At 44.1% G+C, this 68901-nt stretch overlaps 7 protein-coding genes, 1 long non-coding RNA gene, 1 other non-coding gene and 1 pseudogene across 18 annotated transcripts; 6 read left to right on the plus strand and 4 right to left on the minus strand.

The window, feature by feature from the left end:
* Nucleotides 1-1702: 1702 nt before the first annotated feature.
* On the plus strand, nt 1703-7807 carry LOC117833340 (monosaccharide-sensing protein 2). Its single transcript, XM_034712796.2, has 6 exons — nt 1703-1905; nt 4226-4345; nt 4453-5022; nt 5589-6280; nt 6519-6706; nt 7113-7807. Exons 2-6 carry the CDS (start codon nt 4267-4269, stop codon nt 7546-7548), a joined length of 1965 nt encoding a protein of 654 aa, XP_034568687.1. The 5' UTR covers nt 1703-1905; nt 4226-4266; the 3' UTR covers nt 7549-7807.
* A 144-nt stretch (nt 7808-7951) lies between these two features.
* On the plus strand, nt 7952-10889 carry LOC117866331 (uncharacterized). Its single transcript, XM_034750520.2, has 2 exons — nt 7952-9828; nt 9930-10889. The coding sequence occupies exons 1-2, from the start codon at nt 8439-8441 to the stop codon at nt 10556-10558; spliced, it is 2019 nt and encodes a 672-aa protein (XP_034606411.1). The 5' UTR covers nt 7952-8438; the 3' UTR covers nt 10559-10889.
* Nucleotides 10890-11659: 770 nt separating this feature from the next.
* Nucleotides 11660-11741, plus strand: TRNAS-GCU (transfer RNA serine (anticodon GCU)). Its single transcript has one exon. It is a non-coding gene; the product is annotated as a tRNA-Ser (tRNA).
* Nucleotides 11742-12187: 446 nt separating this feature from the next.
* LOC117834128 (disease resistance protein Pik-2) lies at nt 12188-16307 on the minus strand. The gene is made up of 2 exons (XM_034713748.2): nt 15159-16307; nt 12188-14429 (listed from the first exon to the last, which is right to left on the minus strand). Exons 1-2 carry the CDS (start codon nt 16112-16114, stop codon nt 12449-12451), a joined length of 2937 nt encoding a protein of 978 aa, XP_034569639.1. The 5' UTR covers nt 16115-16307; the 3' UTR covers nt 12188-12448.
* A 1264-nt stretch (nt 16308-17571) lies between these two features.
* LOC117834588 (sucrose transport protein SUT5-like) lies at nt 17572-24094 on the plus strand (annotated as a pseudogene).
* An 8015-nt stretch (nt 24095-32109) lies between these two features.
* Nucleotides 32110-36530, minus strand: LOC117834129 (disease resistance protein RGA5). Of its 2 annotated transcripts, none has more exons than XM_034713750.2 (4): nt 36291-36530; nt 35401-36210; nt 32747-34695; nt 32110-32656 (listed from the first exon to the last, which is right to left on the minus strand). In XM_034713750.2, exons 2-4 carry the CDS (start codon nt 36204-36206, stop codon nt 32649-32651), a joined length of 2763 nt encoding a protein of 920 aa, XP_034569641.1. In that variant the 5' UTR covers nt 36207-36210; nt 36291-36530; the 3' UTR covers nt 32110-32648. The 2 variants fall into 2 exon arrangements, with proteins under 2 accessions (XP_034569641.1, XP_034569640.1); XM_034713749.2 differs by having other exon boundaries at nt 35401-36215.
* A 307-nt stretch (nt 36531-36837) lies between these two features.
* On the plus strand, nt 36838-39705 carry LOC140223646 (uncharacterized). 2 transcript variants are annotated; one of them, XR_011899011.1, is made up of 3 exons: nt 36876-37673; nt 38424-38763; nt 39429-39705. It is a non-coding gene; the product is annotated as an uncharacterized lncRNA (long non-coding RNA). The 2 variants fall into 2 exon arrangements; XR_011899010.1 differs by lacking the exon at nt 39429-39705 and having other exon boundaries at nt 36838-37673; nt 38424-38998.
* A 708-nt stretch (nt 39706-40413) lies between these two features.
* On the minus strand, nt 40414-44602 carry LOC117833105 (disease resistance protein RGA5). 2 transcript variants are annotated; one of them, XM_034712493.2, is made up of 4 exons: nt 44311-44601; nt 43319-44131; nt 41201-43152; nt 40414-41015 (listed from the first exon to the last, which is right to left on the minus strand). In XM_034712493.2, exons 2-4 carry the CDS (start codon nt 44119-44121, stop codon nt 40987-40989), a joined length of 2784 nt encoding a protein of 927 aa, XP_034568384.1. In that variant the 5' UTR covers nt 44122-44131; nt 44311-44601; the 3' UTR covers nt 40414-40986. The 2 variants fall into 2 exon arrangements, with proteins under 2 accessions (XP_034568384.1, XP_072151803.1); XM_072295702.1 differs by having other exon boundaries at nt 43319-44602.
* Nucleotides 44603-49043: 4441 nt separating this feature from the next.
* LOC117866356 (probable serine/threonine-protein kinase PBL25) lies at nt 49044-59517 on the plus strand. Of its 7 annotated transcripts, none has more exons than XM_072290363.1 (14): nt 49045-49259; nt 49964-50118; nt 50209-50464; nt 51030-51099; nt 51191-51311; nt 52350-52550; nt 52624-52676; nt 54686-54842; nt 54947-55199; nt 55694-55901; nt 56036-56159; nt 57427-57448; nt 57540-57726; nt 58870-59517. In XM_072290363.1, exons 2-13 carry the CDS (start codon nt 49966-49968, stop codon nt 57608-57610), a joined length of 1689 nt encoding a protein of 562 aa, XP_072146464.1. In that variant the 5' UTR covers nt 49045-49259; nt 49964-49965; the 3' UTR covers nt 57611-57726; nt 58870-59517. The 7 variants fall into 7 exon arrangements, with proteins under 7 accessions (XP_034606446.2, XP_072146464.1, XP_034606448.1 ...); XM_072290362.1 differs by lacking the exon at nt 57427-57448 and adding an exon at nt 49387-49399 and having other exon boundaries at nt 49046-49259; XM_034750557.2 differs by lacking the exon at nt 58870-59517 and having other exon boundaries at nt 57398-57448; nt 57540-57667.
* LOC140220298 (disease resistance protein Pik-2-like) lies at nt 57733-58941 on the minus strand. Its single transcript, XM_072290319.1, has 2 exons — nt 58380-58941; nt 57733-57797 (listed from the first exon to the last, which is right to left on the minus strand). Exons 1-2 carry the CDS (start codon nt 58939-58941, stop codon nt 57733-57735), a joined length of 627 nt encoding a protein of 208 aa, XP_072146420.1.
* Nucleotides 59518-68901: the final 9384 nt, after the last annotated feature.

Consider the following 68901-nt stretch of genomic DNA (forward strand, 5'->3'; position numbering starts at 1 on the left):
TGGCTGTTAAAGTGATTCTAATTTTATGGACGGAGGTTATAAACTTATAATGTTATTTTCCACCAAACTACGCACGTGTGTGTGGATATTTTTACTCCTTATTAATTATAGTTTGTCTTTATCCCACCAAAAGAAGCTACTCGATTCCACTCCTGTTAGAATTTTTACTATATAGGGGGTGTTTGGGAACACTGTGCTAAACTTTAGCACCTGTCACATCGGATGTTTGGATACTAATTAGGAGTATTAAATATAGTCTAATTACAAAACTAATTGCACAGATGGAGTCTAATTCGCGAGATGAATCTATTAAGCCTTATTAGTCCATAATTTGACAATGTGGTGCTACAGTAACCATTTGCTAATGATGAATTAATTAGCCTTAATAGATTTGTCTCGCGAATTAGACTCCATCTGTGCAATTTATTTTGTAATTAGCTCATGTTTAGTCCTTTTAATTAGCATCCGAATATCCGATGTGATCCTGCTAAAGTTTAGCACCTCGTATCCAAACACCCCATAGTCAAATTTTGATATGTACAAACAAGCTATTCCACTATCAAATTAACCGCTAAAGATGTTTCAACTGAAAAGGTAAAATTAAATTTTAAGATCAATTTGATTTTTTGTGGTCTAGCTAGCAATGCAAGAAGAAAAAAGAGAGAGGGGCGCCACGCATGTTGATTCCAGAAACGACCCTGAGTCCTTGACTGATTTGGTGTTTGTGCGCACGAGTCAATCAACACAGAGCGATTCGTTTCCGTCGTCTCCGTCTATTGCCTATCCTATCCTGTCTCTTCCTTTGGCACGAGCTATGTCCACGTGTCATCCATGTTGTCATTCGGTGATGATGAACTGCTGGAGGCAGCGAGACCATGTTTGATTGATTGATTATTCTAGCAGCCTTGTTCATTGTGCTTTCGTGTGTACCATAGGAGATGATATATGATGCCCGATTTTGTTGCATTGTGATTAGTTTTTGTTCATTTATAAAAGAGGGATCTTCATGCAACGTTTTACTCATGTGAGTTAGGGATATCATTATCCTAGATCAATAAAAGAGACAGCGAAGAACTACCGATGTTCTAATAAGAAACCAACTGAAACATGTATAATTTAAACTTTTTTCCACAAAACACAGTGCATATGATGTTGTCGTTACGAACACATGCACGTACATCTTACCTTTATGAGCACCTATGACTTGGTATTTTGAATCTTAAGATTAACAAAGCAATAACAACAAATGCTTCATTATAGATAGACATATGTCACGTGCCACTAAAAGAAATTAGCTAACATAACCGAAGTCGTCACACTTAGTATAGGGCTTTGCTCAAATTAGATCTTGTTCTGTTTGAACTTTGAAGGGGATTTGAGAGGTTGGAAGGGATTATTACAAGTCAAAATCCTCTCAATCCCCTCTAATCCTACTCAATCATTTTTGAGAGGCGATTAACCGACATTACACTTCACACTTGTATAGACACACGCGGGTTTCTGCATAGCTCCCCCATTGGTAAACACGTTGATCACCAGTCCACCGTGGGCTGTGATGATAGACGAGAACCAGGCCTCCACCAGCTGGGACACTACGGGCCGTTGATCCAGAAACGGACGGCGGCGTCGCAGCCCAGCGGATCTGACTGACCGAGCCGTGCCTGCCGGGTTAAGCTGGCCTCACCTCACTAGTGCAATGCCACCCCCATTTTCCTCTCTCTCTTCTCCCCCTCGGCTAGTCTAATCATCATCGCCAGTCTCCCCGCTGCCGGCTGCCGCCGTCGCGTCTCTTTCCCGGCGCCCCCTACCGGCCGGCGCGCGGCGGGGACCCGGCCTCGCCGCTTCCGCCCCGTGCCTCCTGCCCCCCTCCAGCTGGCTCCGTCTCGTCAATCCGCGCGCTCACAGGTGAGGATTTCTCGTTCCTCCCCGTCTCGCGTCATCTTGCAGTGGGGATGGGGGGGAATTGGAGAATCGCGGGGTGATGGTGGGTTCGGCGGGGATGTCGGCGCGCGCGGGAGCGGAATCCCTTGCCGTCTCGCGCGGGCCAGTGCGGGTTCGAGGGGGTGACGGCTGGCTTTCGTCCATGCCTGGCGGTGCTTGTAGTGTGTGCCGGCGGGTATCTTCGCCGTAAAATTCTGACCTTTTTGTTTTGGCTGGATGTGATTGTAGATGATACGTGGAATTGGTATGTGACTGGGTTGGCTATAAATGAGGGTATTGGTATGGATTGCAGGAATGGGTTGGCTTTTGGGGCTGTCTACCCATATCGGTGAAATTAGCTGGCCTCTCTTGATTTTAGAAAAATGAACTTTTATGATGTGTGAGGGCGGGTGGTTGCTTCGGATCGGGAAACGTAACACGTTTCCATGTATATCGTTACCCACCATGTCTACTGCGTTTGTCAATTTCTGTATGTGGGGTCATGTGTTCCCGCTGACATCGATGGAATGAAACAATGAAACCACAGAATCTCTCCGAGGCATGGTCTGTCAGGTCATGTGATTTAAGTTAAGGACAGCAAAAAATGTGAGAGATGAACCGAGCGGCTAGCATTGGTTGTATGGCCTTGATTGGGTTTCCCGAGCGTTTACATACCGTCGATTTCAATAACCCCCCCCCCCCCCCCCCCCCCCTTTTTTTTTTTGGGTGGGACATTTGATTTTACGTATGTGCGTTCTGTAACAGTGAAACCACAGAATCTCTCTGAGGTATATGGTTTGTCAGGTCATGTGATTTAAGTTAAGGACAGCAAAAATGTGAGAGCCGAGCCGAGCGGCTAACATTGGTTTTATGGCCTTGATTGGGTTTCCTGAGCGAGCGTTTCCATACTGTCAATTACCAGTTTCAATTCCCCCCTTTTTTGGTGGGATATTTGGTTTTATGTCATGTGCGTGTTCTGTTTTAATGCGTTGTCATCTTATTGACTTGATTGGTGTAAGGACCTTGCACTTATAGTCATGGAGAGATGGGAGCTGGTTCAGAGCTTTTTTTCTTTTGTGGACAATACTGATGGCTGCTATTTACAGAATTATGGTACAATTGACTGCATAGAATTTTGGTTGTTCGACTTTTGCCCATGGTCGTTAGAAATGCTACTTCAGTATAGAGTGTGGTTCTCACCGTACCCCTATTATTGGAAGGCCATACCTTTTCCACTAATCTCCTGGGGATTGTTTCATTTTATTTTGACTTCTGAGAGGAATGAAGGTGTTCCGTACTTCCATAAATAGAGTTTGCACATTTTCCTTGCCTTGTTTTAGGCATACATCCACAAGTATCCTTTTACCCACATTTTGCATGGCATGCTCTGCAGGATCAGTCAGTTCAACGGCTTTTTACCGACTACTATCTACTGCAAACCTTCCATGTTTACATTTGCATTCTTTGATTGAAGGGTCCATTGAATGTAAAGAAGAGGGATAGTAAATTACCATAAATAGAAAGTTCACATGCAAGTTTTTGTCCACCTGTTGTCTTCTAAGCAGTATATTTACACAGCTGTTAGCCAAATTTTAGTCCTAGAAATGAAGAACTCCCATGTATTTATTCACATCTATTCCTCTTGTATCCCATTTAATCATAGATGCTGCCTTTCAGAGTGAACTTTCCAAGTACCAATCAAATATGCTTTCACTATAGATGGGATCAAATGTTTATACTATTCACTAAATGTAAACTAAACATCATTTTCGAAATGGCCACGTGAAATTTCTGATTTAATATTTACTTTGATCTAAACCTTACTACGTAATTGTGATCACCGGGTTTTCTTATTCAATCGCCATGAAACATAGACCGGACCACTTTATCATTTATAAATGTTATTATAGGTTCATTATTGTAGAAGGTGTTGCCAGCAAACTAATGTTTGGTAACTTGTTTCTTTCAATAACCACACCATCTGGCCATGTATGATGTGTGCAGCATCTTTGGACTATGAGGATGGACTGCTGGAGAAGTATCAAAGTAGTTTCCTATAAAAAAGCCACTGGAATTAATGACATAACTAATGGATTAACCTGATAATTTTACAACGAATAAGAGTTTCATATATTGCAACATAGCTGCTGCAGTGACCCATGTATGTTGGACTGTCATTGAGGTTGCAATCATTTAACAATTTGTCTAATGCTGGGAGCATAAGTTTGATTTGTTGCCTCAAAAAAGCAATTTGATAGGATTATATCTTTAAGCAAGTGTTTCTCATAAGTGTTAATATTTTCAGGTATACAAATTATTTGAAATAGGGACATAGTACTTGGTGAAATGAAGTCAACGGTGTTTTCTGCAGTTGTTGTTTCAATTGGTTATGCATTACTTGGATGGGATTTTGCAGCATTGTTAGGTAATGTTTTTCCTTTGCTGCTATTTTTGTCATTATAGATTAATTACCTCCAATAGGAAACTCAACTATCTGACAATCATACTAACCTTGATTTTATCATCTGACAGAGGCTAACGGTCATATGGAAAAGGAATTTGAATTGGAGAATTTACCTTCTATTGAGGGTATAACCATAGCAGTCTCAGCATTTGGGGCTATTGTGATAACAATATTCTCTGGATCCCTATTAGATTGGCTTGGAAGACGTGCCGTACTGGTTCAATCATCTCTGCTATTATTGTCGGGTGGTCTCCTGATGCTGTGGTCTCCTAACATCTATATTCTACTTCTAGCTAGGTTAATTGTTGGATCAGGAAGTGGTTTGGTTTTCACCTGTGTCCCTATTTATATATCTGAAATATCTCCTTCAACTATGAGGGGATTACTAGTAACTATGCCACAGTTCATGTTCTTCATAGGAACTATCTTTTCCTATTGCCTGATATTCTGGTTAACACTGATGCCTTCACCTAAGTGGAGAATTATGATTGGTGCAATCTTTGCTCCTTCCATTGTCTACTTGGCTTTGTTGGTGTACTACTTGCCAGAGTCACCTAGGTGGCTTGTAAGTGATGGAAAGATTAGTGAGGCCAGAGTTTCTCTACAGTGGCTTAGAGGGAAGAAGCATGATATTTCAGGTAAGAATGTTGCCAGTTGCCAACTGCTTCCTGATTTATTCACATGGTTTTCATCCAGAGGTGATTAGTTCAGAATTGATAGGGAGCAGACTAAACAGTATGATGACTAGAGAAGTTTACAGTTTCAACTGATGTCTGACGGCATGATCATACACAAAATTTACAGTTTTGGAAATAATACTGTTGAGTCAAATTGTGGCATAATGAACTAGATTGTAATCATCACCTGATTTCATTTCTAAGTATCTGAATGGAAGCTAATCCAGTCCTGTTGTTCATCTCTGCTGTAAAATTATACACATAAGGAGCATTTGACAGCTAGGCACTTAACATAAGAAATAGAACAAGTCAATAAGGGGGATCTGAATACCGCTTACAGGTTGTGAGACAATATTATAAAGTACTTTATAAAAATTTGGGGTTAAGGGCGCTTTAATTATGCAAGTTGTATTAACCGTGGTTCTTGTTTTGGTAAATCTAGCCAACCATTGATTATTTATTCATTTCTAATTTTGCCTAAAGAAGCATAAATGTGTCATGACTCATGACATCACATAGACCTGCAGGAGAAATTAGTACTATTGTGGAAGGTGTGGACTTTATCTCTGACACAGCCATTGGCACTGCTCAGGCTCAAAGTTTCTCTAGAATCAGTTCTAGCCAGATTTGGCCCAACAATACTTTTTATTGGCACCTTTCAGACCCACTAGTTGATCTTCTTGGAAGCATTCATGAGACTATGTCAGAAGCAACAGGAAGTAGACGGAATAGTTTCTTCCCCGTCTTCAACAGTTTTTCTTTTCCAGAACATGAACATATGAACGAGCATAGGGATGATAACAGTGATCAACAGACCAGGGGGGTTTATTATGCTGGAGAAGCTAATAATGGAGATGGTTTGCGAACTTCTCTGCTTTCTCAGACAGCAAATGTTGAAGTTAACGATACAAATACATCTTTTACTTCTGAAGGGAGCTCTTCATATTTAAGAAGGCATGGTACATCAGCATTTGCGCAAGAGTTTGTGGCATCTTTTATTGATAATGACATTGAAGAAGAAGATGAAGAAACCCATGGGATGGCATTGCCTTACCAGCCTGCATATCGGTATATGGAAAACACTAGGCGACATCCATGCAGATATCGAATCCTCCGGCTATCTGAAACAGCTGATATGAAGTCTAAATGGCGGGTGCTTCTTCAGCCAGGAATCAGGCATGCCTTGTGTTATGGCATGCTAATTCAAGCTCTTCAGCAGGTATACTTCTGTGTCACTTGTAGCTTTTGGTCAAAATTAGCATGGAGAAGTCAGAAGTATACACAATCCTTTTGTAATGGCAACTAATATATAAATGCTGCAATGCTTCTGTGTAATTGCTACAATGCTTCAGTTATATACAATCCTTTTGTAATGGCAACCAATATATATAATGCTAGTTAGTCTGCTGACAGGTTCTATTTGCTTGTTTCCTGTTTTCTCTCTCTCAAAAATACAGTCAGCAGGAATCAGTGTCCTTCTCCGCTACACTCCTGAAATACTTGAACAGGTTGGAGTGGTTAGTTTGTTTTCAGACATTGGACTTTCTCCTCATTCAACATCAATTCTCATAAGTGCCCTTAATGCTTTGCTGTTGCTCCCTTGTATAACTGCTGCAATGCTGCTGATGGATGTCTGCGGGAGAAGGTAAACTCCGAGACAACAAAATAATGTTAATTTACAATTAGTAGAAATGCATCCACAAGACCAAGAGAAAAACGTCTATGCATACATCACATGGTCTCAATAAGCATTTGGCTTCCTTACCAGATCACTGTTATATGATTTTTTGAATTCCAATACTTCTCTGACATTTGCATAGTTGTGAGTCCACCGTTTGCTTCTGAGATTCATTTGCATTGAGCACCCTACAAAGTTCTTGTCAAAATTTTCTGCCCGTATTTCTTTTTTGCCAATTTGTTGAGCAGCAAGTTTATCATGTGGTGATTGTGAATTTTGAGGAAAACATTCAGTTATTTAGTAAAGAAAACATTATTTACAATAGCACATCCCTAAGGAATGCACATATTAATACATATCTACATTTGTGCAGGGCTCTTATACTGGCCACTACTCCAATCCTGATGTTATCACTGAGCGTTATGTCTTTGTCCACCCTGGTGGATATGGGATCATTGGAGCGTGCCATCCTCTTCCACCTCGCGTTAACCATTTGCTTCTGCTCCTACGTTGTTGGTTTGGGGCCGATACCCAACATTCTCTGCTCTGAGATGTTCCCAACCAAGGCCCGTGCGACCTGCGTGAGCTTCTGTTCTCTTTCCTTCTGGTTCGGAGGTCTGCTTTCAGCATACTGCTTCCCTGTGATGCTGAGTACCATCGGGCTCGGCGGAGCATGTGGGATCTATGCACTTGTGTGTTGCATTCCTCTTTGTCTCGTCTACTATAGAATACCGGAGACGAGGACGCTTAACTTGGAGTTAATCGCCGAGGTCTTCAAGCTTTCAAGGCAGCTGCCGTATGTACAGTAGGTTGCTCAGGACTGAAGGTAGAGGTAGCTCAGGCTGGGTGCTGAACTGCTGATGGATGATGTGTGTACATATAACAATTGTAGCTTGGATGTTGAAAGTTTTGTGCTAGCTTTAGGAGGATTGGTGATAGTGTACTTAGTGGTTATTTCTTCTTTCTTACCAGGTTGGTGGCAGTTTTTGTAGTGTTTACAGCAAGAAATTATTCACTACATGATTCCTTTCTGAGATCGAAATAATATTTCTGGGGTTATACAGATTAGATTACCTGTCATTCTTCCATGAACAATTTTGTTTGCCGTAAAAGGCCCACTCGTCCTTGTTTACCAGAACAAGAAGCATGTGCATATACGAAGGTAAATTGACATATTTCAAACGTTATCTGTGCCTCATTTTTCCCAGGCGAAATGGCAGATATGCATTGGATTTATAGACGTTTCAGTTTTTACTAATTTGATCGTTGCTTATTTTGCATCCTGACTATTTTTAGCCGTCTACAGAGTCAGGAGCCATGTTGCCTGCCAGGGAGGGACAGAGGTTTAGCCGTTTAGGCCATCCTCTGCTGTTATCCAACCTTCATTCTATTGCATTGGCCATTGCATTGCATTCCATTCCATTGCACACCTGCTCTGAACAAGCTGGAACACCCTGCTGTTGTTCCATTGCATGATCACCATCATCTTCTCCGTCGGTCGCTCGCCGTCGCAGCCGTGGCACCCTATTTTTGGGCCCGGAAACCGCCTGCGCAACCACTGGAGCCGCAGAAGAGGCGTTGACGACAAAAGCCAGGGCGAAGCACCGCCACGAAAGGCAGGGATCATCCACCCGAGAAGAGAGCTGGAAGAAAGGTAGAGGACGGGCCCTGACCTTGACCACCACCGCCACACCCGGTCATGGTCACCCTCCTCGCCTTCCGGCTCCGGCTCCTCCCTCTCCTCGCCCTCCTCCCCCTCCTCCTCCTCCACCCCACCGCCCTCGCCGAGGATGGCGCCGACGCGGCGGCGCTCCTCCGGCTGAAGCAGTCGCTCTCGGACCCCACCGGCAGGCTGGATGCCTGGTCGGCGTCCTCGCCATCGCCGCCGTGCGACGCCGCGAGACCATGGCCCGGCGTCCAGTGCTACAAGGGCGTCCTCGTCGGGCTCCGGCTCACGCACATGAACCTCTCCGGGAAGTTCGACTTCGCCGCCGTCGCCAAGCTCCCGGGGCTCCACTCCGTCAACCTCAAGCACAACAACTTCTCCGGCGCGCTGGCGGCGACGAGCGTCGGCGCCGCCCGCAGCCTCCGCGCGCTGTACCTCTCCTTCAACCAATTCTCCGGACCGGTCCCCGCCGACGTGTTCACCAACCTGCGGTGGCTCAAGAAGCTCTACCTCAACGGCAACAACGTGACGGGCCCGCTGCCGGCGGACGCCATCGCCGCCGCGCCGCGCCTCATCGAGCTCCACCTCGACCGCAACGAGATCAACGGGTCCATCCCGTTCAAGCTCCCCGCGTCGCTGAAGCTGTTCAACGTCTCCCACAACCGCCTCACCGGCTCGATCCCGCCGGACATCGCAAGGCGCTTCGACCCGTCGGCGTTCGCCGGGAACACCGGCCTGTGCGGCTCGCCCGGGAGCGACACCGCGGTGTGCGTGGCGGCCGGGCCCGCACCGCCGCCGGCAATGCCGCCGCCCACGCCGGCGGACCACATGGCCGTCGAGGAGGAGACCAGCGTGTTCGTGGTCATCGGCATCATCCTCCTCGTCATCCTGCTGGTCACCGGCGCAATGGTGCTGATGCTCCGGCAGGACGAGCGGAACAGCGCCACGCCCGCGTACGACTACTACGCCGCCGCGGGCGCAAGCGCGCCGGGCGCCGTGGCCGGCTCGAGCAAGGCCAGCGGCGGCGCGGAGATGGTGGCCGTGGACGTGGCCGGCGGCGGGTCGTCGAGCAGCCACGGAGGCGCCGGCGGCGGGCGGCGGATGGGCGAGTTCGTCCTGCTGACCGACGACATCCCCGCCTTCGGGCTGCCGGACCTGATGAAGGCCTCCGCCGAGGTGCTCGGCAACGGCACCCTCGGGTCGGCGTACAAGGCCGCCATGCGCAACGGCGTGACCGTCGCCGTGAAGCGCATGCGCGACATGAACCGCGCCGGCCGCGAGGAGTTCGAGCAGCACGTCCACATGCTCGGCGAGCTCCGCCACCCCAACGTCCTGCCCCCCGTCGGCTACCACTACCGCAAGGAGGAGAAGCTCATCGTCTCCGAGTACATGCCCCACGGCAGCCTCCTCTACATCCTCCACGGTTAGTAATTTATTATTTAAAATTAACCAATCAAAATGATAATTAATCAGCTAATCAACTCTAATTAGTGGCTAATAATCGATTAATTAATGTGCATGCAGGCGATCAGAGCCCGAACAGGGTGGTGCTGGACTGGCCGGCGAGGGCGAGGATCGCCGTGGGGGTGGCGCGGGGGCTGGCGTTCCTGCACGAGAAGCTGGGGATCCCGGCGGGGCGGCTGGTGAGCATGGACGGCGCGGACTTCGACGCGCCGCCGCCGCCGCCGCCGCACGGGAACCTCAAGTCCGGCAACATCCTCCTCGACGCCGACATGGAGCCCCGGCTGGTGGACTACGGATTCTTCCCGCTGGTGAACGCGGCGCAGGCGCCGCAGGCCATGTTCGCGTTCCGGTCGCCGGAGGGCGCCACGCGGGGCGCCGTGTCGGCGCGCTCCGACGTGTACTGCCTCGGCGTCGTGCTCCTCGAGCTCGTCACGGGGAGGTTCCCGTCGCAGTACCTCCTCAGCGCGCGGGGGGGCACCGACGTCGTGCACTGGGCGGCGGGCGCCGTCGCGGAGGGTGGCGAGAGGGAGCTCGTCGACCCGGCCATCGCCGCGGGCGGAGGATGTGACGCCGCCGTCAGGCTGCTACGGGTCGGCGTCCACTGCGCCAAGCCGGAGCCGGAGTGCCGGCCCACCGTGGCGGAGGCGGCGTGGATGGTGGAGGAGATCGCCGCCGGCAATGCGTCGTGATCACGCACACACAGGTCACTACACATCGGAGAAGTGACACGTCATGCACGGATGTGCATGCGTGCATGCATTCATGTGGGGCTCGCTCGATCGTCAGATCCTGGCCGTTGATCTCAGATGATGGCGAGAATGTGAGAGGAGGGTTAGTTGCGGTGCGTGTACATTGGAGGTCTGAATTTGTAAAAAGGGGAACGGAGGGAAATTGAAGGGAAAAGGGTCTAGGGGCCTTTGGGCAAATATTTCTTCTAATGGAGGGGGATGAATTTACGACCACACTTGGTGAATTTTATGATGAAGAACAAGGATCATTGTCCCTATTGTGTGCATGTAAAAAAGCAATTCTTTGTCTTAGGATCCTATGTATAATGTACTTGTTGTAATTAAGGATGTATTGTAGCTTTGAATTTATGTCTTATTTTAGAAAATTCACAGGGGGCATGCTATCTTTAGTAAAATTGTGTAGTTCATAATGAAGGTAAATCTCCGGGCTCTACCTAAATTGGGGATGCACACATCTAGTTTGGGCCTGTTCGAATCAGCCAAAATAAGCGGTTGTTCAGCCAGCTTTTTTTTTTACTTCTCTCTATTTCTACTGTTCAAAGAAGTGGCTGCAGCTTATTTGAAGCTCAGCCGAACACCCCCTTTACCTTTTATAATGTATGGGACACCATTTCTTGACCATGCCATAGGTAGGTGCTGACCATGTAAAACCATAATATTTAATAAATCACTTTAAGTGAATTAGACTTAACCTAATGTTTTTGAAAAATACAAATTGTAGCTTTCATATTTGAGGAGCATGCTACTCGCCCAACCTCAAGGTGAAATGGAAGATTATGCAAAGCAGAAGTATATAGGGTTTTTTCTATGGATCTGATACACAAATAGAATTGTAGTTTAGAGCATATGCTTAGCAGCGTGGTTATGTAAAATTAAAGTTCAACCCCTCAGATAAACAAACTGAAAACATCGAAGGTGGTATAATATAGCTGCTTAAAGTGCAAATTTGTGACTGTATGAACATAGTTTAAATAATATGGTGAATTTTACCCCTTTTTCTTTATGTGTTTAAGTAGTTTGGACGGACGAAAGTTACGAAACGACGCTTTGGCCGAGTGGTTAAGGCGTGTGCCTGCTAAGTACATGGGGTTTCCCCGCGAGAGTTCGAATCTCTCAGGCGTCGTACTATCTTTTATAATATTTGATTTTTTTTCCAAACTTCTTTTATCAAAATCATCCTTAGCACTATCTTTTAGAATATTTGATTTTTTTCCAAACTTCTTTTATCAAAATCATCCTTAGCACTATCTTTTATAATATTTGATTCCTTGAGCTTATTATTGTCCATTCCTCTGTAATCCGCTCCAAAAATATCTCTGTTTCTCTGTTAGGGTTTCAAATCTTTCCTTTTGAAGCAATAGCGTTATGATTCGGGTCTAACAGCAGACTAATCCCACGTGATCACAGATATATTGAACGAACCGCACGCCATTGGGATCTCACCAAACTAAACACAGGATGAAAACTGCGTGAAACAACTTGGTGCGTGATGTAGATAGTCCAGCATGAATGGTCAAATAAAACACTTTACAAACGATTAGGAGGAAATAATAAATCATGGACACTAAATTGAAACCAAGCCTAAAGAAAAAGATCACACATATGACCTTGACAGTTATTTCCAAACATACATAGGAGCTTTCCTTCACAAGGACACAACACACAACTTTGACTGTTACAAGCAACAGCACCGATTCTCTAATTGATCAAAAGAATTTAGGAACACTAAGAAAAGGATCTCAACTAAAAATGGAACTCACGTTACATAGATGGTGAGCTTGCAAATGCCTTGGTGACAGAACATAATATGCCTGGGATGCGATCCAATAATCAATCATGATACTTGTTCACATTTAGGGTGTACTTCGATGATGGGGTTTTCTCCTTTTTCAAACACTCAACTCTCGATTTTGTCATCTCATTTGCTTGGGTATTAACTGTTAAGAGCACATCATGGAGCATTCCAAGTTCGTCCAGGCCATGAAGACCTTCCAACATTTTGAAACGCAGTTCAAGCTTTTCTAGCTGTGGTGTAGCATTCTTTGCAAAGTTGACTGATGGAAGGAGAGGAACAAATATGCGAAGCAGTTTGAGCTTTCTGAATCCTCCAGCTGGGAAAAAGATCTCTCCTCCTGAATCAGACTTGTTTTTCTCGAGAATGGCTGCTATTGCAGGATCATGGTTCTTACTGATCGAAAAGGTGAGGGAAAACAGTGAACTTAGATTTCTAAGGAGAAGTAAGTTATCTGTCCGGAGAGCTGTCCCTGAAAGAGTTAACTTGACGAGCTCCTCGAGACCATTGAGCCACTTTGGCAGTTTAAGCAACTTGCCAGACAGCTCAAGAGCTCTCAGATCTGTTGGATAGGATGACATTGAGTCCAGGGTTTTGAAAAATTCAGATGACTTGTCATCGATTACAAGAGTTTGGAGAGAATAACCACTGAGGTATTGGATAGAGGAGAGCAAATCTTTAAATATCTCATCACTCTTGTGGATCCTGTAAATTGCCAACTTCCTCAGCCCAGTAAAGTAACCGATGTCTGATGCAGTTGTTGATCCCTCCACTATCTCAATCCCTGACAATATGCGTAAGGTTTTCATTGTTCCCTTGAGCTCTTTAGGAACTTTCAGTGTTTTCCGTGTTCTCTTATCTCCACCAAGTATGTTATTTATCCGTTCAAGCTGTCCTATAGTTACCGGCAGCTGATCAACCTCTGTCTCCCTTACATCTAGAGTCTCTAAGTTCCTGAGCTTGGAAACTTTTGGGGGAAGTTCTTTAATATCTGTTCTTCGCAGGCTTAGATACTTGAGTTGAATCATTTGGCATATGTCTGAGACCTTGACATGGCTCTCCCTCAAACCTGTGCAGCCTTCGAGATCTAGTACTTGGACCAGTTCAGTTTTGAGTGATTTGAACTGCAGTTTGTCCATGCTCCCGAACACAGTCAGGGACCGAACATGGGACATGTTCATCCTATCAACACTCTTTGTACGCCTGGGGTCACTGTTGTGGAGGGAAAGCCTACGAACTTTGTTGCTACGTGTTGGCATGGACCAGTGGCTACCAACTACAGTGATGAAATCCTCTTCGGCTGCCTTGGAAATGATGTATTCAAGTACCATGTCATGGACCTGGCAACTTTTCACCCTCCCATTGCTGCTGTGCTCTACAGGCCGCATTATCTTCCTTTCAATCAGCTGATTAAAGCATGTCTCTGCAACATCCTCAACGCTCAAACCTTGCTTCTCCCTAACAAAACCTTCCGCTATCCATCTTCTGATCAGCCGCTTCCTACTAACTTTGCGGCCTTTAGGAAATATGCTTAAATACAAAGAGCAAATCTTGATATCACTAGGCATGTCATTGTAGCAGTAATTGATTATCCTCATAAAATCCTCTGGTTTACGGCATCTTTCTGGCTCTGGAAACAAAGATTTGCAAAGATTCAACCAGTCGTCATGGTTCAACAAGGGTTTGGATGCTGTGAGACCTGCCATGGTAACTATGGCCAATGGCAAGCCACCACACATCTTCCAAACTCTATCTGGAATTTTGTTCAGTCTTGATTGATGGTCTCCAGTACCTCTATGCTCAGACAAAGTTGTCTGGAATAATATTTTGGGCTCATCACCAGAAAGAACATCAACTGGATGGATATGGTCATGGTCTTTGCGAGAAGAGCATGTCACGGCGACAGCTTGAAACCGTGTGGTCACAATTATCCTGCTTCCCTCTCCATTTTCAGGAAAACATTTCTTAATATTCTGCCATGTAGATGATGACCAGACATCATCAATTAAAAGTAGGTACCTGCCAAAGAATAAGAGATGAAACAAACAAAAACTGTTCATAAATATTTCCATTATACGTGTCTCCCTAATGTTTACTTAGAGCATACTAGCTCGATTTCAACCATGCCTCTGGTTTATCTTGTTTGCCTTAAGAGTTAATACTACGGATGGGATCATGGCCTTCCTCTCGGTCTCTGAAACTCTAATCTTACAATATTTAGAGTTCGTATGGATCTATTTATTCTCTGTGCTATCTTGTTTGAAATAAAAGCAATGTCTTGCAGCAAAAAGAATGCATATCAAAATTGAAGGATCTTTAAGGGGGGTTATGCGCTACTGGCACTGAATATAGATGACGACAACAGAAACATAGATATTTGTAAAGATGAGATGGCAAATATGAAGTTTTTCCATAAGATTGTACCTCAAGTTACAACCTTTTGCAAATTCGTATATGGAACAAGCCGTTCTCTAGGTACTTTACAGGTCCTTTTGTTTAAAATAGTATTTTGCTTTGTTTAGCATAGGTAGGAAATACTTTTGTTACAGAAGCATTATCAATTCTCTACTGTGTGTGCCAACCAATATTTACAGCGAACTAAAGACCTGTTATTAGAAATATTTTTACATTAGAAATAGCCACCATCGATTGACTGCTTAGATTAAGCTTAAAAGTTCCTGTTCTACAGTGGTAACAGGCGCATCATAAAAGTGCTCAGAAATTAATTCAACTAGATCTGTATGGTACCTTGTGCCTCGAAGGTAATTCTCCAACTCCGATTTTATCTGGTTGTGCTTGTCCTGCCCAGCGTTGCCATCCTTCTCTTTATTTGGAGACGGCTGTCTAAATCGGCTCAATATGCCTCCGATAACTGGAATCCTCTTCTCCGAAATGTCCCTGCTGCTGTCTTTGCCTTGCTGCTCCCCATTGTTCGCCTGCGGCTTGACTTGATTCAGTATGTCCCTGAGGACAACTTCAGGATCCGCGTTCTGAGACACGGTGACCATTGCACGGCACTGGAACTGAGGCCCGTGTTTCCGGTAGAGCGCCATTGCAACGGTTGTCTTCCCCACGCCGCCAAATCCGACAATGGACAGCACGCCACGCTGCTTCCTGCTCTCATCGGAGGAGATCCACTTCTCCAGATCCGCCAAATCCTTCACTCCCACGGGCTTCATGATGCCGATGAGCTGACGGATCGTCTCCTGATGCTCAGCAGCTAAGTAACCCGTCGCACCACCCAAGTTGCTCTTCTTCTTGCCAGGCTTCGGATCTGGGACCCCATACCTGCTGCGGCGGTCACCCACATGCTGCGCGCGCTCCTTGAGCTCGGCGATCCTGGCGGCGATGTCGCGGCGGAGCTTCCATGTCCGGATCTCGTACAGGGTCCGGCGGATGGCGGCCTGCCAACCGTCGTCTTGAGGTTCGGAGTTGAGGCTGTGGGTGAAGTCGTCGACGCAGTCCTCGATGTCGTAGGCAACGTCGCGGACCTGCTTCATCCAGCCTTCAGTCTGGTCGTCGTGGCCCTCGTCGCTGCTGCTGAGGGTGCTGAGGAAGCACTGCATACTGGCGAGCTCGTCGTTGATGAACTGGATGTTGCCGCGGACGCCCCGGATCAGGGAGTACTCCTCCGCGAGGAGGCTGCCGAGCTTGCCCAGGAGGGACCTCAGGGTAGCCTCCGATGCGCCTACTGCCAACTCCATGGCCTTGCCGCTTATCCCTGCCCGGCGGCGCCAGGGGTAAATGGGGTGGGTTCGGCGGCGGCGGTGGCGGCAGCTCAATCGCGGGGAAAGGGCAAATGAGGTGGGGATCAGATTTGAGAATTGCTGCAGGGGCGTTGGTTTGCAATTGCAAAACAAGCAACAATCGGATGCATGTTAAAAAAAAAGTCGGATGCCAACTCACATGACCGGAACCGGAAGGGGATGGATTTGACTGTTGGTGCACATTTTTTTTCAACATTATCCATTTGGAGACTCAGTATCGGTTGCATTTTGATCCGTACTAATCTGAGCATTAGTCCTGGGTCTGATAGTCTCCGAGGAGCCCCGTAACCCACTTTAGTACCGGTTGGAGGCACCACCTGGTACTAAAGGTGGCTTTTAGTACCGGTACCGGATAGGCTTACTAAAGCCATTCGCACGTACCTTATCCTCTCAGTGCTCTCTCCTTCCTCACCTTATCCTCTCCCTCACGCCTGGGCAGCTGGCTTATCCTCTCCCTCCCTCAGCTCCCTCCCTCTAGGAGCCCCTCCCCTCCACCGGCCCCCTCTCTCCCTCCCCCCTCCACTCGCCCCTCACTTCGTGCCTGAGGCGAGGAGCGACGGCGGGGCGGAGGGCAGAGGGACGGAGGCAGAGGTGGGGCGGGCGGAGGTGGAGGCGGGATGGAAGGGCCCAGGGTGACGGGTAGGCGGAGGGCGGCGGGTATGGTGGGACGGAGGGCGGAGGTGGGGCGAGCGGAGGGCGGTGGGGTCGGCGGGGGATTTCTTTTTGTAATTTTTTTTAATATCCCTTTAGTACCGAACTACGAGTACCGTTTGTGAAAACGATATTAAAGAGGGTTGCCAACTGGTACTAATGGCGCATTCCCTAGTAGTGAAAACTTCACTTATCTCATATCATTACATCAATGTGATACAATTGAACAGACATATTGCCAACCTCTATCTATACTAAGAAGCGAGATGATTGATGTCAATTCCCATGTAGAGTTATACCCCATGTATCTCTTACGGAAGGCCCACTGTTCAGGTGTTCCCATACACAAGATTACGACGAGGGGGGAGATTCATTTCGTTATAATCCCGCCGTTCTAAATCCCTTCCGCACCCTTTTTTGTCACCACACCCTTTTTTTTCTACCCGCCCCGTACATTAGGCAACCGTGTGGTGGTGTTTTCTTTTGAAGTCTCTCAATCACTTCGTTGATTGAAAGTAAATCACCAGTTCATTGATTAGTTTTCTAATCAATCAATCAATCAATTGTTTGCTCACCGCGTGGTGGTGTTTCCTTTTGGAGCTCCTCAATCACACACTTTTCAATTTCCCGTTTCCTTTTTGACACCACGCGTCCAATTAGACCTGACACCACGTGTCCAATTAGACCCGATCAACGCGTATTTCTTTTTTTATCATCGTTTTAGCTATAAATCCATTTGATGCCACCTGCTCCCCCGGGGGTTCTTTTCCAGCGAGAGATGGGAGGTTCGGCGAAGCGTGGAGGTGGCAGTAACCCTCGCCGGCGAGAAGGGCGACGGCAATGCGAGCCGGAAGCCACCGATGAGCATCTTCCGGCTCTTCCTGGCGTGCATGGTCTCCGGCAGCATCCAGTACGGCTGGGCGCTACAGCTCTCCCTCCTATCACCGTACTCGCAGGTGAGAATGAGATATCATCTGCTACTACTTGTCGTCGATCTCTTCGTGCTCCCCTGTGTGTGCTTTGTTTTCTTTTGTCTACTAGATTTGAGTAGGCATTGTTTTCATCTATCTTTGTTATGCGCTGCAGACTCTTGGATCTCCCACAGCTACGTCTCGCTGACATGGATCTGCGGGCCTATCGCTGGATTTGTGGTAAATGCATTTTCTTTTACGATTTTGATCTTATCGTTTATTCGGATAAATGCAAAAAAATTATCTTTCTTAATCCCCTCGAAATTATCTTGCTGTCTCTCCAATCCCGGGATCAATGGGTTCATCGATTCTGCTGGCAGGTGCAACCCATCGTCGGCTACTACAGCTACCGTCTACCGATGCACGGCGAAGATTGGCCGGCGGCGGCCCTTCATCCTTGCCGGATGCATCATCATCTGCCTCTCTGTACATCACGCCAGTCTTTTCCAAGGCGATTCCTTGTTGGCTTTCTACCGGTAGTAGCGATTTCCACGGATCTTTTTTAACTGACTTATGACGCTTGTGCTCTGGCCAGGTCATGATGATCAGCTTCTCGGCGGACATCGGACGCCACTTCGGCGACACCAAGGAGCACTGCAGCACGTTCAAAGGCTCCCCGCTGGTCCGCCGCCGCCGTCTACATCGTCGGCTTCTGGTTCCTCGACTTCGCCAACAACACCGTCCAGGTACGTCTGTTCACTCTTCCAAGCACGTATGCAAATCCTTCTGAATTTTACAGAGTTGAGCCTGAACCATTTTGCGAATCTTTGTCATTTCAGGGACCGGTTCGCGCGATGATGGCAGACCTTTCCGGTGGGCAATTCCTTCGATCGTGTTCTGATATTTGAACCTGATCACGCTAACATGAAGCATGAGCATGGATAATAACAAAAAATAGTGATGCTAATGTTGCAACTCACTGTGCCAGAAACGATTTGTGCTGGCATAGGAAAATTAGCATGTTGGCGGACGCGATTGGTACCCGCTAGTACAGAGAATCGTCGGACCGGTGGGGGAGCGCCCGCCAGCACAGCACTTTGCTGGTGGGTGATGCAAGCACCCACCAGCACAGGTCACCCTATTTGTGCTGGCGGGTGGTTATCTCACCCGCCAGCACAATCGACATAAGCCCACTGCCAGCATGGATGGGGTGACCTGTGCTGGCGGTTGGCTTATGTCGCCCGCCAGCACAAAGCATAGTATAAATACTCCTATTCATTTTCCTCCCCATACAACCTTCCATTGGTGCTTGTTCGAGAGGAGCTCGGGAAAAGCTCCAAAAATGCCAAATCTAAGGGGGAAGGTTTTGCTCTTGATTTCCTTGGAGGAGGTGGCTATATAAGGTGAGTTTATGCCATTCCAACCTTCCTTTTGAACTTCTATCCATCATATCTAGATTCATTAGTTTGTCATCTAGATCTAGAACTAGGAGAGAGAGAGGTGGGAAGAGAGAAAAAAACTAGAACTAAGTGTCCTTCATCTCCTTGTGACACTTAGTTCTAGAAAGGTCCTTAGCCTTTAAATTAAAGCACAAGTCATTAACAAAATGCATAACAAGGAGAAGGTAAACAAGCATACAAGCAATAACATAAAGGTAACCACACACATGAGTAGACATGGCAACAATCCAACATGCACAAAAGCCAAACGACATATCTATTACATGAAGATCCACAAAAGAACCAACAAACACCTCGCAAGCTCCCCCTATATCTACTCCCCCTTAGGCGGCGAGGCAGAAGCGGCAAATCCGGAGGGCTGAACAACGTAACCCGAGGCGTCGGCATCGGAGCTCGAGCCGGAATCGGTGGGAGAACTCTCGGGAAGAGCTGGATCAGTACGAGAGGAAGCGGGCACACCCTCGGGCAAAGGAGAGGAAACTGTCCTCTTAACCTCAGAAGCCATCTCTGTGTGAACCTGCTGAGTGATAGAGCGAAGAGTGGCATCCGGCTCGTCAAGCCCCTCGGACCGAGGTGTCACAAAGGACAGAAGAGGAGAACTAAACCTCGGCACTGGGAGAGAAGGCTGCGGTGTCTCCTCTAATAGAAGTGGAGCTGTAGAGAACGGAGCAGACACCTGAGTCGACATCGGACTCGTGAACCACCCACCAGCACAGTGGCTGTCTGTGCTAGCGGGCGAGCACCCGCCAGCACAAACCATCATTTGTGCTGGCTCAAAGTTTGTCACACCCGGTTTTTAAAACAAAATCAAGTATTAACTATATGTATGTCAGGATCAAGTTTCATAGATATAGTGACGTCATAAGTGAATAACAGCAACAGTATCACGTAAAAAGATACAAAAAGATTTACAAGACTATCAAAGAAACACAACTTAAACTCTGGAAACGGGGCTCCAAACTTCACAGGCACTCGACTGGGGGTTGCGTACGCCCAGAACTCAGCATCATCTTCACAACATCTTCATAGCATCTTCTTCTTCTGAGCAGTAGTAAGCAAGGGTGAGTACACTTATGGTTGGTACTCAGCAAGGCCATAGGAACTAACCAGAATTAATGATTTAAGTCCATCTTCAAGTTTAATTAATCATGTGAGGGTTCAAGCCTCTCTTAACCCTGAGCACGACTGATATATCAGTTTACACTTTGCAGAGGTTGTACACTTTACCTACAACTCGTGGTCCCCCATGTCGCCCGGGTTTGCAAAGCCCTTAAACACTTCCTTTGGTGAGTGGCTGGGGGGTCCACTACGAAGCCTTTATAAAGACATATAGACAACTAGTAGCCCGCTAGAGTTTCAGTAGCGGTGTGGGTCACAACCCATTGTAATGAGTCAGTACCTTAGAAGACTACCGTTCCGGATCATACCCCTGACACCTTCCCCCTCCTTGCCCTTTTGGTAAGGCCACTAGTCAACCACATGCCTAATTAGTTGGCTAAGATCAGAGCCATGTGATGTTGTGGTTGTACTGTTTTCTTGGGTGGTTCTCCATGTTCCAATTAACATTATCATAATATTATGAACAAAGCATAAGTAGAAGGATGGTTAGGGACACTTGACTTTCTCCAACGACAAGTTACTCTTATTGCTCTTCGGTTCTTGCTTTCTTAGAACTCTTAACCTCCAAAGCTTCCGAGTAACGATCCTTCTCATCGTGGCAAACATCGGTAACAAACAAACAAAGAGCAACTAAGAACAATACACCAAAATAAAAGGAAAGGCTTAAAACAACGTACTAAAGGACAAGGCTCAATCTAACAGATCACACAAACGCTTAAAACGAACTATCGAGAGATTTGATTCACGAAAGAAATAAAAAGACTATAAGCTAGGTTTATTTTATTTAGTAAAACATATGTAAAGGATATTTCGGAAAGAAAATACCCTAAGTTAGAATTAAGACAATTTATACTTTATTTGCAAAGACCGAGGTAGACACCTAGTCAAATTTTATTTATAAATATTTAAGTACAATTTATGCAAATTAAACATTTAATTTGGAAATAAAGCATAGATGAATATCTAAGCGCATAGCTTTATATTTCGAGTTCAACTAAGCATATTATATTAAAAACACATTGGTATTTATATTAGCTAAATTAACATTTATTTATGAAAGATCGAGATATAACCTATGTAGCTTTTATTTAGAAGGCAATTTGAATAGATATTAATCAAATTAAATTTGATTTAAGAAAAGCCGAGGTTTAACTCTAAATAGCTTTTAATTGTAAGAATTATTCAAATAAGTATTAATCAAATTAACTTTGGTTTATGAAAAATCAGTGTATATCCTAATTGGCTTTTATTTAGAAAGGATATGCATAAGCATTAATCAAAATGATTTTTATTATGAAAAACGGTGTACAACTCTTGGTAGCTTTTATTTAGAGAAGATGCATGTTTATCAGGCATTAATCCAATTAATATTAAATTTATTTTCAAAGACATGAAAATGTTGGGCTAACGTATACTTTATGCTGTTATGAACCTAACGCATCTTTAACAAATTAAAACGGAGCTAAAATGCGAAATCTACGAGCTAAATAGGGTTCTAGGGACTAAAACACGATTAACCGTAAACTACAAGGGTTAGCAAGAGAGTTTACCAAGACTCAGAGAACAAGACTCGCAAAAAGATGAAAAGTCGGGGTTAGATCTGCAAAAGGGTAAGTATTGGATTAGATTGGAAGAATCTGGAAAGTTTGAGGCCTTTTCTGTGAAAGGTGCAAGACACAAAGAAAGAGTTAGAGATTTACAGGATTCTTCAGCGGCTAGAACGAGAAAGGTGCAGCTTATCCTCTTCCTCTTGCTTGCCTGCGCAGGGGGCGGCGCAGTGACCGGTGCTCGCCGGCGCGGCGTGGAACTGGGGCGGCCGGCGCAAGCAGCGGGGAAAGAGAGAGGGGTGCGGGAGGGGCTCTCACCGGTGGCGGCGTTGGGCGGAAGCGGCCGGAGATGAGCCAACGGCAGGGAAACACGGCGGCGGCGATGCAGGGCGTTGGCGAGGCGGCGCAAAGGAGAAGCGGCAGCAGGAGGTCTGAGGAGGCGCGGATGCTCGGCTCAGGAGGTGAATCGCGGAGTAACGGCCGGCGGCCAGAGTGGTGGCGCCATTCATGGCGGCGGGTTAGTGGAGCGGCAGTTTCCTGCCGAAGGGAGAGAAACGAGGGGGCGGCGGCTTGCGCGTGGGAGGCGGAGGGTCGTGGGGAGCCGGAGGGGCGCCGAGAAGCCGGGGCGACGGGAAACCGAGCGGCGCCTGTGCGCGGAGCTCAAGCGGCGGCGCCGGCCGAAGCTTGAAGAAGCTTCCGACATACCGGGCCCACCTGGCAGCGAAAGGGAGAGAGAGAAAGGAGATGGCAGGTCGGGCCAGGGAGATGGGCCAGAAAAGAAGCCGGCCTGTTGAGGGGAAAGGGAGGGGAGTTCGGTCGGGAGATGGGCCAGCGGAATGGCCACATGGGCCAGGCGAAAAGAGGCCTAGTGGGCCGGTGAAAACGACGAAGAGGCCAGCGGCCTGATGGGCCAAACGGAGCGGGTCGGGTCCGTGGGCTCAGCCGGTTAAGAAAGAAAGATAGATTATTTTCAGAGATTATTTTACGTGGGAATATAAATCCAGAAAATTCTAGATAAATAATTTAAACCACAAAAAATATTCTGAGAATCCCAAAAATTCTAGGAAAAATCGCAGAGATATTTTAGGACACGAGGAATCCAAATAAAATATTTGGAGCTCGTGAAAAGGATCCAAGGACCATCCAAAAATTAGATTTAACTCTAGAAAAAGGGGAATAAATTCCAGAAAAAGCTGGAAAATTCTCAGAAGGATTTGACAATGTATAAATGCGTATTTGAAACTTTTTCACTTATGAAACACCAAGATGCATCGGCATGAATGCACAGATACAAAACAACATTATTTAATTTTGAAAGTCAAACAATTATTTTTCCTAAACTAAATTTCCTGTAAAGAAAATAAATGTTGGTAAAAATTTTAAATTATAGAAAATCATTGTTGAATTATTCCTTTTAATCACATCCTAAAATTTGAAAATTTCAGGGTGTGACAAAGTTGCTGGCGAGTGCTCTGCCCGCCAGCATAGTGTCCATTTACCTGCCAGCATAAATGTTTTCTGCCAGCTCAAGACCGCGGCGTGCTGCGACGCCTACGTAAATCTCAAGGGTGCCTTCTTGACTGTCGTAGTGAGCTCTGACTTCTGAATTCCACATATTTTGGTCTCGTAGCATGTTCATTATTGCTTGTTCTCAACGTGCTTGGATCTTTGACGTTCTAATTTTGTCTCCTTTTTTTTGGATCAGATCCTCATTATCATCAGCATGTCGATTACCTTGGCCCTCACCGGCGAGAGCAGCTTGCCATTGAGCAGCTTGCCAAGGATGACATCGACTTCTCCTCTGGTGGCGTGTGCTCGGCGTTCGCCGATCTCTTCAAGAGCCTCAAGAACCTGCCCCCTGCCATGTTCAAGGTGCTCGCCGTCACGGCCGTCACCTGGGTACGTACGCACATCCTTTCATCCACCTGCACATCGTATCTTTTCCTTCGCACGCTAAATCTTTGACCCTAACATGGCTCTCGACGGGTTGGCTCGCAGCTCTCGTGGTTCCCCTTCTTCCAGTACAACACCGACTAGATGGGTCGGGGAAATATAGTTGACGAGGGGTACCAGGAAGGTGCTATTTCTGTGAGGTTAGGTTTCTCCTACCTTTCTTACAATTTAATCATTATGCATGTTTATGACTTTGATTATTTTTTTTTGCAAATGGTGACTTTTAATTAATAGAGGCTCTGTGGTCTTCACTGTCAATTTTTTTGGTTCAGGTAGATGATTGTGTACTTTGCTAACTGTTAGAACAGTCAGCAACGTACTCCAACATGCATCATGCATCCCGACACTTATCTGGTACTTGAAACTATGTGAAACTTTGCTTCAGAAATACGGAGTAGTCTGCATTCCAATTTCTTTGTTTCGTACCGAGTCTGTTTGAACATCATGTGATTATTGGTAGTGAAGAAGGCCCCTTGTAGGTGTGGATATATGATGACAAAGAAAAACCATATGGTTTCAAGGGTTGTGACTAACCAATTAATTGTTTTGTTTCCTCACTGCTTGCTCGTGTTGTAGTTGAGACTCACCAGTTCGTTGCTGTTTCCTGCTGATGTAGTTTATGTTCATAATATCTGATCATTTGATCGGGTTGGAAGGACGGCTCATACTATCGGTAAAAAGGAACAACATATTCTTCCTATTCATAGGAAATTCTACAGGGGTAGAATTTGACCCATCATAGGGTGATGATGCATCCTACACAACCAAATCACTGTACAGGTTCTGACCTTCAGAGGGGTGGTTAGCAAGGAGGCTAAGAAGAGGGGTGGAAAGGTAACCAAATCACTATACATGTTTGTTGCAGATGTTAAGGACACCTCTAAATTTTCGTGCAATTTTGTGCAGGTATGTCCTCCATTGGTTCTAAGAATTTAAACAACTCATTTTCATGTATCTTCCTATTGTGGAAATGATGTATATCAGTGTATGGGATAGGTGAACTACTCTACAGTACCAAGCCTGCCACACAAAAGAAGACAACAGATGTTTGCGACCGCTTGTGTTGTTTTTTATAGTCCACCGGATATTACAATAGTAACTACAAACATTATATCATGAATTAGTTGATTGTGGCAATGTGGTTTATTAATTGGATGCACCAGATTAGTGTGGATTCTAGAATAAATTCTTTGTCCTTTAGATTTGTACTATCCTATTTCGGTTCTAATATTTCATTTGAGAAATAGAGATTGAATGGAAGTATATACATACATTCGCGAACATTGTGTATTCTTATTCGATGAATGCTTTTCTACTGTTAAAAAAATACATTGTGATAATGTGGATATTTCCATACAAATACTTCACTCCTGGGAATTCTCGAAATATAAGACAATTTTCGAAAACTATGTGATGCAGGTAGAGGTTTGATGGTTCAATAAAAGAATGTATTTATGGAATCACTCTTCATGATTTGGTGTTTCAACAAAAAAACTTACTATGTAATTGGGAAGATGCAATACAGTTTCCTTAAGATTTGGTACATGTTATTTTATTGAAAGAAATAAAATGAGAAGGATATGTTTACCATATATTGCTCCTATGATTAGGTGAATTTCTAGAATTGGTGAAAAATTCGGTACAATATTCTTGTTATTTTAGAGATCTTTCCTTATAATTCGGAACATTTTAATTTTTGGAAATAAATAAAATGAATGGGACCAAATAAATTGGTAGTTCTGAGTTTTTAAAGGAGCTTTGACTGATTGGGTCTATATTATTAGGAACTAGAAATGTTGGAAGAGATTCATAAGAATTCTTTTCTTTAGAATTCTTTCTTGCTAATAGATCCATGTGATCCAAAAATGTTAGTAGTTTGTTTGGGACATCTTTGATATAATATCTTTCATGAATATGAGCATACATGGACCAAACATAATATTTGTTCAACGGTGACAACAAAGTGAGGTGATGTACTAGCTATATGCTTGATCAAGTTTTATTATTATTATTTTTAAACCCATGCATGTGGCACGAGTATCTCCACTAGTATAATTAAAGGAAGGTAAATAAGGTACTATTTAGAGAGCGGTAGCTTTTCCAAAAGTTACTTCTAGGGAAGTTCCCTTGATGACCTAGGAAGCACTTCAGGAGAAGCAAAGGCGGCCTGTTTGGCAACCTTACTTTTGGCCGAAGCTTTTGGTCGCACCAACAAGGAAAAGCGAAAGGGAGGTCAGAATGACGAGGAAGTGAGGGAGCGGAAGGTTCTTCCATTGGGATGAGGAGGGAACGCACATCATCCCTTGGTCTAGGCTGAGTCAATGGGTCTCGCTCAAGGACTTCATGTGAAACTTCTGTCGGTGGCGGTGCTAGTGGGCCTTCTATGCACTTTCTCTTGCCTAATCCTTGGGCAACGGGAATGTCTTTCACAATTGGGATCTTATCATCATCTATGGTGAGGGTCCTTCTTTTGGCATGAGCAATAAGGTAGGCCTTCTTTAGTTCTTGAGAGTGACGATCTTCTACTTGTTTAAGGGCTTCAATAGCGTTTGCTTTGTGTCTTTCAGCAGCAGATGGTTTCAACATCTTCCGCCCTGCGGATTTGCTGCCTTAACTTGGTGGCTTGCTTATCATAATGCTCATCTAGGGTAAGTAGGTATGTGAACATGAATACAATTGTAGGGTCATCCTCGTGTTATCCATATCCTTCCAAGTTTCTCATCCGGGACAACCATATTGGGCGGTTCCTTCTTACGGGTGGAAAGAGCTTAAGTGGGGTCAGAGCAACCTGCCTCTCATAGATCTGGCATAGGTACTTCAAAGCTTTGCGGACAGCAACTTGGTAGGTGTTCGGTCGCCTAAATCCCATGGCGATCACTTGCCATGGCTCAATGTCGGGGTAGAGTGTGCTTGTCCCAACATAAACTATCACCACGCACCTTGGCTTGTCATACTCCTCGTATTCTCTACTTGAATACTCTAGGTGACCATAAATTCCAAGTCTATCCATGCAAGCATCCAAAAGCTTGGGGAAACTTTCCTCATCCAAGCAATGGCTAGTAGTCCAACCTTCTTCGACCATCTAAGAGAGAGGAAAGTGAGGTAAATCGTTTTGCAATATATAAGGGAGGTTAAGAAGTTTTGTAAAATAATTTTTCTAGTAAAATACATGGTCAAAATCCTAAGGATCGCGTCCTACAGCCAACTACAACTCTGATACCACCTGAAGTGCCCCCATTTGCATAGGGACTAAATGTGATACAAATACCAGTCTCAGAAAGGCTGGTACACACATTTATTCAACATATAGTTCAATAACTGTACAACTCTCTAGAAAGTGGTTGGGTAACATAGATCCAAAAGCGTTATAACACAAAAAGGTTGTAGATGCAACCTATGGACATCCAAGTCCATAAGCAGCATGCAACACTGCACGACAACGGAAGCATCCTTAACAGCCCAATGCCACAAGAAAGTTGGGTGCGGAGGCGACCTTCTACTCGAAAGCTTCACCAGTGACGTAGTCCGGGTCTTCCTCTGTATCAACAACGCAAGGGTGAGTACAGACGTACTCAGCAAATCCAACCCCACCCTACGGAAAGGGGTATAAGAATATATGTATGCATAAGGATAATTCAAGGAATATGCCAATATTTATTTTGCAGAAAGCAATCTTTTGCACACATGCAAGGTTTAATTTTATCAAACGGTTTTTGCAAAACACATACTTTTCATAGTTATAGTAGTTAGGAAAGAGTGGGTGATCCTACACAAAGGATCCAAGTTTTAAGTGCTACTAAACACCCCGGCCACGGTAGCATGCAGCATACTTGCCGGATATTTTCAAAATCCAATACGTACACATACGCACACTTCTCATACCATGCTAGTTGTTGTGGCTCCACCGTAACTCGTCCGAAACAGCGGACATGGCTATCGAATAGGTTTTAACTCTGCGAATGTGTACACTTTACCCACAAGTAGGGTACCACAACACGAACACCTTAGTGCCGGTTCAGATCCATCAAAGCCATTACCCACCATAGCATAGTCCCACCTAGTCGTCCACGAGAGCTAACCAAGGGGTTCCTGATCTTCCTATGAGGTCTTCAACCGGGCCACTATTCTAGTTTTTTTCTTACGCCTACTCCTTGGCTTCCCATTGCGCACTTGCCTACGGATGACTACCATACTAGCTAGTGGGATTTATGCCAAGCCTTTGCCACACACAAAGGTCGAGTGGTTGTACTGTAAATTGGGTTAGGTGAGATAGTACATCAACTCGGTCCTTAATCAAGAGAAAGCGGATATCTCCCATACTCAGCCACATAGGCTCGAGCCAATACTCCAAGGTGTCCCACACAAGGAACCCTAATTCGCCTCATCTGTGAAATAATCACCAACACCAAGTTGTTTTATTACTTTTCCAAAAGTCCAAACCCATACTCACACCAACACACTCAAAATATTTTATCTTTTGTAAAACCATTGTGTTTGTAAACAAGTAGTAATAATGTTGAGTAACCAGGTCCTAAGCGTAATAATTTCAAGGCAATCGGCTAAACAGAGCGTATCATGTCTAGTGATAAATCCTAGGTTTGTCAAGGTGCAATCAAGATATATGAAATCAAGGAGTGGCTATCCAATCGGGTTTTAACTAGATCAAGTAGTAAAATAATCTAAGCACATATATATAACTGGATGCAATATATAAAAAGGCTTCTACGGGTTGTGTTTGAAAACTGGGATAAATATGATCAAAAGAGAGTAGGTTGGACTTGCCGTCTTCAAAGCCTTCCGGAAGCTCCTTCGTACTCCGGCTCGTGGTACTAGCCTCCAAACTTGTCCCCCTCCTCGATCACTCCATTAGCTACGCGACGATGACGCAAATGACAAACACAAAAACAAACACAAATACAAAATAAAATGAGCTCAAACGGAGAGGAGAATAGCTGGAATACATAGAATATTATTTTAGAGGAATTTAGGAAAAAGAATCAAGGGGGTCGGGATATGGCTGTGTAAAGATTGGGTACTAACTAAATACCGAAAATGAATTAACATAACGGATGGGTGTTTCATGGGCTTAATTCGGTAGGGGTTGATGCGGCTTAGAGAAGGTAGAGGTGGGTGTGTAGGTTCTCACCGTTGAACTAATCGGGCTACGGTTGCTTGTTGTCGGAGATCAACGAGGATGGACTTGCTCTTGTGCAAAAATAGAGGAGGAAATTTGGAGAGGAAGGAGATGAGTGGCTCAATGAGCTTGGGGTGGTGGATGAGAGCTGCCCCTTGCTCCCTTTTATAGGCGGAGATGGTGCGATTGACTGCATGGATGTCGATGGAGCGAAGTGAGCGCGATGCCCCGAGCTCGAGAAAGGTGGAGCGAAACGGGTGTGGTGCACCAAGCTTGAGAAGGTGGAGGGAAATGCAGCTTAGGGGAGGATAAAGAGGTGCTTAAGGAGAAAATAAAGATTAAAAAGGAAGGTAACTGATTGGCTGCATAGTTGATGGGTTAAAGGAAGATTAGGCTTGACGAGGATTTTTTGATGCAACAAGATATGAGCTCAAGGATAGTTTTGCAATATTTTGAAATTAGATTTTGAAAATAGGTTTTGAGGCTTTTGAATTCGAGTGATTTTTTAGTTTGAATTTTCGGGTTGTTACACTGATCGCCATCGTAGGGAGGCTGGGACGGGTGGGGTGAGGGGGTGGGGGAGGGTGAGGACGATGCGAGGACGGGATGGAGAGAGGTGGAGATGGGAAGAAGCGTGCAAAGAAAAAAAGCTCGGGAAGCGACCCCTGATGGGTTTCTCTGCTTGTAGTACAAACCATAACTTTTGAGGCTTTTTCTGCTTGGAGAGCTAGCCTGTTTGGAGGAGCTTGTGGCTTCTGGAGCTTCCTGGAGAAGCAAAAGCCGGTACAAGCTCCTCCGGGCCTAAGAGGTGAGGATCATTTCCCGGCAGCAACTTTAAGAAAAAAGAACTTTATGTACAATTTTTTTATCGGATCATGTGCAATTGTGCATACTCCTTTAAACTAGTTTATAGGCTGTTGAGGTGATACTATTGGAGACGGTGATAGTCGTCGTTTCATTTTGACTCATACATGCATTTACAACAACCTATACACAAGTTGACTGTTATTTACAAAAGATAAAAATTTATTCCAACAAGTTGACTGCTATTTACAAAAGATAAACATTCATTCAAACAATATCCCAATCAGGAGTAGATCTAGATCCTGGTGATCTGCCCAATCCCGAATGGAAGTGTACCCGCACTGCGGTACAGTTCGGCCAGGCAAAGAAAAATACCTTGGGCATGAGCTAAACTGCTAAAGAGAGTTGGTCAGACTATAGCAAGCACAGTCATCGATCATCGTCGTAGCCCAATAGGCCAATACGTAGCGGCAGAGAGCTCGGCCCGAAGTCACCAACACGCTTGAGAGCATGCGCATGCTTAAAGCAAGCGTGGCCACTTGCCACCGATATCATAGCCCAATTGACTTTTTTGCTCTTTATTTTTTCAGTAGTTGTGTAATTTCAATGTTCTATGCAAGAACACGTTCAAGTCAAATACTTCTCCTATTTGCAATTTTGTTTGAAATGTTGGTATTCTAGTCAACTCAGCGTTAAGGAGGTAGGAATAGCAAACATGGGTCTGACATAAACTTGAAATAGAACCCCCGCATATGTAACCACTTGGTGGCGGGAGCATATGGCCACGTAGGCAGTTACGAAAATTCAAAGGATTTTTTTAGAAAATGAATGAATCTCTAATTTCAGACATCCTCTCCCGAGGATGCATCAAACTGCAATAGGCACATGGTTCAAAGGAACATGCTGCAAGACAAAAAAATTCACTAATCTTACTATTACTAATTGGAGGTTTCTTTTGAAGCCTCCATATAAAGCTACTTAGGAATTCTAGGTGGACATTCTAAAAAAAGAGAAAAATCCTAGAAATTATCTCAAAAAAGTAAAACATCTAGCCATCAATTCGCTAGGCTCAATCATTATAACCATTGGATCTATTACATTTTCTAAAAAAATTACCCACCTAGCTATTATGAAAATAGTCTAAAGTAACCTCATAAATCTATATCTAAATTCCCCACATTTGCCATTATATAAAATAAATTAAAGTAACCCCTAATCTTCATATAAATTACCATCTATGCCATTATAAAAAATAATTTAAAATAACTCCTTAAATTTGCATCTAAATTGTCCACCACCAATATTATAAAAAATAATTGTATCTAAATCACCCACACATGCTATTTTAAAAAAAATTAACCAAATCACCTTCATTAAAAGTATAACTAGAGGTACATCAATATATTATTTTAAATTGTCTATTCTTACACTATTTTTCTTTGACCGAAGTCAGCAGGGGAAGCACCCACCTATTTTTTATATTTTTTTATTCCAGACCCGTGTAATTCGCTCCCACAAGGAATTAAGCCCGGGCCCGTCGGGTGCTAGTTAGGTGTTCTAACCACTAGGCTAGATGCCCTTTTGCCTATTCTTACACTATTGATATAGAAAATAATAATTAAGGTACATACACATCATATGTGTCACCGTTTATAAATATATAAATGAAGTGATGAGAATATAGATGAAGTGATAAAAATAACTTAAAATGTTATTCTAGATTCGCTACATATATTATTATTAAAAATAACTTAAAGTAAACACCTAAATTTAATCTAATTATCTGAATGTTCATCGTACAGAAACATCCAAAAGTAAACAAGTATAAGATTCTAAATTACATATTTCTTTTTTTTTGTTGTTAATATAGGAAGAGTGTCACCATATTTTTACGTACTAAGTTCAGATTTATATGCATGATGTGTTTCACCGTGTTGACCATTTATACATGTATGGAAGGAAATGATGAAAACTACTAACTTTTAGTGTTAAACGCAATGTATGGAGGTGCGTTGTAAGGTGAAAAATGTATTAGTATTGATGAAAAATTGTATAGAGTAATTACCAATTAAAATAAAAAACTAAAATATTAAATAAATAAAGGCATCATAGATAAATAATTTTGATTATTAGCTAGGGAATCTATATTTTTAAATAACTATAATTTTAATTATTAGCCCGTGAGGAAGCATGGGTTGATGAACTAGTATAAAACAATAAACAAAAAAATAAGAAAATAAAAATGCCTAATTACTAGCTTGAATAGTGTTTTTTCCCTGGCTGGTTTCATATATTATCGGTTCCAAATGAACGAACTTCGTCTTAACTCGTGTAAAAGCGGAACAAGAGCATATGTCAAATCCAATATAGGTGAAGAGAAACTCATCAGCTGGTTCAAGTTAAGACCACCAAATTAGACATTGCCACATTTACAGGCCATATTGCAAGTTTGATTTCTATTAATTTTCACTTGTAGCGAAAATTACATAACCACCTCCTGAAGAAAAGGACAAGGACATACCCATAGCCATACTGAAAGTTCGATTTCATTATTTTCGTGCACCAAACTCCAAATCATAAATATCTATCTTTTCCTAGAGAAACAACAGAGAACAGTATTTTTTATGTCTTATATTTCGTAACTTGCTTACTTGCATAACCATGTCCTGCATACAACATAGACATGATCGTTGACAAAATGTTTGGATTGAATCAGGTAGAACTCTCCACGGGTTGCATAGAAATGCACATAGACGTGCCTGATTCATCTCAACTCGCAGGGTCAGGTTGGCTGTCCGCCAGCAAGCACTAAAATTTCTGGTAAATCAATAGTTGAAACTGCACTCAAATGAAGAGCATTTCCCATGCATTGATATAGGAACCTGTCCATCATTATTCATCTAATAAAATTTGGAAAGAGAGGAAATTAATGTCAGAAGAATGGGGAAAGGGAGGGACGAGGCAAGAAAGAACTAATGGAGGCAGCGCACCTTTGTCTTCATATCCGACTATATCGATTGTGGGATGATTAGGATGAACTGTAGTCGCATGCCTAAGCGCGGCCTTCACTTCCTTCACCTCCTTATCACTGGTGCCTCCGCAACGGAAAAAAACTGTAACATCCTGGAGCGACGGCAGGTTCTGAAAGCCAAAGTCGTAACCACCTTCGCTGCTGCCAGAGATTTCTCTCATGTCCCGCGCATGGAGCGTGAATCGGAGACTTGTGAGCCTCGGCATAGCTCCTTGATGAAACACCACCGGTCCTCTGAATCCCCACAACACGCACCCTACAAGGCATGGGAAGAAAATAGCCCCAATGATGAATCTCCTTATGATTCCGAGATTCTCATGGTCCACCTTCAGATTTAGATAGCAAAGAGCTGGCAACCTTCCGAGGATTTCGAGATCCTCCTCCTTTAGTTCTATCACGGCAATGGATATGAAGGACAGGTCCACAAGAAGCGAGGAATTCACCCAAGCTGGCAGAGTAGAAAACCAGCAGCCCCACAGGCTCAATCTTCGAAGCTTTTGAGAGAGGACCAAGCCATCCAACTTGCATTCACCAGAGGTGACAATGATATTTAGATTCTGGATTTTTTGCAGTTTGCATAGGCACTCCACCAGAGATTTCTCCAAGCTGTCCATACACTCGATGTGGCAGGAAATATCTAACACCCTCAGTTCAGTTAGACAATAAATTATTTCTATGTCTGTGGAGTCGTATATGCCTATCTGCGATAGCTCCTCAAGAGATGTTAGGCTTGCAATCCCATTTGGCACTCTCGTATCCATGTCAATGCGTAGGCACATCAAATGTCTTAGTCTAACAACAGTCGATGGCAGGTTAGCAATTTCATTGCATGTTACACTCAATGTCTGTAGAAATTGCAGGTTTCCTACTTCTTCAGGGAGCTGAGTAATACGTGTATTACTTAGTCCCAGGTATCTCAAGTGAAATAAATTCCCAATATACTTAAGGCTGCAACCTTGTGAAAGATCACAATCATTTAAATCCAGTACACATAATTCTCTTAAGCTCCCAAGGGGTGGCATTCGATCAACAACAGATGGGAATACAATGACTGACCTTACTTGCTGCATGATGCTTCTAGTAGCCTGAGTTGTAATCTGATATTCCTTGCCATTTTGAAGTGATAATCTCCGAACCCTTTGTGATGGATGTGTGTGATGATAATCATTCAATATGGTAACAAAGTTTTCTTCACTTGCTAAGGAACAGATATTTTCAAGCATTATATCATACACACGGCAATGGTCTATCATGCCATGGTACTTATTCACTATGGGTATAATCATACTTCTGTTTATGAGCTCATTGAAGTAACTCTCTCCAAGTTCAAATAAGCCATCTCCTTGTTTTTCACATGGGATAAAACCTTCAGCTATCCACATCCATATCAAACGATTTTTGTCAATTTGGAAACCTTCTGGAAACATGCTTAAATATAATAAGCAAGTTCTTAGATGGGATGGCAGATAGTTATAGCTAAATTTAAAAATACCTGCCATATTGTTCAAACTCATGTCCCTGTTGAATTCAGTACTAATAGAGTTGTACACTTCATACCAATCCATTTTATCTCTTTCTTTACTATCCAACAGACTCGCAATTGTAATAATAGCTAACGGTAGACCAGCACACTTCTGTAGTATTTGATCAGATACTTCAGCTAGGTCCCAATAAGGACATGTTTCTTTGTCTTCGTTGTAATCACTTCCGAATATTCTACTGTACAATAATATTTTAGAGTCGCGAGGGGAGAGGGGTTCCATCTCGTAAGTATAACCAACATGTTTTGCAATACTGGAAATACGGGTAGTTATGATAATTCTGTATCCGCAGTTATTGTGTGGCAAAGCATCTGCAATCATTTCCCAGACTAAGATGTCCCATAAGTCATCAATAACAACGAGGTACCTAAACATTGGGTAATAACACATTAGCAATTAAACTAGTTAGGATGGAAAGATCTGATTATGCTCATGCCATGCAGGTTTGATTAAGCTAACTGGAGGATCAATAAAGATTTGCTCTCCTGTGGCCTGTCCCAGAATATAGCGTTTTAGACTTTTCCAAACAGATTATGGAGAGGATTAAAGATCTAAACTGCCCTGTCCCACTACATGCACCAAACGTATTTTTACACAACCAAGTTAAATCTGCTTGGTAGCATACGGATGCGGATAGATGGGAAAAGTATTTTTTGATAGTTCATGGCTCAAAATGCCCATGGTGAATTATAAATAGCTATATATTTTGGGATAAATTTTGAACGTTAACACTAACAATATTTTGAGATTGAGCGAATATTAACCAAACTAAGATAAGTAGGCTAGATTAGCAAGTCCATAGACGTGGAAGTCTCCATTTCACAATATAAGTGCACTCAGTAAAGCAGTAGCGCCTGTACTGTTGTATTTCTTACCCTACATTAATGCTGTGAAAAGGAATAAATGGTTGAATCATGCCATTTGATCAGTACTACATGCCTTATAATTTCTCATTATCCTTTTCTCGCACTGATATTGTGAATTTTTTTTTTTTTGGGGGGGGGGGTTAAAATGAAGGGAAAAGAGATTCATATGAAAAAATGATGACCAGTATTCAATGATGCTTTCGTACCTTTTATCCTGAAGGAATTCTCTGGTTTTATTGATGAACCACCTCTCATCTAATGTTTCTCCTTTGAAGTTCTTAACAGGATTGTTGTGTATACTATAGAATAATCTGTTCATGTCCGGTTTCTGAGACACAGAAACAAAAGCACAGCAATCGAATTGTTCTCTAAGCTTTTGATAGACAGCATTAGCAAGAGTCGTCTTTCCCAGGCCCGCAGGTCCAACTATGGCCACTATATTGCCTCGCTGCATTGATGTTTCATTCCCTTGTACCATTATCTTGATTATCTCATCTCTTGCAGCGTCAATGCCAACTAGATCAGTCGCCATTTTGTGCTGAGAAAATAGACGAGGATCAACTGGGACAGCCTTATAAAGACCGATGCCTATCCCGTACCGGCGGTGCCGCGTGGTCAGCTCCATGACACGGCTCCTGATGACTGTAACTCTTGTAGCAAATTTATGGTGAACGATGGGTTGCATCAACCAATCGATGCTGCCATCGATAGCCTTCTTGAGGCCATGATGTTTGGCTGGCTCGTCTCGCTTGCATCTAACCATGAACCTGTCAATGCAGCTCTCTAAGTCGTAGGACAGATCTCTCACATTCCTAGACCAAACCTTGGCCTGATTGTCAAGCTGGTCAGGCGGAATCCTCGAGATGTCCTTGAGGGCACCAACAAAGCTCTCGAGCTCAGCTTGGAGGACCATGATCTCTCCCTTCACCCCCTTCCGCAGATTGTAATCTTCGGCGAGCAGATCACCAAGCTTGGGGATAAGTCTCGGGAGCACCCCAGTCACGAGCTCCATGGATCTGCCCTGCACGAGCGTAAGTAGTGAGATTGTTTTGTGCCTGTGGGCTGTGGGCGTAAGAGTGCGACAGCTAGGACTCACAGGTTTGCCGGATCGCGCCGCCAGCCGCTCGTCGCCGGACCGAGGTTGCTTGATTCAAGCTTGCTCGGCCGCAACACAGCTCACCACTCGCAGCCGCCTTGGAAGAGCACGAAGCAGAGGTCGATGGGATGGGGAAGGTGAAAGCAATAATTGATGAGAGAGCATTGGATTCCTGATTCCCTGCCGCTAAACTATTCCCCACGCGCTAATGCGCTCCGTCCGCTCGAGGATCGAGGTCAAGGTCAACTTGGTGCGCATTCCTGTAATCCTCTCCAAATGATCGGGCCTGTTTGGATACACCCTCGTAAACTTTAGGACACTCATAAAGTTTAGGAGCTAGAAAATGGTAGTCCTAAAATTTATGAGTGGGCTGTTTGGATGGAATCATAATCTTTAGGATGTTAGAGGGGAAATGACTTTTGTACCCCACCCCTGCTCCGTTTCTAGTGCCGTGGAGAGAGAAGGGGAGGGGCAAGAGGGGTAAATGATACGTTGGGGACCACTTTTAGGAGAAAAATGACCCATTATGATGGTTTGATCCTCCTAATGAAAAGAGCACTCATAAACATTATGAATGCACTTTTATGACATATGTTTGGATGCACATGTCCTAAAAGTGAACTAAAAGTGAAGTCCTAAAGATTACGAGTGTGTATCCAAACAGGCCCGAAATATTCCTCTCCGTTAGCGATTGGGGCACCCGCAATGGCCGGCCGACCGCGCTGCTGACGGCGTCCTCCGCCCGCCTCCCCGCAGCTCGATAAAAGCAAAAGGTTCAATATTTTTAATCACATCTCTCTCATCAAAAGCTCTCTGTGGCCGCCACAGCTCCTGGCCGGCGAGGCCTCGACGCCGGCCAGCCGCAGCCACCCGCGGCGAGCTCCCCACGCCCGGGCTCGGGCGGCCGCACCACCCGCGCGCTCGCCGGCGGCGGTGAGCTAGGCCGCCCGCGCCCGACGGCCTCGCCACCCGCGCGCTTGCCGGCGGCGAGCTCCCTTGCCCGCGCCCGCCGGCACGCACGCCGTCGGCCGATCCGTACACGAGCTCGCCGGCAGCCGAGGCCCGCCCCTCCGGCCGCGCCCGTCTCCACCGTGCCGGCGGCCAACGCCAGCCCCTGCGACAGTTCAAGAGGGTGCGTGAGAGAAGCAGGACGAGACGCACATGGTGGGGCCCGCTCGCATGTGGAAAGACGCGTAGCGGCTCTGGCCAGCTTAAGCGACGTTTTCTCTCCGGCTTTCTCTAACGGCCCCATTGCTGGTGCCAATCACACGCCAATCCTGCTTGTAGTTACTGACCAGTGTTCACCGTCTGTAAATGCTCTGACAGTGTTCACCAGTGTTCACAAGGTGAGCAACAGCAAGAGTTGCTTTTCTACAGTGACAGGTAAATACCCTAGTCTACTGAGAGGAGTTAGGGGGTGTTTGGATACGAGGTACTAAACTTTAGGAGAGTCACATTGGATATTCGGACGCTAATTAGAAGGATTAAACATTAGCTAATTATAAAACTAGCAGAAGCCCTATACTAATTCGCGAGACGAATCTATTAAGTCTAATTAATCCATCATTAGCAAATGGTTATTGTAGCACCGTATTGTCAAATCATGGATTAATTAGGCTTAATAGATTCATCCCGCGAATTAGACTCCATCTGTGCAATTAGTTTTATCATTAGACTATATTTAATACTCCTAATTAGTATCCAAACATCCGATGTGACAGGTATTAAAACTCAATGTAGTGCGAAAATTGTGGCGGAAGTGTTTGGTATCAACCCAATTAATGTTTCATTTAGGAGAAAGTTTAGTTGGGATAAGTTAATTGAGTAGTATAAACTTGTCACGAGAATAGCAAATATTAACCTAAATGAGGGTGCGGATATATTTAGGTGGAATCTACATAACAATGGAGTTTTCATGGTGAACTCCATATATATAGGCACCTAGTCAATAACGGAGTTAAAGTTACGCAAGAAATTTAACATACGAAGATTCCTCTCAAAATAAAAATATTTATGTGGTATTTGAAAGGGGGAGTGATACTTACAAAAGACAAAGACAATCTAGCTAGGAGAAATGTGGCTCACAAGGAACGATACTGTGTTTAATAATGGTACATAAAAACTTGTTTGCAGGAGCTATTCAGGTGACATATTGGCTTCTATTCTCGGTACTGTTGGAGCGCACTGACGATCGAAAAGGAGCTGCTCGTCAAGGCTCGCCGGTCTTTAGAGTTTAGAGCTATGAATTTTTTTCATTCTATGGAGAGTTTTTCACTCTGCTTATTAGTTAATAATGTCAAATATAGATCGCGGTCTGATGCCTCTCTCCTGAGGGTTTTGAAGTTGGAACTTTTCCCATTATTTAAAAAGAGGCAAACACTCGAGTGATGAGAGATCCAAGCGAGACCAAGACGCTGATTGCAGGTCCACTATACAAGATATAATTCCGCCACCCCTGCGCCACAGCGCAAAGGTGCTAATAAATACCCGTATAGTACATAATAGTCGTCATGCATGTAAATCTAGTCCACAAAGTCAATCATGGTAAAAGCTGAGCAGGAATGCAGGATTATGGCCTCTGTCCCACTTAAACCTCTGCACAAGTTCATAGCTAATCCTGTGTAAATTATTGCTGTGAGGGCTTCCTTGATGTCAACTGCTTTTTAAAGTGCTCAAGAAAATGCATCAGTGCAAGATAAATATATGTACGCTTAAGATGTTCAGAATTGTAGCATCGTATAGTTGTATTATGCAAATCTCTGTAGTTGTGCTAATTGTTGTATGCCACATTGATTAGTAAACCACCCACTGTTTACTTTTGAACCATACATCCCTTTTCGGTACAAGCAAGCACGATCTTTTTATACTTATCTATTTTGAGATATCAGTCCAAGTCATTTGTTAAGAAAAAGAGAAGAGTTTTCTTAGCAAAAACATCATTTGCTCTTTTTTTCTGGAATAACAATGTTAGACTCTACTAGGCAAATGTTTTGGCAACTTCAAATTCACTTAGAAAGGTGCAACATAAAAGGCACTCCTTATCAGTTATCGCAATTGATGATCCAATTGGAATAGCCTGTAGTTTCAATCTGGATCAAGTATTTCTTACTAGCAATACTCCTTTTATTGTTTATGTAGGCATACAAAGCCGCTAAGAGAGGTAACTGCCACATGAAGGAGCAATCTTTTTTTGTCAAGTTCAATGGAATATTTGCTGATCTACGCCTTCATTCGAAAATGTGGATATGGCACATTCTAACTAACTTCTGTTTCTTTCGGTGTATATATGGTAGAAGTTGTTTAATCGACACTAGATCTTTGGAAAACAGACTTCTGATGTGCTTTAGTGCACAAAGTGTAGACCATATGTTCTTGATGTACCTCCTCCACCTCCAGTTCACATGTTAAAATGCCAGACGCTACACTAGATCTTTGGAAAACAGACTTCTAACAAACAGTCATGAAGTAAAGCTATGGTCATGATTATGTATTACACCAATCAAAAATGGTGTGCAACGATCAAAAATAATAGTGGGAATGGAACATACGCTCTGCAATAGCGCCAACAAAATCACGGGTCCTACGAGCACGCCAAAGGCGCGCCAGGTTTCTAGTTAACTATATTTTGCAAGGGTTATCACCAGCTGCCAGTTGCACACACACTTCGCGGCGCAGAAAACTCCCTCCCTCTTACTACTAATACTCCTAAACAATACACTCTTCGGCAAAGGGAGAGGTCGTAGTCTGTGGGATGGCCTGCGGCACCTACAGCTACCAGCTGATGACAGAAAACAGCACTTTTGTTTTAATAAAAATAGACGGTCTTTGTACGAAGCGTGGACATGTTGATGCGGGCCAATCTGCGGCAGGCATGGCAGTCCAGAGATGGTAGACGGTTGCAATATGGTTGCAGTACATTCTCATTTTTCCTCTCAATGTGGATCCAGGAAAAACGATGTCAATATTGCCTTTGCATTTTTCAATTAATTCCTAATTCTAACGCACAGAAATTGGCGCTTAAAAATGAAATAAATTACGAGAAGGAAGAACTTGGTCAAGTAAGAGAGTAAAATATGTTCCGAGGTGCCATCAAGGTTCTTAAAACTCTTAAAATGCAACTTCAGAACACAGAACTAGTCCTGGAGTATCATTCAAATCCCAAATATTAAAATGTTTACGGCTCACAATGAATACAGACTCCGCAACAATATCCATGCTTACGGCTCACAAGAGATTACATACTGCCGTCCATGCTTACGGCTCACAAGATGATTACGGTCACAAGCTGCAACATTAACCCAAAAATACATTGTTTTTATCTTCCATCCCTTAATCTAAAAAAATTCATCAAAATGAACAGCCAAGGCCCTGAGTACAGAGATCAGGGGCGCAGGAGACAACTCAGTCCCTTTTCAATGAGTAAAGTAAACAGTATTATGAGTACAGAGGGGGAAGTTACTCAGGGATTACAATCATATCCACTGATAATGTCATCCTACACTCTCGCAACGAAATGCCATATTGGTTGATGCACAGCAGAAACGATCAAAGCTCTCAGTCTCAGACGCATGCTCTGAGTCTGAGGGTGTCTGGTAAAGCTCATGGCCGAGCAGTTTAACCTCTGCATGCGTGGCGAAACAGAGGGACTTTGTCATCTGCTCTGCTCCAGCTTCACCTTCCGGCGTAAAGTCTTATATTAGTCGTCATCTGAAGAGTAGCTGCTATCTGTATATCAGACCGAAATATACCAAAGGAAGATTAGAAGAATTGAGGCAAAGGGGCTAGAAGAAAGGCGTGGTGAAAGATCACCCGGAGATCCCACCATCTCAAACAGAGGAATAAACGCAAATACAGTTTAGAAGAAAGGGGGAAGGAGACAAGTAAGGAATAACAATCAGGAGCTGGCGCACCTGTAATATTGATATCATGACGGGGATGATTGGGATGCATTTCAGCTTCATGCGTCAGCGCAGCCTTGGCTTGCTCTGCCTCCTCCTTGCCAGCACCATCACATCGCAGGCGAGCATGGACAAACTGTAGCGATGGCAGGTTTCCCAGGCCCAAGTCGAGACTACCGTCATTGCAGGCAATTCCTCTTGCCTCCCGCAGATAAAACCGAAAGAATATAAGCTCTCTGAGCCTTGGCATAGCTCCCTGCTGAAATACCACTGGCCACACAAATCGACAGAAGAAACAATTTACAAGGCACGGGAACGCACCAGCACCAACAACGAATCTCGCAAGGATACCAAGGTTCTTATTGTCCACCTCCAGAGATAGAAAGCGGAGAGCTGGAAACCTCCCGAGGATTTCGAGATCGGCCTGATGTAGCTCCCTCACGGCGATAAATAGGGAGGTGAGATCCAGAAGAAGCGATGGATTCACCCAGGCTGGAAGTATTGAAAACCAACAAATGTGTATTGTACTCAGTCTGCAGAGATTTCGAGGGGCGACCCAGACATTCAATCCGCCGATGCTACGTTGATCAGGATTGCCCGTGATATATAGGACCTGAATCTTTTGTAGCTTACATAGGCACTCCGACAGCTTGTCGTTCCACTCGTCCAAATCAATGGACAGCTGCCTCAGTTCAGTTAGCTGGCCCAACTCTTCTATAATGTTTCTGTTGGAGTCATCAATGTGTAACCGTAACAGCTGTTCAAGGCATGTCAGGTTTCCAATTCCGTTTGGCACTGTTGTAGACACGTCAATCCAGAGGTACATCAACTTTCTTAGCAGGACAACACTCGAAGGCAACCTGGAAATTTTATTATTGCTTACATCCAATGTCTGTAGAAGCTGCAGGTTTCCTATTTCTTCCGGGAGCTGAGAAATACATGTGCCATATAGTCCCAAGTACCTCAAGTGATGCAGATTCCCAAGGTACTTCAGGCTACTATTAGCTTGGGAAAGATTGCAGCCCTTTAAATCCAGAACACGTAAAACTCGACAGCAGGCAAGAGGCAGCACTAGAGAAGTAGCAGCTGGAAAGACAACAATTGACCTTGCATGTTGCAAGCTCCATGTAGCTTGAGCCATCACAAGATTTTCCTGGCCATTCTGAAGGGACAACCTCCTAATCGTATTTGACAGATATGTGCCTCCCATATTACTTAGTACAGTAACAAAGTTTTCTTCGCTTGACAAGGAACGGATAAGATCAAGCACCATATCATGTACACGACATCCTGATATCATATCATGAAGACTATCATAAATTGGTTGGATCATGCTTCTGTTTATAAGCTCATTGAAGTAACTCTCTCCAAGTTCAAATAGGCTCTTCCCTGCTTTTTCACATTGGATAAAACCTTCACCTATCCACATCCTTATCAAACGATCCTTGTCAATTTCATAATCTTCAGGAAACATGCTAAAGTATAACAAGCAAGCCCTTAAATAGCATGGTAGCTCATAATAGCTAAATGACAAAATCTTTCTCATATTCTTCACATCTAGATTGTTTTCTAGACCAGTACCAACAGAATTGTACACCTCGTACCACTCCATTTTATTTCTTGCTTTGCAAGCTAGCAAACTAGCCATCGTAACTATAGCTAATGGCACACCAGCACATTTCTTCAGTATTCTGTCAGATACTTCGGCCAACTCATCGTCAGGACATTTTACTATGTCTTCATTGTTGTCTTTGCTCCCATTGCCAAATATTCTTCCATACAGTAGTTTTCGGGAGCTCTCAAGACAAAGGGGTTTCATCGTGTAGGCACCACCAACTTGTTCGGCTACCTTTAAAACACGAGTGGTTGTGATAATTATGTATCCACCAACATCATCGGGCAAAACACATCTAATCGTATCCCAAATCGAGACACTCCATATGTCATCAATAACAATGCAGTACCTGCACATATAATACAAAAGTCTTATCATAATAAGCAAACTAATCTAGTTAGGGTACCTGCACTTACGTTTTGAGTTAGTGCCAATGTACCCTTTGTGCATGACGATTATACTATAGTAGTATTGTGAAATTGACGGAGTGTAAATGTTGTGCGATTTCTTCATACCTCTTCGTCTGAAGGAGTTTTCTGGTTTGATCGATGAGTTGCCTCTCATCCAATGTTTGATCATTGACGTTCTTTCCAAGTTCATAGAGCAACCTCTTGAAGAATTCCCTCATGTCAGGATTTTGAGACACAGGAACAAAAGCCCAGCAATCGAATTTTCCCTTGATCTTTTCATACACCACTTTAGCAAGAGTCGTCTTTCCCAGGCCACCAAATCCAACTATGGAAATTACCTTGCCATGCTGGCTGGACACACCATCCCCTTCCACCAGAATGTTAATCACCTCATCCCTTGCCTCATCAATGCCAACGAGCTCTGTTGCCTTCTTGTACTGAGCCAACAAACGAGGATCAACAGCAGCAGGCTTAACGACATCATCGATCTTGTACCTCTCACGCCGCTCGTGCACCTCGATGACACGGCTCTTGATCTCTCTGATTTCTGTAGCAATCTTACGACGAATCTTAGGCTGCCTGAACCATTTGAGGGTCCTATCAATGGCTTCCTTGAAGCTATGCTGTTCGACCGTCTTCCTCCCCTTGCACTGCACGATATATTTGTCAATGTTGTCCTCTATATCGTAGGACATCTCTCTCACTTTCCTAGCCCAGATCTTGTCCTGGTCGTCAATCTTGTCTGCTGGTGTCCTCGAGATCTTCTCGAGGGCACCTTGCATGCTCTCGAGCTCAGCTTGGAGGAAGATGATCCCTCCTTTCACCTCCTTTTGCAGATTGTACTCGCCAACTAGCAGCTCACCGAGCTTGTGCACGAGGCTCGGCAGTGCCCCCACCACGATCTCCATGGATTTGTCCCTGGGCAAGACCAATGAACAGCTTATTTCAGATGGAGAGAACCTCTTTGTGGATGACCGCTTGGGCTCCTTCGTATGGGGGTGCTCGCCCTGCCTTTTCGTAGGCTGTAGCTGTTGCCTACTGGGAATGGATGGGCATGAAGAAGATTGAAGAACAAGAGTGCGACAGCTAGGACTCACTGGTTTGCTGGATGGCGCCGCCAGCCGCTCGTCGCCGGACCGAGAGGTTGCTTGATTCAAGCTTGCTCGGCCGCCTTGGAAGAGCAAAGCAGAGGTCGATGGGATGCAGATGCAGGGGGAAGGTGAAGGCAATAATTGACGAGAAAGAGCATTGGATCCCTGTGATTCCCAGCACTGTGTCCTGGGCCCCACGCGCTAAACTATTCCCCACGCGCTGATGCGCTCCATCCGCTCGAGGATCGAGGTCAAGGTTGGTGCGCATTCCTGTAATCCTCTCAAATATTCCTCTCCGTTAGCGATTGGCCGGCCGACCGCACTGCTGATTGCAGGTCCACTGTACAAGATATAATTCCGCCACCGCTACGCCACAGCGCTGATGTCAGCAAGAAAAAAGAAAGCTGGATAGGAAGATATCACCGTAAGCAGCAAAGGTGCATAATCGTCGTCATGCATGTAAATCTAGTCCACAAAGTCAATCATGGTAAAAGCTGAGCAAGAATGCAGGATTATGGCCTCTGCCCCACTGCATTGTTTTGGGTACAATTTACTCAAACCTCTGCACAAGTTCATAGCTAATCCTATAATTCAAGTATTATAATAATTTTATCTAGCAATGCAAACATTACTAACTCTCATCGGGATCCAATGGTATGTACCAGAAATTTAACACAGCAGTTACAGTTTAACCGACAGGTTGCAGGAAGAAAGAATGTGATAGCATCATTTACATACGGAGGTTATGCAAGTTGTCACATTTGTAATAATCCACGATGATGGTACACTTTCGGCAAAAAAAAAAAATAACGACAACCACATCCTGAACAACAGGACCTACGCACCAATAGGATGTGCCATGTTACACCATGTCCTTGGTCAAATCAGTGAATTAAACATGAACACCAGTTGCATGACTATTGAGGAAATGTACTGGCAGAACGAGGAAGGATTTATGAAAATTACATTCATTAAATATCACTGTTCATCGGCAAGCATTTTATCTGCGAATGTGGCAAGCTGTCTTGACTCCGGACTACAAAATCTGTTCTCCAGTCCATCCTCTGCAACTGAGAAAGGAGCAGAGGAAATTAAGGTTAGAAGAAAGAGAAGCAAGAAAGCACAGCTGGAGCTTGGAGCACCTTTTATCTTCATCAGTGTATCTCGAGACTAGGATGATTGTGATGCATTGCCATTTCATTCCTCACCGCAGCCTCCGCTTCCTCCACCTCCTGCTCGCTGCTGGCACCAGGCATGGAAATGAAGAAGCACCAATAATGAGTCTCCAGATATCGAGATTCTCATGGTTTACCTCAACATCTACATAGGCTTTCCCCTGGTATTTCACAAATACAAACGAAATACTACAGTGTCGCATTTATGGCAGAATGTCAATTTTACCACTTTCAAATTGGCAAGTAAACAAGACCCCAGTCGATGGGGTGCAGATGCGGGGGAAAGGTAGAGGCAATAATAGATGAGAGAGGTAGTAGAAAGAGCATTGGATCGCTGATTCTATGCACCGTGTCTAGCGCCAAACTATTCCTCATGCATGCGCTCCGTCCGCTGGATTGGTCGCATTGGGCCAGGTTGGTCGCAAGCGGAAATATTTTTACAAACTTTTGTGGGACGTCCGTCGCCGCCTATTGCCCGTCGCCCGTCGCCGCCCGCTGCCCGTCTATTCTCCCGAGCCCCACTCGCTGCCAGAGCCCCGGCCGTCGCCACCCCTGTGGCCGGACGGCCGCGCCGCCTGGCGACGCCCCGTCGCCCGTCACCGTCCGTCGCCGCCCACCGCGCCCGTCGCCGCCCACCCCGCCGCCCGTGGAGGGTCTCCCGTGTGCGGCACAGTGCAGTAGAAAAAGGGGAAGAAGAAGATAGGATAGAGAGGATGACAAGTGGGGCCTTAATTGGGGGGCAACAATGACAATCCATACTGAAATCGATCTTTTTTGGAGCTGAGAGCACCCATCTAGCCAAACACCCCATTTTTGTTCTGGAGTTTTGGAGCGGAGCTGGCTCCATGTGGAGTTCTGGAGTGGAGCAGCTCCACCCGGAGTTGGAGTCATGCCAAACAGGACCTAATTAGGAGTATTAAATATAGACTATTTACAAAACCAATTACATAAGTGGAGGCTAAACGGCGAGCCGAATCTATTAAGCCTAATTAATTCATCATTAGCAAATATTTACTGTAGCAACACATTGTCAAATTATGGACTTCCCAAAAGGAAGCCGAAGCACAGTAATTAATCCGCTAAAAATAATGAACTTCATGAGGCATGGAGCAGAGGCACAGCCTGTGTTTTCCACCAAAGGAAGTTCTCCCGTGTCAGATGCACAGCCATTGGCCACCGTAGAGGCCGCCATGGAAGCCGAAGGGTGGTAAATAGGATCTGGACTAAGGATCTGTTTTCTTCCACCTTGCTAAACTTTAGCATCTAAAACTTGCTAAAACTTTTGAGCTGCTAAACTGCAAAACACTCTTGCTAAAACTTGCTAAAGTTGAGTTGCTAAAGTTTAGCACTTTAGCAAGTTTTTGGTTGCTAAAACTTGCTAAAAGGTGGGCTGGACAACATATACCTCTCATTTATTGCTTGTCTCCCTACTCCTGCGCACCTTTAATAAGGGTAGATAGGTCCTTTTACAGCTCATTAAATGCCTTTTAGCAAGAGTATCCAAACAGTTTTGCTAAAGTTTAGCAACTTTTAGCATCTAAAGTTTAGCAAGGTGGAAGAAAACAGGCCTAAACTGATACCGCAGCGGCAGGAAGCCGTGCGCAGGCAGCGGCAGCCGGATCGTGGCCCGTGCAAAAGCCGTTTCTGCTGCCCTGTTTTTTTTTTTCAATCGAGAGGACCGAGTGTACTCCGGTCCTACGCAGCCCAGAATTCCCGTGGTTACGCACCGAGTTTACTTCCCAAAAAAGTTGGCACCAGCATGCAGGCAAGCAGCCGCGGACAGGAAGCGGCACGCACCCCCTGTATGGCCACGCGCCCATGCACGAGCACAGGCGCAGGGGCCAGCGCGGGTTCCCACGGCCGCCCGCGCCTCCGGCACCCGACCGACCCTCCTCCGCTGACCTGTGGTCCGGTGCGGTGACCCCCATTTATGAGGTGATGCGATGCGAGAGAGAGAGAGGAGAGATATGGGCGCATCGGTTTGTTTAAAGAAAGGAGAGCCCGGCCCTGGTTTTTCGGCCGGTATTCAAGTAAACAATTGAATTCCCAATTTAAAACCGCATCGGCCAGGCTGGCTCGCCCATCAAACCCGGCACGCCCGACAAGGACCATCATGAATGCCTTTCCCGTTCCCCACCGTATCAACTTGACTTTTGGCTGAGACGTCACTGTCGCGAAACGTGGAAATGGGATGAATTATAAATATGGATATTCATATTCGAACCGAATTATGGATATTCGTATTCGATCCGAATTTAATGGGTACTAAAATAAATATATTCAAATTTATTTTTTTTAATTTTTCTATCTAATTTCACATTCACATTCGAAAATATCTGACACTATCCATATCCCAAACTATTAGTTACCTCTACAACTAATGATAAATGATGTTACTTTAAATATTAATAATTAAATATTAATAATACCAGTATATCATTAAAACAATTCAAAATTTATCTTTATAAATAATAGTTAATTATATTAATTTTATTATACTAATATTGTACCCATAAAACTATTTAAAATTTATCTCTAATTTTAGTGACCAATGTCATTAAATTTAATAATAAATATATGTAATATTAATTTTATTCCTAACTACTCTGGTTTATCTATTTATTCATAAAAACATTTTTATACAATTTTTATTATTCATTGATAAATGTTTATATTTATTGAAATATATATTTATTCATATATTATTTTTTCATTGCACTATTTCAAATAATTATTAATTAATGCGCGGCCGGACCCGGCCTCCCTCGGTTGCTCCTCCCTGCTACCGCCGGCTCATGCCCTCCACGCCGCGCTGCACGGGCTACGCGTTACTCGTAATCCCCGTTTGGTTCGGAATAAAGTTTAGTCCATGTTATATCGAATATTTAGATATTAATTAAGAGTGTTAAATATAGATAAATTATAAAATTAATTGCACAGATGGAGCCTAATTCGCAAGATGATTCTATTAAATCTAATTAGTTCATGATTTTATAATATGATGCTACAGTAAATATGTGCTTGCTTAATAGATTCGTCTCGCGAATTAGCCTCCATTTGTGTATAAGTTTGATAATTAACTCATATTTAATCTTCTTAATTAGTCTCTAAAAAGTTGATGTGACATGGACTAAACTTCTCAACGATCCATCTTAGGGCCGAGATGGAGATGGAGATGGATTACTGACTGAGTCATTCATTATGCAGCCAGGATTTCCTGCCTAGTAGACCGAGAAATACATGCACTACATTTATTGTTCTACATTTATTTTGTTGGATTTAATTTGTAAATGTAAATATGGTGTCTGAACAGAAGAATTATTTTTTAACACTTGCAAGTATATGATTTTTGTGAACATGTACTGCTTGAAATTTGTTGCATACTTTGAAGTTTCAATAGTTTGTAATCCTTATAAACAGTTTGTGATTGCTCAACCATAAATTTTTATAATCTTCTCTATAATTTTTATCATAAAAAAATAGTTTGACCTGTCAAAAATCGAAATGACCCTCCAATAGACGGAGGGGGTATTTTCTTCCTTCCCACAGAGTCATGGCACATGCGCATCCGGTCCACGTCGGGTCGATGTGATAGGATGCAGACTAAAAAAGAAACAGGCCAGAAGGCATCTTGAGAAATTAGAGAACTCCCCGTTCCCCACGCGCTGCAGGCAGTCTCCCTCTACCTCCGCGGGTTAGTGGGTGGAAACCCATCTATTCTTGCGGACTTCAACTTGGTTGTATTGGGAGCTGCTGCTAGCATCCCTTCAGGACTTCCAGGTTAGTGCTTTTAGAAGCTCAACTGTTTGTCGAATCCTATTGAATCGATAAATCCTTTCTACATTTATTTTGAATCCCCTGTTAATAACGCTCTTCTTTTTGCTACGCTCCGTTACTCCAATTGGAGGTCTACAATACAGGTGAAATAAATACGAATTCGTACTTTTGTATCAGGATTATTGTTGAATCCCTTGTTCTATCTAACATATGTAGCAACATCCAAAATGTAAATGGCCTTAGTTGTATAGGTAGCAATATAATCCTTCTAGTTTTCATAGGAAATCATTTGTTCCAAAGGCGAAATATTTTTTAGAATCAGTCTGTTCGAGACAATCAGACATTGTAAATATAACCAGTAACAAGCCCATTTTATCCGCCTTGACAGCTGAACTTTTCAGTTTTAAAGATTATTAGAACCAAGGGTGCATTATGCACCTTTGATAACCAATGCTCCCTCCACTTGCAAGTATTTTGTGGTCAAATTTCCTTAACTTCGTACACAAATATGCATCTACATTGATCTGTTGAAAATAATAATTATCATACTTCTTACAAGAGGTGCTTTGACTAATATATTACTAATCATGGTGACCATTTCTTATCTGAAAAGTTATGTGTTCTTCAACAGAGTGAGTGAAATTTACACATTGTCTGGAAAGGAAAAATTACATTGGTTCTCATTGACAGTATTTTGTGACTTACAGAAATGGGTGATGAAGAAAGTGGAGTTGAAGACCTGGAGCGCATACTTAGCGATTTGAATGCAGAACCCATCAAGATACCATATGCAGTGATAAAATTAATTACAAAAAACTTTGCCCAAGTTATCGGTGATGGTGGGTTTGGAGTGGTTTACCTGGTATGCTACTGGATCTTGTTTGCCTTGCATATTATGTTAAACAGGGAGGTTAAACAGTGCTATACTTGCCTTGCATGTTATGTTAAACAGGGAGATCTTGGAAGAGGGATGGTTGCTGTGAAGAAGCTTTTCATATCAGAGAGTTTTACTGATAAGCAATTTTTGGACGAAGTTGCTTGTTTAAAGAGGGTAAAGCACAAAAATATTGTAAAATATATAGGCTATTGTGCAGATACACAAGGATATCTGATGGAAGTAGATGGTGAAGAGAGGATCGTTGAGGTGCCGCAAAGATTACTCTGCTTTGAGTATGTACCAAATGGAAGTCTTCACCATTATCTTCAAGGTATAAATTTGCAATATTATACTCTCCATATCAACTCACAAAACAAGTACCTCATGATATCAGTTTCCATTCACCTGACTGTGTGACAAGTGAGAAGTGGCTAACTTTCAAAAACTTTATCATGCCCAGAAATTTGCACTAGCTACTGCCGTGTATTAATTCCTGCCCTTTGGAATAGTTTTAAAAATTTTGAGGCATGTGCTCAACTCAGATAATATACTTGGGATAATAAGTTTCAACAACTCCTGGAGTTCAATGCTCTTAACATCCACTGTGAGAAGTGTATAGTGTTTGCCATCCAAATAGTTTGAATATGAAAGCTTCATTTACGGTTTGCTCCTTTTGTTTGTGAAAATTCACTATGAACAGTGGCACATTAATAATTTGAGTGCTCCTTTGTTCACTTCTACAGAAAACATTGATGGATATGAATGAAGTATTCGTTATAAAATAATTAAGGGAATTTGTCAGGGTTTGCATTATCTTCACCAAAGTCGCAGTAATCATTTGGATCTCAAACCTGCAAATGTGCTACTGGGTGCTCACATGGAGCCAAAAATTACAGATTTTGGTCTGTCAAGGTGCATTGATGAAAACCAGTCCACAATATTCACTACCAACTTGCGTGGAACACCGTAAGCTCATCTTATCGAGACCTCATTGTCTTTCTTGAAACCAAATCTGTGAATCATGCAGTGATGCTTCAAACCATTTTATTTCCTGCAGGGGATATATCGCACCAGAATTCATAGATAAACAAAAAATATCTTTCAAGTCAGATATATTCAGTTTGGGCATTATCATGACAAGGCTGTTGATAGGGAGTAACGAGAGTATTGCTGAAAATGTGAGAATAATTTTCCTACCTTTCTCATACCTTTTTGACTTATGCCTTACCGATTGATATACTTTCATTCAATTCAAGGGGAGAGACACCCCAAAGGCTTTGCTTCAAAAGTTAAGAAAAGGAACCCGAAAGACGGGGGGCAATTGCCACACCCCAATATGCTGATCCATCTCCTCTTGTTTGGATTCCTTGCATAATATTAGTCAGTGTTTTGCCAACTTGTGTATGACCAGATAGAACAAAAAAGCCTTATCTTTCACGGTTTGCCTCTAGTTTAAGTATTGTTCCTAGGAAAGAGCCACCAAAAGAAGGTGAACTCGAGCAATACTAATCTGCCAAAATGAATGCTGGTAAACAGGCATCTCTGTAATGTACTGTCCTACATACATGGTTTGAGAATTATAAACCCTGAGGAAGTGATTTTTACATACTGAACTATCTTCCTCTTCTGAAAAAAAATTAGTCTGTGCTTGCAGCAAACTTCAGGCCTCATATGGAGATGACTAGACCCCACATTTAATATTAGACCTCAGATCACAGCACCTAAAAGTTCAGAAACAGTAGCAAACAAAGTTTTGTAGTTGAGAAACGTGAAGAGGGGCTTATTCTAGCCATAACCCAATACTGACTACAGAGGTATGAGGATCTTGAAGATTGAACAACAGGTACTCTTATCTTGCATAGATTGGACAGGCAGCAAATGATGTGCTGGCAAAAGTTAGAAGATGTTGGTCAAATGGTCATTCTGACTTGTGCAACTATACATGGGGAAATATCTTTTATCTCAAATTTACCATTATTCTGAACTTCTAATATTGCTCCATATATGGCAGTTAAAGCTAATACAGTTTGGTTGCACATTCTAAGGTGGCAATTCTTTAAATGGAAATAGTATTACCATTAAGTTATTTATTAATCAGGTGTAAAATATTTAATCTTTAAGAGCCATCAAACATTTGTAGTGACATATATTGAGTGTTACTTTTCATTTTTTCAATATATACATGCTGTCTTCCTTACAATATATTGAATTTCCAGTGGCATGAATCATTACATGTAGAGTGCCAACAAATGAAGATATGCATTGAAATAGCACAAATTTGTGCAGCATATGATCCATCTAAGAGACCTACTATCGCTGACATAATTCTTAAGCTGAATAAAACAGAAACCATGGTTCATAAGGTTCTTCCAGATGTTAATGAGCCCAGAAATGATCCAAAGTCTTCATTACACCAGGTATGATCGTTCAAGACAACAATCAGTGAGGTTCATCTTTTTGTGATGATCTCTTATACATTATGACTTTCAGGTTGTGAAAAGATTCCGGGCACTGCCCACACAAACTCTTCACGAATATTCTAGGTACACAAATGCTAGTTTTCTGAACTGAATGAACTATAAGATTGTTTTAATGATCTTAAGCATCCCCTACTTAATATAAGAAATTATGAATTCACCAGAGCATAAGTTTGCTCGAATATTTGTTTAATTTGCACGAGCCTGATTCCCTTTTTTTGCATTTTCTTACAAGAATCAGGTAATATAAGAGCAAGTTAATGCTCCACCAATTGATGATTCCATAAATTGTATTGGAAACTTAATGGTCTGGTCTAGCTAAAATCCCATACAAATGATGGTTGCATGTTGAATCAGTACAAATTTCTATTTGCATGATAGGATAATGTGCAACGTAGGGCCTCTCCAATGGGTGTATCTTAGCTGGTTCTATGGAATAAATGAAGCTATGTATCCTAGTTTCTTTACATTGCAGGGCTGTTTCTATATCGAACGTGGTTCTATCTATAGAACTGGGTTTTAAGCAATAGAATAGAGGATGAGAGAGAAAGAGTGGAGTGAGGGGTGTGGGTCCTGTTTGTAGATTCAAGAGGCAATTCCTCAGACCATTAAAAAAGTTTGCAATTCCATATCTACCACTGAAAATCTTTATGCGCCTGTCATACCATCGGTTCAACCTTTTTTTTTTTAACCTCAGCGCCATTACCGTCTAGTTTTGGTGTTAAAGTCTCTGTTAGATGCCAGTTACTTGCAGAAATGACTTCAATACCCCTACTTACAGGACGGTCCCATCCGTTTTCTTTTCTTTTTCATTTTGGCTTTTGCCTCCCTCTTCTCTTTCACGTGATTTCATTAACCCAATTTGTCCAGTGGCCGATGGTGCGGCCAGATTGCAGCGGACCGTGGCAGCATGGAGGGCGGACGCTGGCCTAGCCTCACGGGGCGTTGCCGCTTGGTTCTGGGCTCCTGGCCCTTGCTCGCTCCAGCACGAGTCCCTCCTATGCAAGGGCACCATGAAGCTCGTCAGGTGGCTGGCGTGGTGGTTGACAGCAGATGCTGTCCATGCTCCCAGGGCAGCACGCACCCGATGACCACTCTCGATCTTCTTGGCCTCGCAAACGCCATCCTCGGCCGCGACATAGAACCGGCAGTGTGTGTTCAGCGCACCATTCTTGGTTTCAGAGTGAAGAAGATCTATGGCCTTGGCCCCAGGACTTCCGGCGCATGGCGGATGCCATCCCAGTGATGCGCAACCCGCTGCAGAGCAAGGGGATGGACAGAGCGCCACGGATGACGCGGGGGCGTAGCAAGAGGACGGGCTACGCGGACGCACGGTGTGGACGACGCGAAGGGGCAGCAAGAGGGCGGGCTGTGGCGCTGCACGGCGTGGACGATGCGAGGGTGCAGCGAGGAGCCGCACGCTTGGATGGGGCAGTCCAGCAGAGAAAGGGGAAACAGTAACCAGAGGATAAAATAGGCATTTCCGCGCACTGTTACCTCTCAGTCCTCCCAAATTAGACGGCAATGGTACTGAGGGGAAAAAAAAAGTTGAACCGATGGTAGGAGAGGCACATCATGTTCTTCAGTGGTAGATATGGAATTGCAAACTTTTTTAATGTTACGTGAGGAATTGCCTGGTTTTATACAATGGTGCCAATATTGACATCAAATCCTTGTAGGTCCCATCGAAGGAACATGGTTTTGGCGGGGGGTGGTTCTATACATTGGAGATGCCCTAGGTGCATAAATAAATAGTGCATTAATTGCATCATAAATTTATGTTTCCAAAACCATACAACAAGGTCATCCCATAAACAGACAATAAATAAATAAATAAAGCACTAGGATGACTTATGAGGATTGATTTTGAAAAATCCAGTACTTACAGGGTGCCAATGGACGATATTGAGTTATGGAAACAAACTGAAAAACCAACTAACTTTTGAGGGTTTTAAGGAATTAGTTGAGTAAAAGGGTGATTTAATATGAGAGTTGTACTGGCTAGTTTTTGCTCTATGCAGGAAGCAACCAAAATTTTCATTGTGCCCTAATTTTGAAACACATTGTTCACTTAGATTTACCAAGATGTATGAGGATCTTAATGTCCTGGAGCGTATACTTGAGGGAAGCGAGGAGCCAAGTATTTTGTCATATCCACTTTTACAGTCAATCACTGGAAACTTCTCTACTGAGCGAAGGATTGGTCGTAATGAACTCGGAGAACATTTCAAGGTAAAATATAACATTTTGTTGAACTCTCCTAGTCTCCGGCAAGTTTCCTCACAGCAAAGCTGAACTCTATGCTCAATGCCATGCTAACACATGAAGTTAAACAGGGCATCTTCCGTATCGTTGTTGTAACCAGGCTTCCTCAGAGTGTCAGTATTAACGATGGGATGTTTCATCGGCAGATTGGAAAAATGATGATGGCTCAACACCAAAATATAATACGGTTTCTAGGCTATTGTTCTTATGCAACAGAAGAAAAAAATGTAGTAATAGATGGGAAAGTTATCACTGCTGAGAAACGGGAAAGATTGCTCTGTTTTGAGCATTTAAGCAAAGGAAACCTTAGCAAACATCTTTCTGGTATGATTTTTTACAATCTAGATAAGGGAGTCTTTATTAATCATATATGATTACATCAAGGTGATACAATCATTCTAAGACCACATCTTGACCTCTACAAAGCTAAGATACACAGCCTATAGAAATTTGAACAAGTAGAAGAAGACACGACATAAAACATCATGTCACAGCAAACTGCAACACACAACTTGACCTTTCTGGTATGCTAATAAGGCAAAATTAGCTGCATTTACTTAATTGTGGAATTTCATTTTCATATGATCATTTTACTTGTTTCATTCCATAACCTCCCTTTTCACCAGTTCACCCTTTTATTTCACTGTTGATTAAGTAGAAGTGATAGATTGAAGAATCAAAATGCCCCACCATTTGGTACATACATACAGACCACTCTTAGGCTTTGTTCGTTAATCCCTAATTAGTGGGGAATAATAACCCCCCCCCCCCCCCCTAAATCCTTTCGGTAGGGGGTTAACTGAATTTTACTGCTGCAGATGAATTAAGCGGACTTGAATGGCATATGCGTTATCAAATAATTAAGGGAATCTGTGAGGGTTTGTGCTACCTTCACAAGGAAAAGGATATTATTCACATGGATCTCAAACCTGCAAGTATCCTACTGGATGTTCACATGGTTCCAAAGATTACAGGTTTTGGTATACCGGAGCTCATAATTATGAGTAATCAACGTCTACCGCGGCTGTAAGCTACACATTTAGAAATTCTTCAATCTTTATGTGACTAGGATATTCTCTCTGTCGTTACATATCTTCCATTTCCTTTATGTTACATGAAATTTTCATATTTGGAATGGCACATAATTTTTTTTCGTGCAGAGGATATTCCGCTCCGGAGAGCATGTTTGAAGGCGTAGCGTCACGTAAGGCAGACATTTATAGTGTGGGTATCATAATCATAGAGTTGGTGACTGGAAGTAAGAAGAAGCCTAGTATTACAAATGTAAGTGTGATTTGTCTTGTTCCTTTTTTCTTAAATCATGGTAACGTTTTTTTCTACACATTAACATGTTTCTAGCTATCTGGATTCTGGAGCACGTACATGAATCTATTGCAGGTTGATGTAGGTAAGGGTGTCTGATTTTTGCACAAAAAACCTTACAAAAGCCAATCCATCAACCTATGCTCATGCACGGGCTAGTAATTAGAAGAGAGATAATTATTTAAAATTTCATTGATAAGTATGGGGCTTGCAGCTACTGAAATGCTTATTTCTCTATCTCGATGGCTCATATATTATAACACAATACTCATATGTAGATATTTTCTGATCTTCGAATGGTTGTGACATGTACCTTCTCTAGTTTCCCTAATGGATCTGTCGCATCAGCCCACTCGTGTGTTTCAGCGGCTGCAGGAAACTGCCATCGCACACATGTTTATTGGCAATTAGATTATAGTAATTTGGTAAAACTGATTGGAAAGATATTAGTGATAGTGGAAAATTGTTGGTCCCTCTGTATGAAAAGCATAGCAATCTTTGGTGAACTAAGGTTTAAAAAACTTCAAACAATTTTGTAGCTGTGTGTTTTAATCAAGAGTAAAATACATGGGCGGTCCTGAACTTGTCCTGAGGTGTCATTCAGGTCCCTAAACTCTTAAAATACATTTTTGGGTCTTCGGTCCCCCAAAGTTGTCTTAAGGTGTCATCCAGATCCCTGAACTCTCAAAATTCATATTTATGTTCCAAACTTGTCCTCGGGTGTCATGCAGTTTTCTAAACTCTCAAAATACATTTTCAAATCTCAAAAGTTATCACCCATCGCTGATGGCGGTGCTTCCTCATCGCTTGCTGCCTTCGCAACCACCTTACGCTGACGATAACAAATATTGCTTGACATTTTATTGGGGGAGGATAGCAGGGAGGGGAGGCATGAATAACATGAACAAACAAGATCAAGCACGAAAACATGAGTATTCCTCATCATCCTAGTCCCTGCAGTTTAAATTAGTCATGAATTCAGGGATCTTAAAAGTATTTTGAGAGTTTAGTGACTTGGATGATACCCTAGAACAAGTAGCAGATGTGAAAATGTGTGATGAGAATTTATGGACCCGGATGACATCTTGAGATTAGTTCAGGTACCTAAAAATGTATTGAGAGTTCAAAGACTTGAATGAGATCCCATGACAAGTTTAGGAACCGCACGTGTATTTTACTCTTTAATCAATTTTAACCAGGAAAATGTTGACTAATCTCCCCATTTTAGAGCCGGTGCATTCCCAGCGCAGGTAGGATGTCCACGTCAACCGTTAACCCATTAACCATTCGATCCATCAAACTTTCGTATTATTATTCTAAATCATCTTATCGAAATGGCAGGTACTTCAACGATGGGAACAAAGGTGGAAAGGATCATCAAAATGTACGCCATCGGGACACCAAGTGGCTAAATGCCTCGAATTGGCGCAAAGCTGTTTGCACAAAGACCCAAACAGAAGACCCTTTGCGTGGGATATAGTCACGGAGCTCAGCAAATTGGATAATGAAGATTGATATATTTGATCAGGTAAGATCACGTATGCAGCGAGTAGATGGCCTTATAGTCCATCTGTCCCCTCTCTGTCTCAAATAAGGGGACTGCACGCTCAATTGAGCAGAACAGTGATACAGAAGATTACTTTTTCTTCACAATCACGACCTCGAGCTCACTCCGTAGCGCATACAGCCACAAAATGATGTTCCCTGACGATGCAAATTTAGTGTCAACATGACATTTCAACCAATCGAGGTGGCACCAACGCATCTTACTATTAATAATTGGAGCTCTTAAACTATTATTACTAATTCTCACAAGACACTGGATAAGTCATAGAGATTCTCACAAACATCCAGCCATCGATACCATAGACTCTAATCATCACAACCATCAGATCTGTTATGTTTTTCTATGAAACTCACCTCTGCCATTCATGAAAAGTATGCTAAACGAACCCATAATCTAATCTAAATTACCCATGTATGCCATTATGCAAGATAAACTAAGTAACTCATGAAACTTGCATCTAAATTACGCATATTTGACATTATTAAAATAACCTACAATAACTTCTAAATCAGTATCAAAATGAATTACATGTATCATTATAAAAAAGCATCCCAAAGTACAATAAAATATAGTTATAAGTTATCTATTTCTATCATTGTTAATATTAAAAATACATGTATCATTGTTCGCCCCTTCCATCAGAATGTTGATTACATCATCTCCTGCCTTGTCAATGCCAACAAGCTTTGTCACCTTGTCGTACCGAGCTAATAAACGAGGAACAAGTGTCACAGGCTTGGCAACATCATTGTTGATCTTATACCTATAACGCCGCTTGCCCACCTCGATGACACACCTCTTTATATCTCTGATTTCAGTAGCGATCTTACGGCGAACCTGAAACTGTGACAATAAACAATTGCTCCTGCCAATGAGCTCCTTGAAGCTATGTGGCCAGGAAAGTTCACTGCCCTTGCCGTGCACCATGAATGTGTCGATACTGTCCTCGATGTCGTAGGACAGATCTCTCAAATAATCCCTTGCCCAAATCTTGTCCATGTCATGCTTGTCTGATGGTGTACTTGAGTGCTTCTCTAGGGCACCTTGCATGCTCTCGTGCTCAGTTTGTAGAAACCTGATCTCCCCCTTCTCCCATTTTTGCAGATTGAACTCCCCAATGAGGAGATCTCTGAGCTTGGCGATGATGCTCGGCAGTGCCCCTATCACAACCTCCATGGATCTGTTCACTGGTTGCAAAAAGCCGCTGCTGGTTACTGGAGCTGCCTTGCCGGACGACGAATAGCCCGATGGGATGGAAAGGCACAGTTGAAAATCGACAGAGAGCTAGAAGGGTATAAAAATCAAACAACGGCTTCAGGTCAAAGTTTGTCTACTTCACAAGTGTGGACTTTTGGGCTTTGACGAAATCGCACCAAAGACTTGAGGGTCCTCGCCACACTTCACTCGACAACTGCTTGTGTTCATCTTCCTATTTCATGGGCGACCTTCACAGTGGACGATCACGTCGGCTTCTGCATCCGTCTAGTCCAGTGGGAAACCTTGTGGAACCAGGCTATCGATCTCCACCCGATAAGACTTTTGTGCCATGTGTTCTAGCTTCTTCTCTTTTATTCACACGCACAGTATCCTTTTTCACATCAGCTGGGTCGCCTTGAAAAGTTCTACTGGATTAGATCGGTTGCACAAACATGGACAACAATATTTTTTTTGGAAAAGTAGAAAATTTATTAACAGAGCTAAATCCAAATGCATACTTCAAATAATGGAATGCACGCTCCAAATGCATACTTACTGACTTGATTGCAATCACCTTATACTATTTTGTCTATCTTACAACTTACTCTGCAGTGAGTTTGTAGTGACAGAATAAAAGGTCAGCTTTAGCAGGCTAGGAATACATAAGGATCAAAAGTTGAAAACAGTCCTTAAGTAAATGTAGTGATTTGAAATTACAAGCACCACTGCCATTTGTTAGCAGAGACTAGGTAGATAAAAGAAGAAAAGGGCCTTAAACAAACAAATACTATGCCTATTTATTCACTGACTGATTCACAAGATGATCAAGGTGAAAATCACGACAGTATAGCTTCTTTTGCTTAGCAACTTCAAAGTTCCTATAAATCTGAACAACTTACTTCCTACCAGGCATTGGAACAAACAAGCACCAGCAGCGAATGTCCTTGGTCTTGATTGGAAACACAATAGTCCCTTCCAATTGGTTTTTATTTTCACTCCAATACACGAGTATTGGGATGATTTGGTTTTATCCAAACGAGGGGATTTTGAATTTTCTATGGCCTATCTTCAAATAAAGATAGCAGGGAGCTAGCAATCCAGATTATTCAAATGAAAGAGAGATCCATAAGTTTGGGATGAGTCCAAAATAGCAGACTAGAGAACCAGTAGTCATGCAGTTTCAGTCTACAATGATGTTGAAGGGCGAAACAAACATCAGTGTAGGGAACCAGCAGTGATGTAGTTTCATCCATTACAGTAAGTATCAAGTCAGCTTTTAATTAGCACAAGTTGCAATAGGTTTTTTTAGAGTTCCAGGGGTATACCCCCAGTCCGATTGCATTGCAAAAAGGAAAACAAGGATTCTGGTTCAGTTTACAACATGGAAGTGCCTGTCACTCTTCACAGAAGCTTGGCACTCAGGCCAGCCTGAGTTCTAACTCAATTAGCATTAATAGGCTGACATCACACACATTACATTCCGGCTAATTCTAGATAGACACCACATCGGCCATAGCTAGCATTACTTGATTTCTCAGGTCAGGTCAGTTCAAGTGCAGCCATCCAGCACCGGCCACATCCTCAGTTTCTCGCTGAGATGAACCTCCAGGCTTTCCATCAGCTCCCAGTCAGAGAGAGCCTCTCTGGCCTTGATGCCGCCGCTTCCAGCAGGGTGATCGACAACTTGTACAGGTGCAGATGGCAAAATGGGCATAGTTGCTCCCAATTCTTGAGCATTGCGAGCATGGGCGAAATGGTACAAGTTGCAATAGGTTCACCCAAAAAAATTACTCTTTAAAAATAGAGACATGACTAAAAAACACATTTGCCTACCTCGAGTGGATGGAAAAGCAAAAGAGGACATGCATCATGTCCTCGATCAAATGAGTAAATAAAACAAGATCGCCACTACTGAGAAAATGTACCAGTACGCAGCTCTTCAAGTTCCATGGCTCTTCTCGAGAAGGGGCATCGGCTGTGGGTCCCACCGAGTAAATAGAAAAATAAAATTAAGGAGGTGTTTGGTTCCCTTTACACATGTCACATCAAATATTTATATATTAATTAGGAGTATAAAACGTAGATTATTTACAAAACTCATTGCACAAATGGAGTCTAAACGACGAGATGAATCCATTAAGCCTAATTAATCCATCATTAGATACAGCACATTGTCCAATTATAGACTAATTAGGCTTAACAGATTCTTCTCGCCGTTTATCCTCCACGTTTTATAAATAATCTATATTTAATACTTCTAATTAATATAAACATTCGATACCGGTGCTAAAAATAAGCAAATAACCAAACGTCCCCTGAATATCTTCATCTTCCACCAAGCGCATGGAAGAGGGCAGACGGAACCTTCTCTTCCCCCTCTTCTTCATGCCGCACCCCGCACCCCTCAGATCCATCGCGAGCGGGAGTGGATCTCGCCGTCGACCACACAAAATCGAAGCCCCTCGATACCCCCAATGCTATTATTCCAAGTTATTCCTTCGATTAAGCATCTTCGTTCTCATCTACGGGCGGCATGGTGGGCGGCGCCCAGACCTCCCGGAGCTGCTGCTCTGCGCTTGTGTTCCTCGTCTCTTCCTCAGCTTCGCGTACTACCAGTCCCTCAGCTGAATAAACAAGCTTAAAACAACCAATGCCCACAGCCAATCAGCTCAAGCCAGATCGAATTAACCGGCATGCATGACCAACGAATTGTTTATTATATTATTTTGGTATAAATCGTGTACATCCTGCTACCACGCCTTCTAGTATTTATGACTTAGGCTTTCAAGCAATTTTAAATAATGTAAAATAATGAGTTGCAACTAGTTTGAGCATATGTAATATTTTTTTATAGGTCCAATATAGTTTTTTTTATAGTTCGGCTCGGTTTATAGCTAGATTATTGTTCTCGTTGCAACTAGGTTACTGTTTCAATTGCTAGGACCTGAACAGTTGCAATTGCTCCAGTTCTAACTAGATTATTGCCCGCCGCACTCCTCGAGGTTCTGATCGACGCGCGCGTGAATACGCGCATGCAGGGGCGTGCATGGCTCGTCCCACGTCCCTGGAGCTGCAACGGATAGCGGGGCTCGTGTGAGGGATAGCGCCCGCGCGGCGGGAAGGTAACGTGCACTTGGTATATAAAATGCACGTCCCAGTAGTAAATGGTTTTGCAACGGATAGTAAACTTTATTGTTATTGCCTCATTTGCAACTGGTCAGTTCTAGTTGCAATCTGTGATGGTGTGCGTGTGGGTTCCTCATGTAGTTGTTACTAGGTTATTGTCACGTAGTTGTTACTAGGTTATTGTTCTAAATGTAATTTGAGGTTCCAACCACTTGCAACCTGAGCAAATTTGGTCCGGTCCGACCCGAGCTCACCGGGCTAAGCCCAGCTTGTGACCTTTATTTTTTTAATTGTTTTTGAATAAAAAAGAGCAAGTGGCCTAGCCCGACTCGAAAAAAGCCCGAAACGACAAGCTCGAAAGCTGTTCGTGGGTGGACTTGGTAAAATTTTTTTGGCCTGAATCATTTCGGGCTTTTTGTCAGCCCAGCCCGCATTTTGCTCAGGTCTAGTTGCAACTAGATTAGTGCTCTAGTTGGAATTGTGGTTGCGTGTGCACGGCTTCCTAATGTAGTAATAATTAGGTTATCATCCTAGTTGTAACTAGGCTATTGTCCTTATTGCAATTGGAGGACCTGATTAATTATAATTGCTCCTGTTGTAACTAGATTGGTGCCCCAATTGCAATTTGTGATGACATGTGTAACTAGTTTATTATCTTAGTTGTAAATGAGATATTGACCTAGTTGCAATTGTTAGAGATCTCGACTAGTTGCAATTGCTCTAGTTGTTAGTTGTAACTAGATTAGTGCTCCGGTTGCAATTGTGATGCGTATGCATCGCTTCGTAACTGGATTATTATGCTAGATGCAAGTGAGTTATTATCCTAGTTAGAGTTGTAATTGCTCTTTGTTGTATCTATCACCTTAGTTGCAACGACCTTTTGTATATTTTCAGTTGCTATTATCTGCGTTTCAATAGTTGTAATTGGACATTGACTATAACAACAAATTATTTACACAGTACTTAAAATTTCGTAGATCTCATCAGGTTAAGGTATTTATTCCAATAAAATGCTCAGACGGATTGAATATGGGGCTTATGGTTTAGAAGATATTACATTTTAAAGATTGAAATCAGCGAAAAGATCCTGTGCATGCACATCGTCCGTTGGTTAGTGGGATTAGCTTGCTTTTTAATTCCTTCCTGGAGCAGAATAGAGTGTGAGCAGGCAGGTTGAACCGTGCATGCGCACCGTACGACCACCAAAGACTAGAGTATATAACTGGGCGGACAGACGCGCTCTGCGCTCCCTCGGGACGCTTCCTTTTTTATTTTTATTTTTCCCTGAGAGCAGCAGGGACGGTCTCGAACTTTTCTCAGCCTCTCGTCGTGTCGCCTCCTCGCAATACCGCCGCCGCCATCCACCTGCGGCACGCGACGCGTGAGCTAGCCGCGAACGCTGCCTCCGTTTGCCCACAACTGCGCGAGAGCTGCCTCGTCCTCTTGCGTGCGGGGCGCCACAACTGCCGTCCGTGGCTTCATTATCTTTGTTTTTTGACGGCCAGGTGCATGCATTATGCATGGCATACGGTAAGCGGGCACGGCTTCGTTGATCTTTGGTTTTTTTACTGCGAGACGGGTGCATGCATGTCCTACGGCAGCGGGTACGCGAGCAAAGCTGCGGCCTGCAGGGTGTGCGAGGGCTGCCGGGTGCGTGGAGGGGCGCGTGGGCTGCTCGGTGGTCCGGAGTCGATCTGGCGCGTGAGCTCGCGTGAACCCAGGAGTCCGTGCATTTCTGACGCAAAATGTACCTGGTGCATTTTAGGCTCGTTTGGAACAGTTTATTAACCAGCTTCTCGTTGAAAAAAGCGGAAGCCATCCCAAACTCATAGCTTATGATGAGCTTTTCCAGGAAGCGCTTATACCGGTTGAACGGGAAAACAGATAAGTCGAGAAGTCATCGGTTCCCCGACTTCTCAGCTTATTCGCCATCCAGTCCCCAATATTTTCACTCCGCTCTGCAGCTCCGAGCTCGCCGACGGCCGCTGTCGGATACCTCAAACCTTCTGGCCCCGAACCAAGGAGTGGAACTATGAGCTAGCTTAACGTGGAACTATTGGAAAAGGTCTCAGTTTGATTGCAACTAGATCAATGACCTAGTTACAACTGGACCAATAACCTAATTAGAACTACGCTTGAAACTGGTTGCAACTAGGACACACCATCATAATTGCAACTGGGATAATAATCTAGTTGCAACTTGTCGGGAATAGATCCTCATGTACCCGTAGGGAAGGAATAAGACAGATTCCTACTAGGATTTCTCTGAAATCCTACTAGGACTCATACTTTAAATCCTACTAGGACTCTTAGATATATGCAACCGACTAGTAATCCCACCCCCTGGAGTATATAAAGGAGGGTAGGGGTACTAAATTGGCAGACAAAGCAACAACTCAAACCAAATAACACCAAGCACAAGGCATAATATACAACACCCTAAACAGGATGTAGGGTATTATGCTAGTTAAAAAAAAACCTAAAAACCCATGCACACGCCATCGCAAGCAACTGGTCGCTTCCTCTAGTTGCAACTAGACAAATAACCAAGTTAAAATTACACTAGAAACTGGTTGCAACTAGGACACACCACCATAATTGCAATTGGAATAATAAATCTAGCTACAACCGTAACAGTTGCACCTTACCGTGTTCTTCAGTTGCAACTAGAACAATAACGTAGTTCGAAAATACACTAAAAATCTATGCACACGCCATCACAAATGGAACTAGCCGCTTCCTCCAGTTGCAACTGGGTCACTAATCTAGTTACAACTGCACTAGGAAGCCATCACCGATTACAACTAATCGGATCCTCCAATTGCAACTAGAACAATAATCCAGTTACAACTGCACTAGGAAGCCACGCACATGCCATCACAGTTGCAACTGGGTAACTAATCTAGTTACAAACCAAAAAATTGCAATTGGTAAGGTCCTCAAATTACAACTTGGATAATAACTTAGTTACAACTACACAATGAAGTCAGGCACACATCACCACAATTGGCATTGGGTACTAATCTACTTACAACTGGAGCTGTTAACTAATATATCCTCACCCACACACATTCGGTGACCTATCATTCTAATGCACCCACACCCTGAACCAGTTGTAGCTAGAACATCATAACACTTGCACAATCAGGACAATTAAACCACCATGGCACATCACCGCCATACGTAATCAAAATTTATCAAGACCTCATGTCAGTTGGAACTAGCTAAGATGCGTCCCAATTCAAAAATCGAAATTCATTTAAAAAATCTTGAACGTTACAACGAGTTTGCAATTCAAAAATAAAAAGAAAAATATTTAAATATTTATATGCCCTAGCAAATGAGGCAGTAGCTCAGCTATGAATAGTGGCGAACCGTCATGCTAAAAAACTCTACGAAGAAATCTATCTAGGTATGCTCAAACTACTACTAGCTTGCTAGGCTATGGCTGAGTAGGTGGTGGCGAGCTGCAGTCTCTCTCTCACTCGCAAGCACACCTCTGCATTTTTGGCAGATAAGGATGTCCTGTCACGGAAGTTGCAGTTGCGAGCCCAGATGCTGCCGCTGCCGCTGCTACACGTCGTGCGCCCCTATTAAACCCGTCAGGAGATGCACACCCTCCTCCTCTTGCACCCCCTCATGCTCCTCGCCTGCCACCACCGCCGACTCCGGCCGCCGCCGCAGCCGCTCCTCCGCGGGCTCGCACAGGTGAAGAAGAAGATGCAGCCGGGAGGAACCATCGGAGCTATGCTTAGCTCACTCCACCACCACTCCTCCTCCGACACTGACAATAACAATGACAACAAGAACGGCAGCAACAGCAGCGGCGGCGTCCTCGTGGCGGCGGCGCCGTCCGCGCGGGACCTCATGCTGGTCTGCGCCGACCTGCTCCAACGCGGCAACATCCCCGCCGCGCGCCGCGCCACGGGGTCCTGCTGTCCACGGCATCCCCGCGCGCCGACGCCGCCGACCGCCTCGCCTACCACCTTGCCCGCGCGCTCGCGCTCCGGGCGGACGCCAGGGCCGTCGCCGCCAGCCGCGTCACCCCGGGCCTGGTGTCCGCCGCCGTGCAGCCGGCGTCGTCGGGCGCCTACTACCTGGCCTTCAACAAGATCGCGCCGTTCCTATGCTTCCCGCACCGGACGGCGAACCAGGCGATCCTCGACGTCGTCGAGAGCGCGTGCCGCATCCACATCCTCGATAGATTTCTTTATAGGCCATTTATGATGGTATTTAAATATATCATATATAATATATAGTAATACGGCCTATATAGTAATACATACATGGTACCCTGCGCGCCTTCGGAACCAAATTAATTAGGCCATGGGTCCACTCCGACCATTCAGTTCCTGCCTATCTCCTCCAAGCTCCGTTATCGGTTATCGCCGCCACTCGCCATCCGCCACCCGTCCCCGGCTGCCGCAGCCGCCTGCCGGTGCTAGGTCGCCGTTGGCCCGAGCTGCTCGCCTCGCCATCAGCCTCCCGTTTCCTCGCGCTTAGCCGTCGGTGGCGACGGACTCCACTCGCTATCTGACCCCTGTGGCCATGAGATGCAGACCCAATCGGGGCGGCGATCGAAGCCCGGCTACAACTCCGGTGAGATCTCCCACCGAAGCAGTGGATGAAGGCGGCGACAGGCCCATCCGTACTCCCGACAGGTGGTGGTGCGGTGGTTGCCCCCTCCCCTCGTTTCCACCTAGACTCGGTGTCATCCCCACCTCGCCATGCTGATCCAAGGTGCCCCCACCCCCGCGATGGCGCGGCGCGGATCCATGGCGGCCTCATCCCCTCTCCATGCGTGACAGCACCCCTAGCGAGCTGCAAGCCGCACCATGGCGGACGGCGGGCAGACTACGGGCGTGCCGCCATGGTTGATGGGATTTGGGACGACGATTTGAGTAGATCCTGCATGGCACGATGGTGGCTCCCTCCCTCCACGCGACGTCCAGCCTAAGCTTCTCCAAGCGTGGCTCGTCTGCCTCCATGAACGGAGCTCCAGGTTAGCTCCCGTCCCTGATGGAGTAGTGTACAGATTCAAGATTTCTATTTTTTTCCGCTCCTAAGGCATACTGATCAGATTTGCCAATCCAAATCTGTTAGCCTGCTAGGTCGCACTTGGTTTGATTCACTGATCTTTTATCACCACAACTAAGATGAGTTGCATTTTCAGTCCTAGCAGTTAGCATCATTGTACAATCTTTGACAGTAGTATTGTCATTTTCTTTTCAAGTCAATGACATTCGGATGTATCACCGGCTGGTGCGTTATTGATCAGCTCACAGTACTGGATATATTCCATTACCAGAATAAATGCCTCAGTGATGCCCCCAGCGATAAGGTAGGACGTGTCATTTCCTCTGCTTCCATCCTCATGAATTTAATTAAATCAGGCTGCGTGTACGAGCCAGCAGCTGGGCGCGGCCCACGGAGGGAGCACGCCGCCGGCCCAACTTCCGGTTGCGGCACATGACGGGGGCGCCCCAACGGGCCACCTGCAGCCTGACGACCGTGACGGCCTGCAGGCCGAACAGGCCGTTGCCATCGCTGTGCCTGTCCCATATACGCTGGTCCAGGAGGGTCGCTGCCCACGCCCAGTGTGGATGACCTCTTCCTCTCTCCGGCACCGCCGGCAGTGCAGCAGCAACCGGCGCGACGCACGCGCCAGTGCCGCACTTTCGACATGAATGACGCGCGGCGCGTCTGGCCAAGAAGCCGGCCATGCCGGCCATAGAGCGAGCCTAGTGAAATCTTTGGAGGAAGCTTGACGTCGGTGACGACAAAATGGCGCCAATTGAGCAAATTCTGCAAGACTTCATCAGCATGTTTCAGAGGAGCCCTGCCGAACTTTGTCATAGCGGCCATGACCGCCCTCTTCGACCTCGACGACGACGCAACAGATTAGATGAACGATGCACTTCTACATCGGATATTTGGATGCTAATTAGAAGTATTAAATATAGGTTAATTACAAAACTAATTGCACATATAGAGTCTAATTCGCGAGACGAATCTATTAAGACTAATTAGTCCATGATTTGACAATGTGCTGCTCCAGTAACTATTTGCTAATGATGGATTAATTAGACTTAATAGATTCATTTCGCGAATTAGCTTAGGGGTTTTGCAATTAGTTTTATAATTAGCTCATATTTAGTTCTTCTAATTAACATCCGAATATCTAATGTGACACGGCTAAAATTTAACATCTGTTATCCAAACACCCCTAACTGAGCCAGGACTAAAAGAATTGTGACGTTTGATGTCTCTCCCATCTCGATTCACATGTTTGAGCGCAAGAGACCACTGGCATAGCCGAAACGCCTCCCGGATGACGTGGTGCAGGTACTGGAGCTCGCTCAGCTCTTCGTATAGCAAACGTTTTTATTTTTCGTGATCGATACAGCTAAACACTGAATCTTTGTGATCGCAAGGACTGATGCAAATTTTCAGACCAATGGTACACTTGTGAATCTGAATCAACGTGTCTCGCAGCGACGCAGGACGCGGCAGAATCGGCAGCGCCAACCCAACGCGCCCTTTGGTGCAGAGGACATGTACCTTCAAACAGTACGTGATGGGCAAGGTGCGTTTGGAGGAGCTCCGGCTCCTCTTCGGTGTGAGACGGGAGGAGTGGGGAGAAAAAATCGGCTCCAGTAAACAGTGTCGCCGGTGTTTTGTCAGAGCAGCCCGATTCGGCAAAAACTTTACCAAACTCGCCTAGCACCATTGTCCGGCCATGTGGAGGAGTACGATGCCTTGCAGGTCCGGCGACAGCGACTTGCCATTGTCAGATTTGGCCAATAGATCATG

Source organism: Setaria viridis, chromosome 8, assembly GCF_005286985.2.
Source record: "Setaria viridis chromosome 8, Setaria_viridis_v4.0, whole genome shotgun sequence".
NCBI lineage: Eukaryota > Viridiplantae > Streptophyta > Magnoliopsida > Poales > Poaceae > Setaria > Setaria viridis.

Bases quoted from the DNA above. Each gene is read 5' to 3' on its own strand.
- LOC117833340 (XM_034712796.2), top strand. From the start codon at position 4,267: ATGAAGTCAACGGTGTTTTCTGCAGTTGTTGTTTCAATTGGTTATGCA. The intron at 6,281-6,518 runs GTATACTTCTGT...TCAAAAATACAG, and splicing joins TAATTCAAGCTCTTCAGCAG to TCAGCAGGAATCAGTGTCCT. The intron at 6,707-7,112 runs GTAAACTCCGAG...ACATTTGTGCAG, and splicing joins ATGGATGTCTGCGGGAGAAG to GGCTCTTATACTGGCCACTA.
- LOC117866331 (XM_034750520.2), top strand. From the start codon at position 8,439: ATGGTCACCCTCCTCGCCTTCCGGCTCCGGCTCCTCCCTCTCCTCGCC. The intron at 9,829-9,929 runs GTTAGTAATTTA...ATGTGCATGCAG, and splicing joins CCTCCTCTACATCCTCCACG to GCGATCAGAGCCCGAACAGG.
- LOC117834128 (XM_034713748.2), bottom strand. From the start codon at position 16,114: ATGGAGTTGGCAGTAGGCGCATCGGAGGCTACCCTGAGGTCCCTCCTG. The intron at 14,430-15,158 runs GTACCATACAGA...ATTCTTTGGCAG, and splicing joins AATTACCTTCGAGGCACAAG to GTACCTACTTTTAATTGATG.
- LOC117834129 (XM_034713750.2), bottom strand. From the start codon at position 36,206: ATGGAGCTCGTGACTGGGGTGCTCCCGAGACTTATCCCCAAGCTTGGT. The intron at 34,696-35,400 runs GTACGAAAGCAT...CCCAATGTTTAG, and splicing joins GAATTCCTTCAGGATAAAAG to GTACCTCGTTGTTATTGATG.
- LOC117833105 (XM_072295702.1), bottom strand. From the start codon at position 44,121: ATGGAGATCGTGGTGGGGGCACTGCCGAGCCTCGTGCACAAGCTCGGT. The intron at 43,153-43,318 runs GTATGAAGAAAT...TTATATGTGCAG, and splicing joins AAACTCCTTCAGACGAAGAG to GTACTGCATTGTTATTGATG. The intron at 41,016-41,200 runs GTGCGCCAGCTC...TCTGATATACAG, and splicing joins TCATGATATCAATATTACAG to ATAGCAGCTACTCTTCAGAT.
- LOC117866356 (XM_072290362.1), top strand. From the start codon at position 49,966: ATGGGTGATGAAGAAAGTGGAGTTGAAGACCTGGAGCGCATACTTAGC. The intron at 50,119-50,208 runs GTATGCTACTGG...TATGTTAAACAG, and splicing joins GGTTTGGAGTGGTTTACCTG to GGAGATCTTGGAAGAGGGAT. The intron at 55,902-56,035 runs GTAAGCTACACA...TTTTTCGTGCAG, and splicing joins AATCAACGTCTACCGCGGCT to AGGATATTCCGCTCCGGAGA.
- LOC140220298 (XM_072290319.1), bottom strand. From the start codon at position 58,941: ATGGAGGTTGTGATAGGGGCACTGCCGAGCATCATCGCCAAGCTCAGA. The intron at 57,798-58,379 runs GTATTTTTAATA...TTGAGCGTGCAG, and splicing joins AGGGGCGAACAATGATACAT to TCCCCTTATTTGAGACAGAG.